Raw genomic sequence first — 72,089 nt, 5'->3', positions numbered from 1 at the left:
GCAACTTTAATCGTTGGAAATTCTAAAAAATCATGTTAATGACATTCAACATAAGACATGTGAGGAGATACATGGAGAAAATGAAGAAACAACAATGGAGGAGATGGTAAAGTCGAAAATTAATGGAGGTTTAAGGAGCACCTACTTGAATTTTTTTCCAGATGTCTAGGAAATTCAGTAAAAATTTCAACTCAAAATTAGCAGTGACCAATTTCCGGTAATTTTTACCACTTGATGATGCAATCCTACCCCCAAGGACATTGGATAGAAGACTCCAAAAAGATTGAGACAGAGATGTTGGAGAAGGCCCTAGGGTTCTCATAAGCCTTAAGGTAGATCTTTTGCCCATGAGCTAAGTATGAGCCTACTTATCTTTGTACATATTAGATTAGGGTTTTATTATTTTTGGACCTTGTATTTAGGGCTCAATAGTGTAGGGAGGGTATCCTAGTAATGTAGGATTTTTCAGCCCTTGTATTTTAAGTCACCTAGACTAGTTTTTGTATTAGGGATAGTTTTGTAATTTTACATGTATTAAGTGCATTATTTGATGTGTGTGTGTTGGGAGAGAAATTTAATTGGGTCGTCCTAAGGGGGAGGTGTGCATTTGCTTGCTACACCTCATTGCCACATCATATAGTCACACTTTGTGCATGTCCTTCATGCTTTACATGTCTCATGACACCTAAGCACAATTAGTGGAGAATCTTAGACTTGATCTTGGATTAGTAGGCTGAACCATGGCTAAAATTCATTAATCATAATTAGTGAGATTTTGACTCCAAATTTGACTCCACAAATTCAAATTCAAATTCAAGTTAAATTTGAATAGAAATTCAAATTTCCCTCCAATTTTGTGTGACACTTAGGCTATAAATAGAGGCCTTGTATGTGCATTTTTTCAACTTTGATCATTTGAGAATTACACTTCAAAGTTCAAACCTCATTTGAGGCAAAAAATTTTGTGCTCCTTCTCTCCTTCTCCGTCCACTCATCTTCTCCTACCTTCAAGCTCTTATCCATGACTTCCTATGGTGGTGAGTTTGTGCTTGACTCATCTTCTCCTTGAAGTGGCATCTCCAATCATCTTTCTTCCTTCTCCATTTCGCTGTCATTGATCTTCAAGAAGCAAATGACTCCATTGATGAAGAATATCCAAAGCCTACAAGCTCCACATGGAGGCACATCACTAAGGAAGGTGAGGTACAAGGGTAGGTGTTTCTAAGATTTCCACCTCAGAAGATGGTATGGGTGGTGTAGGTTGGGAAGTTTCAGGATTCTAAACAAGTCGAGGGGATGATGGTAAAGGTTTAGGCATTGGTTGGGTCTAAAAAGGCTTGATTCTAAAGGTAGGCTTTTTGTGTTTGGGTGTAGGGTTTGAGTCTAAGTATAAACCCTTTTCTCTTTTTGGGGTCAGATGGAGGTTGAGTTCTTGGCTGGCGGTTGATGGTCAAAAGATGGAGGGTGGTCTTTTCTTTTGGTGGGTAGCTTGTGTCTGGGTTGGCTAGGTTTGGTTTGCTCCCCCTACGTCTATTGAGAAAATGCTCCAGACTCAAGATCCAAAGGATTATCTTGAGTTCCTACAGTCTAATGAACATCAGAGAAAGGAATCTCAATTACTTTTTTCTCCACTTTTTTCTTTATGTGCTTTTGCACACACTCTGGGAATTTATCAGCAATCCTCATCTTTATGAAGGTAGCCCTTCAGCTGAGTGGCTCCAGATGATGGCTCCATCAAAGAAACCTCCACTCTAGTTAGCCTTAAGATCTAAGTGAAGAGCATTCCATAAGGAATAAGGTTCTTCTTCACCTTGGGATTGAACCTATCTTAGAAGGCATGATCTAGTAGAAGAAGATGATCGCAAACAAATTCACCTTTTCACCTATCATTACTTTGTAGATGTAGAAATGGTCTTTGTCACTGACATAGTCCCTTGAGCCTACCCTAGGCATGACTATGTTGAACAACACATTATGGATCATCCTACATAAATAGGTCAAGATGGTGTTAGAGCCTTCTTATCACCTCTATTTAGGCAAGGCTTTCCATAGAGCTGCTTGTCCCCAGTTTCTTGGGCTATCTCTTTCTCTCAATCTTTGCTCATGGTCAGACCATCCAGAGCACATCCAAACGTATCAGTAATGAAGAATGAAGAGATCGCCTAAGTTCCAACAACAGTCCCTCTAATGTTGACTCCATCTTATCTAGTAGTTCCACAAAAGGGTGCATAGGGGCCATAGTGTTAGGTGCTGCACTTTTCTAGGAAGGAAGTCCAACCCACCTTATTTTGCAGTCCCTTCACGTCAAAGCCTTGCTCCTTCAATCTTTAAAAGTTTATCCACTTTCCAAGGATAAACTAGTCTTCAAGGAAAGCTTGAGTGGCATCTTCAACGTTGTTCATGGTAGGGATGCCAAAAGACTTGTTTTTCCTTGGAAGTGCCATTGTTCAAATTTTTTTTAAAAAGAGATAAAGTTTTGAAGTGTTTGAGTTCTAAGACGATGCTTTTGCACAAGAACAAATACTTTCGACGGTTCAAAATTTTCAAGAACTTCTCCAAGTGCCCACATTTGCCTTCTATAACTTTTCAAAAAGAAGAGGGAGATTGATGTAATGACTCAAATCCCGTTAAATATATTTTGAAAATTGTTTTTCAATCATGGCAAAAATTGTGGTGTACATTTCTCAATAAAAACTGAAATATTTTTGTCTTTGTGAACACATTTCCTCTTCTGTCAGTACACTTTAACAAACATTAGTCCCAACAAATTAATGATAAGAAAGTAAGACAATGTTATCCTCTAGAACCAGATATTTCATTAATTTGATAAACTAGTCATACGTAGATGTTCCCTTATACAAACGAAGCATTGTTCAGATAAAGTGATGAGGACATGACCAAGAGCAAGGGCAAGGATCCACTCGAAGGACTTGGAGGACCTATGACAAGGGCTAGAGAAAGAAAAGCCAAGGAAGCTCTTCAACAAGTGTTATCCATACTATTTGAATACAAGCCCAAGTTTCAAGGAGAAAAGTCTAAGGTTGTGAGTTGTATCATGGTCCAAATGGAGGAGGACTAAATGACACCACTTTGTCTAAATTTTAGAGTCTTTAGTTTTTCTAAATAATGGCCCAATCCTTGTAAAGTTGGCTGACCAAAAATATGTTTTGGGTTAATCAACTAAAAGGGCTTTAGTTTGGTTTAGTTCAAGTTGTAATAAGGGCCCAATTGGCAACCTAGGAATCAGTCTATTAGGAGACCATATGGTGGCTGTCTTGATGGTTGTTAGGGGTGACTTTTGGTTGCCACAATTTCAGTTACACCCAGCCATTAAGTTCTTTTAATTCCATAGGTTAGTGGCATTAAGTTCTTTTAATTCCATAGGTTAGTGGCATTAAGTTCTTTTAATTCTAGGTTAGTGGATCATTACTAAAATCTGATGTAAAGCCTCTATATAAGCTGAACCATTTTATCAATAAACAAAAGTTGAGTTTTATTCAGAAAATTAGAGTTTATCTCTTTAAATTGAATTTCAAAATGAGATCTTTCACCTCGTTTTGGAATCACCTCATTTGGAGCCATGTAGCTTGAGTTATTGTCATTTCTGTATTTCTGTCCAGCCACCACTTAACCTACGTTTTATCATCTCATTCTTCCATTTTATGCCAAGAACCACCTTATTAAGGCCCACGAAATTAGCCACCGCCCAACCCTTAAATCTTGCCAATTTTCCATCCTTTCCTTAATTAATTTTTTCATTTTCCATCAAGGTTTAATTCTAGACGATCCTAAGTCAGCCTTTGAGCAATGAGGGTTCATATCATTTGGTATCAGAGCTCTGGTTCTAGGATCAACACTTCCTTTGTTGGAAATATTGGGTAACATCCTTCTTTATTCTCTTTGCCATTTATATTACCTTCTTATTTATATTTTTTTTTAGGCTGAACCATTGTAAAAGTTAAGCCTTTTGATCTCTTTGTTATAAAAAAAAGAGCAGAAATTCGTATAAGCAAAATTAAAAATTAAAAAAAAATTGGACTGAATGGTTCATGCTTGAAGAACTTTAAAAAAAATCTCTTTAAGGTAATATATTGGTTGCATGAAGGATTGTTACTTGAATTCCTAAATTCTGAATTTTATTTCCTTCATTTGTGTCTAAAAACATTGTTAGCCTTTTTCTTGGTTAACCTTTTCCTTGTCTCTCTAGCCTTACCTTACACATTTTGGTGAATTGTTCTTTGTTGTGGCCATAATCTCTTGAATTGCCTAAGAACTCAAGGGGAATTAGAGTGGTAAAAGGCAAGAGTGTTTCATTAGAGAAAAGCCATAATTGTGTGATACACTTGAGTGGGTGAGGTATTCAAACAGAAACTATAATTGTCTTATTATGTTTGATTTGTTTATTTGAGATGGCAGGAACAAATCCTAATGATGGAGTGGGGCTTTCGCAATTCCAAATGCAAGCTTTGATGCAACATTTGGAGAGGTTAATGAAACAACGAGATGATGCGCTCCATGAGAGGTTGGATCAAAGGGAGAATAGAAATCATAATGAAGAAGAAAGGAGGAGAAGAGGGAATGATGGTGTTCCTAGACAAAACCGAATTGATGGTATTAAACTCAACATTCCTCCCTTTAAAGGAAAGAATGATCTGGAGGCCTACTTGGAGTGGGAGATGAAAATAGAGAATGTTTTCTCATGCAACAACTATGAGGAGGACCAAAAGGTGAAGCTTGCCACCACGGAGTTTTTCGACTATGCTCTTGTGTGGTGGAACAAGCTACAAAAGGAGAGAGCAAGAAATGAAGAACCAATGGTTGATACATGGACAGAGATGAAAAGGATCATGAGGAAGCGGTATGTGTCGACTAGTTACTCAAGGGATTTGAAATTCAAGCTCCAAAAACTAACCTAAGGCAACAAGGGGGTTGGGGAGTATTACAAGGAAATGGATGTGCTCATGATTCAAGCAAAGATTGAAGAAGATGAGGAGGTAACTATGACTCGATTTCTTAATGGTTTGACTAATGATATCCGTGATATTGTTGAGCTGCAGGAGTTTGTTGAAATGGATGATTTGCTTCACAAAGCAATCCAAGTAGAGCAACAATTAAAAAGGAAAGGAGTAGCTAAGAGGAGTTTTACCAACTTTGATTCTTCTAGTTGGAAAGACAAAGGTAAGAAAGATGGGGCTGCTACTTCTAGTAGTTCCACACCTACCCCATCAAAAACTCACTCAAAGTCCCAAGAGGAACCCTCTAAAAGGAGTAGAGATGTGAAGTGTTTCAAGTGCCAAGGCCTAGGACACTATGCTTATGAGTGCCCTAACAAAAGGTCCATGGTTCTTAGAGATGGAGAATATATAAGTGAATCTGATGTTAAAGAGGAAGAGGAGAGTGAGTACGTAGAGGAAGAGGAGACTCCGGAGGGAGATTTGTTGATGATTAGATGGTTACTTGGTGGTTAATTGAAGCATCAGGAGGAGAGCCAAAGAGAAAACATCTTTCACACTAAATGTTTAATCAATGGCAAGGTGTGCATGGTGATCATTGGTGTGCATGGTGATCATTGATGGAGATAGTTGCACCAATGTGGCTAGTGCTAGATTAGTGTCAAAGCTAAATTTAGCTACTAAACCACATCCTAGGCCATACAAACTTCAATGGCTTAGTAAGTATGGGGAGGTACAAGTAAGGCAGCAAGTTGAAGTGGACGTTTCCATTGGGAAATACAATGATAAGGTACTCTGTGATGTTGTTCCTATGAAGGCCAGTCACTTACTTTTGAGGAGAGCATGGTAATTTGATAAAAGAGCCAATCATGACGGTTACACCAACAAGATCTCTTTCATGCACCAAGACAAAAAGGTTGTGCTCAAACCATTGAGTCCACAAGAAGTGTGTGAGGATAAAAAGAAAATGAGAGAAAAACTTCTTCAAGAGAAAAGAGAAAAAGAAAAAGTGAGCAAAACACTTGAGAGTGAGAAAAAGAGGGAAACACTTGAGAGGAAAAAGAGTGAACAAAAGAAGAGTGAAACACTTGAAGTGAGGGAGAGCTATTTAGCCATAAAAAGTGAGGTCAAGAGGTTGTTTCGTGCTAAACAGTCACTATACATCTTGTTTTGCAAAAATTAGATTTTGACCACTAACACTTTTGATGATTTTGAAGTGTCTTCTAGTGTTAAAACTCTTTTGCAGGATTTTCAAGACATGTTTCCATCAAATGTGCCAAGTGGACTACCACCTTTGAGGGGAATTGAGTATCAAATTGATCTCATTCCGGGAGCTTCTTTGCCCAATAGGCCAGCCTATAGAAGTAATCCACAAGAAACCAAAGAGATTCAAAGACAAGTGGATGAACTCATTAGCAAAGGTTGGGTAAGAGATAGTATGAGCCCTTGTGCTATCCCGGTGATTTTGGTCCCTAAAAAGGATGGCACATGGCGCATGTGTTTCGATTGTAGAGCCCTTAATAACATCACCATTAAATATAGGCATCCTATACCTAGGCTTGATGAATTGCATGGTGCATGTTACTTCTCTAAAATCGATTTAAAAAGTGGATACAATCAAATTAGGATTAGAGAAGGGGATGAATGGAAAACTGCTTTTAAAACAAAATATGGTTTGTATGAATGGTTGGCTATGCCTTTTGGCCTAACTAACGCTCCTAGCACTTTCATAAGATTAATGAACCATATCTTGAGAGAGTTCATAGGAAAGTTCATTGTGGTGTACTTTGATGATATTCTTATCTATAACACTTCACTTGATTTGCATATTGATCATTTAGAATCTGTCTTGTGTGTGCTTAGAGAAGAACAATTGTATGCCAATCTTGAAAAATGCATCTTTTGTACTAACCATGTTGTGTTTCTTGGATTTGTTGTAAGTTCAAAAGGAGTGCAAGTTGATGAGGAGAAGGTTAGGGCTATTCAAGAATGGCCTACACCTAAGTCTGTGATCGAGGTGAGGAGTTTTCATGGCTTAGCAAGTTTTTATAGACGATTTGTGAAGGATTTTAGAACATTGGCAGCACCTCTCAATGAAGTGCTCAAGAAAAATGTTGGTTTCAAATGGGGAGAGAAACAAGAAGAAGCTTTCAATGTTCTTAAGCAAAAGCTAACTAATGCCCCCATACTTGCGTTGCCAAACTTTCAAATTTTTTTTGAAATTGAGTGTGATGCTTCAAATGTTGGGATTGGGGCTGTGTTGCTGCAAGAAGGTCATCCAATTGCTTATTTTAGTGAAAATTTAAGTGGTCCTACCCTTTACTATTCAACTTATGATAAGGAGTTGTAGGCCTTAGTGCGGACTTTGAAAACATGGCAACACTACCTTTATCCCAAGGAATTTGTCATTCATAGTGACCATGAGTCCCTCAAATATATCAAGGGGCAAGACAAGCTTAACAAAAGGCATGCGAAGTGGGTGGAATTCCTAGAGCAATTCCCTTATGTTATCAAACATAAAAAGGGAAAAGGTAATATTGTAGCCAATGCTCTTTCTCGGCGTCATGCATTACTTTCTATGCTTGAAACAAAATTGATTGGTCTTGAATGTTTGAAAAGCATGTATGAAAATGATGAAACTTTTGGAGAAATTTTTAAAAATTGTGAAAAATTTTCAGAAAATGGTTTCTTTAGACATGAAGGCTTTCTTTTCAAAGAAAACAAATTGTGTGTGCCTAAATGTTCTACAAGAAATTTGCTTGTTTGTGAAGCACATGAAGGAGGTTTAATGGGGATTTTGGGGTCCAAAAGACTTTAGAAACATTACAAGAACATTTTTATTGGCCTCGTATGAAAAAGGATGTGCATAAATTTTGTCAACGTTGCATTGTATGTAAAAGGCAAAGTCTAAGGTAAAGCCTCATGGATTGTATACTCCATTGCCAATTTTGGAGTATCCTTGGATTGATTTATCCATGGTTTTTGTTCTGGGGCTGCCAAAAACAAGCAGTGGTAGAGATTCCATTTTTGTGGTTGTTGATAGGTTTTCTAAAATGTCTCATTTTATTCCATGTAAAAAAGTTGATGATGCTTCCCATGTGGCTGATTTGTTTTTCAAGGAGATTGTGAGACTCCATGGTTTGCCAAGGAGCATTGTTTGTGATAGGGACTCTAAGTTCCTAAGCCATTTTTGGAGGACTTTGTGGGGCAAGTTGGGCACTAAATTGTTATTTTCAACCACTTGTCACCCACAAACCGATGGGCAAATGGAAGTTGTTAATAGGACATTGGGAACTTTGCTTAGGACAGTTTTGAAGAAGAACTTAAAAACTTGGGAAGGTTGTTTACCCCCATGTTGAGTTTGCTTACAATAGAGTTGTTCATAACACCACTAATTGTTCTCCTTTTGAAGTTGTTTATGGTTTTAACCCACTAACTCCTCTTGATCTTTTGCCTATGCATAATGTTTCTGTTTTTAAGCATAAAGAAGCTCAAGCAAAGGCGGACTATGTGAAGAAGTTTCATGAGAGAGTGAAAAATCAAATTGAGAGGAGAAATAAAAGTTATGCTAAACAAGCCAACAAAGGGAGAAAGAAGGTTGTCTTCGAACCTGAAGATTGGGTTTGGGTGCACATGAGAAAAGAAAGGTTTCCGGAACAAAGGAAGTCAAAGCTTCAACCAAGGGGAGATGGACCATTTCAAGTGCTTGAAAGAATCAATGACAATGCTTACAAAGTTAAGTTGCCCGGTGAGTATAATGTTAGTTCCACCTTCAATGTCTCTGACTTATCTCTTTTTGATGCAGATGGAGAATCCCATTTGAGGACAAATCTTTCTCAAGAGGGAGAGAATGATGAGGACATGACCAAGAGCAAGGGCAAGGATCCAGTTGAAGGACTTGGAGGACCTATGACAAGGGCTAGAGCAAGGAAAGTCAAGGAAGCTCTTCAACAAGTGTTGTCCATACTATTTGAATACAAGCCCAAGTTTCAAGGAGAAAAGTCCAAGGTTATGAGTTGTATCATGGCCCAAATGGAGGAGGACTAAATGGCAAAATGGCACCACTTTGTCTCAATTTTAGAGTGTTTAGTTTTTCTAAATAATGGCCCAATCCTTGTAAAGTTGCTGACCAAAAATATGTTTTGGGTTAATCAACTAAAAGGGCTTTAGTTTGGTTTAGTTCAAGTTATAATAAGGGCCCAATTGGCAACTTAGGCATCAGCCTTTTGGGAGACCAAATGGTGGCTGGCTTGATGGTTGTTGGGGGTGACTTTTGGTTGGGACAATTTCAGTTACACTCAGCCATTAAGTTCTTTTAACTCCCTAGGTTAGTGGCATTAAGTTCTTTTAATTCTAGGTTAGTGGATCATTACTAAAATTTGATGTAAAGCTTTTATATAAGCTGAACCATTTTATCAATAAACACAAGTTGAGTTTTATTCAGAAAATTAGAGTTTATCTCTTTTATCTTAGTGAGAGTGATTCTCCTAAGTTCTTGAGTGATTCAAGAACACCCTGGCTATATCAAAGGACTTTCAATACCTTTGTGTGTTGCCCTCGCCGGAAAGAGTGATTCTTTCCTTCCTTTCATCTTCAACCTTGTTCTTTCAAACCACAATTCCAGAAAATCCACTTCAGCCCAGAATTATCTCATGGCCATAACTCCCATTTTACGCGCTCAAATTAAATGATTCTTGAGCCTAAATTGAATTTCAAAACGAGATCTTTCACCTCATTTTGGAATAACCTCATTTGGAGCCTTGTAGCTTGAGTTATTGTCATTTCTATATTTCTGTCCAAGCACCACTTAACCTACGTTTTATCATCTCATTCTTCCATTTTATGCCAAGAACCACCTTATTAAGGCCCACGAAATTAGCCACCGCCCAACCCTTAAATCTTGCCAATTTTCCATCATTTCCTTAATCAATTTCTGCATTTTCCATCAAGGTTTAATCCTAGACGATTCTAAGTCAGCCTTTGTGCAATGAAGGTTCATATCACGAAGGCTTAGTGAAGATATCAACTCATTGATGATTTGTGTCTATAAACTTTATATTAAAAGCACCTTTTTGCACATATCTTATCTCAATATGCTTAGCCTTTGAATGCAATGATATCTTATCTCAATATTCTTAGCCTTTGAATGCAATGATATCTTATCTCAATATGCTTAGCCTTTGAATGTTGTATGGGATTTTTAGATGGTTGGTTGTACTAGTGTTGTCACAATACACTGGTATATTATTTTCAATACTAGAGTAATTGTTTGCTTCTGGCAAGTGCACCAGATCGCGCAAGTAGTATAAAACGGTAAGAACCGAGTATCGAATTCTCGGGGAACTTGTGTTACTTGGTAAAGCTATTTTAGTGAATATGTGTCTAGGGTGAAAAAAGATGTGTTTATTATGAACATGTGTGTAAACTAACTATTAAAAGGGAAAATCACGTGAGTAATGATGTGCAAAGACAAATAGACAACATGTTGGTCTTCCTAATAGGTGCCTGATGTTGGAAGGATATTCTCTACTTAACAATGCTCATGCGTTTTATGGTGTCTCCTAAAATGCTAAACCTCGATTCCTCATGATAGTCTAGCCTAATCCTGATCAAGCATCATCCACAGATTCCTCTTGTTGGACTAAACTCGGCCAGGACCGCATTAAGACAAACATACAACAACTAGATTACCGTACCCCAATTCCTCGTGAAAATATGACAAACTAGCCCCATCCTATCAAGTTCTAAGAATCAAACCAGTTTCCACTGTTGAATGATCCTAAAAACACATGCATCTACATGATCAAGGCAAAAGCATGGTAGAATGAAGATATGATAACACAATGAACACACAAAACATCATTAAATAAATAAAAAAGATATTTACATCAAGTACCTACAAGGAAGATCCAATAGAGGATTTAGCTTTCCATAACTAGGAAGCTTCCTTTACAACACAGAGAAGAGAAAGATAAAAAATTGCAGAAATACAAGTAGTGGGGATGTCTCCTCCACCTATAGGACCTCACAATCACTCGCAAACTCATCTCAAGCTCTCAGGACGACTTCCTCTTCCAGCTCTGGTCTCTACAGATCTTCACACAACAAAATCTCTCAAACTCTCTGGAACTTTGGCCTTTCCTCTCTCTAGAACTCTCTAGACATGCAGAAGCATGAAGAAAGGGCCAAACTCCCTCTTAAAATCTGATTTCAGGCTTAAACAAGTGGTTTTGTTCGTGCTCATGCGCTTAGTGCACTTCAGAACCGCTTAGCGCGCATTAGTGAATTTCGACTTAGCACGGCTTTTCTCGCTCAGCGGATGGACTGAAGCGGTGCGCTTAGCGGGATGGCCTTTCGCTCAGCAAACAAGCACAACTCATCCTTCTTCCAGATTCTTTCTCATGTTTAGCCGAGGAATGTTGCGCTCAGCAGATAGCTCGCTAAGCCAGTAGATTGGCTTAGCGAGAGGGTGAAAATCAACACTTCAAAACTTGCCTAATTATCCTGAAATTGAGAGAAAATGATTATTAAATACACAAAATGGGAGTACTACGTATTTATTACCTATCTTTAACAAAAAGTAATTATAACACTAAAAAATAACCATAAATTGGAGAAGTTTGATACAATTTACACAAGTTTTATACATAAAAGTTAGTCGTATTCACCGACTAACAGTAATTTTCCAACTGATACTTTACCCATAACAGTCGTGAACAACGACTTGCAACAAAAACATATTTGGCTTCAGTAGTAGATAGAGCAATGGAATTTTTTTTTGCTTGCCCAAGATATCAAACAAGGTCCAATATAGTGACAACCTCCACATGTGCTCTTCCTTTCCACTTTGTCTCTTACATAGTTTGCATCATAGTAACCTACTAACCTAAAACCTTCACATGTAACCTACTAACCTAAAATCTTAATTTTTCTTATAGAACAAACATTGGTTAGTGGTACCTACTAGATAATGTAAGATTCTTTTTACAGCCTTAAGATGTGATTCTCAAGGATCAAATTGAAATCTAGCATACAAACATAGAAATTGGAACATTTCCACTAGTTATATTGATAGAGATTTTAAAAGTGTTGTCCATTTTCTTTTTAGAATGTGAGTCTAAGCAAGACACCCTACTAGTTATTTGGGGTGTTCCTTCTCCTCCCCTTCATACTATTATTGTTCTAGATAGTTTAGGGTGTGTCTTTTTGTTTGTTTTTAGGTGTTTCCAATTTCCAATCAACCAAAATAATTACTATTTTAAAATATTTAAATATATTATAGCAATTCAATATTTATATTTGACTAATTTCTTAAAAAAAAAATATATTATCCAAGTTTAATATTTTATATTTGAATTGAATCAATTTTGAGTTCCATGTAGATGGTTTTTTAAATTATGTTTCATGTATTTGCACCTTATGAATAAAATGGAGCCAAAATTAATTTGGAAATAAATATGGAGTCAAAATTATTGTTTTTATCTGTGATTAAATAATTACTATTGTAAAATATTTAAATATATTATAACATTTTAATATTTATATTTGACTTGGATTCACACACACACACACACACACACACACACACACACACACACACACACACACACACACACATTTAAAATCATAAGCTTCTATTTTTTATTCTATTGTTATACAAAAAAAAAAGCTATAAAATTGGTACATCTGTAATTTATGGATATTTTGATATTTTTTGAAAATGTGAATGTATTGATAAAATTACTCATGAAAGTCAATGTTGTTTAATTGGACTTTACATAAGCTTAAATCTGTTTTGAAATTTCAAAACCAATATTTTTTTATCAACAATATCAAAATTAGAGTGTATAAACAATTATATATTCACATAATACTTTGAAAAACATAAAAATATAAAAATGTTGTAAATTGATATTCATGAAATTGTTTAACTTTATAATATAAACATAGGAAAGATAAAAAAAATCATTAGTCTTCCACCAATAAAAAGTAAAAATTGTAAATTACTGAAAATTCCAACACATTTCATTTTCTTAATCAGATTTCTTTAACATATGCATACCATCGTCCACCAATATATCTTTCTTTTCCCCTTCTATTGTTGGTCATGATTTCACACAAATGTCTTCTCCCTCCTTCAAAATTATCTTATTTATGAATATTTTCTCTCTCCCTAAAACATGTTAGTTTTGTATTCTAATAAATTATTGGTCATGTTTCACACAAACATATATCTTCTCTAGTGATATTGATGAATCACTTGAACTATTCATTCTTTGTATTTTTTTTTGTTAACTACTCAATCTTTGTATTTAAAACTCCATTTATAATGCAATCATAATTATTTTATGGGGATTTAGAAGGTTGAAAGACTTTTCATATCCAATTCCATCACACTTAAGACTTGTAAAAAAATGATAGAACACTTATTGTTAATTCAAAAAGACATTTATGTCTTAAGACGAATCAAGGTTCTTAATAATTTTGATTAAATGTAAATAGATACAAATGTTAAAAGTTGCATCTAATGCATTATTAGATTATGCTATGTTAGTATGCGTCTGATTGTTTATATGATAACAAGCTTAAGCCATCAACATTTAAGAGTGGCATTTAAGATCTTCATTCAATACTTTGTGTCTGAAATCTGTTTTGTAAAAACATTCTCCTAGGATTTATTGAAATCATATGAAGTATAAATGAAGTCCAAGATCTGAAAGTGTTGATCTCCATTAAAAGACGCGTTATGTTGTGCAGACCTACTCTGATGGGTGAGAAATGACTTTCTAATGAAGTGTACAACACAAAAGTCAATAAGAGTGGACTCTTTACATGAAGAAGGGACACACATTTATGCAAGCATTAAATGCCCCAATGACCATTATCATCATATGAAGATCAAGTGAAGAATCCAATTATTATGAGACAACAGATACTTGAAGATGAAATCTATAAATACTAGAAGCTTTAAAGAAGAAGATACATGAAAGTTAGACTACAACGACTCTTCAAGCATGAGCTGAAGGCTTTGAAATGGAAGAAGGATCATACCAGCCAAGATTGGTATTCTTTAAAGTGATACTATAGACTAAGAGCTCGTTTCTCTGGTCTTGAACTTGATGAAAAACCACTGCCAAATAGAGAGCATCATGAAGTGGGGCGTCACTATGAGACTCTAAACCATACCTTTTTCATTGTTGAAACTCCTTTCAACAGAGTCTGCCCTTGGAAGAGAGATTTTGCTATTGAGTCTGACTGTAACTTCTCTTTCATGGTTCAATTGCCCCATTCTAGATTCGCCTTTACTCACCTAGTGCAACCAATTATTGAAGAGGTGAATTATAATGCAGAAGTTGATGCTAATTTAAATACTCTAGCAGTTAAGGTTTATGATCCTCCACCATCTGGGGAGTATGTTCGCTGTGTAGAAGAGGCCTTTCTCATAACAAGGGAAGCTCTTGGTACAACTCTTCAACATCGTGATTATGTTGAAAAGGAAGCAAATAAGTGGTTTCTCATTGGGGATTAGTTCTACAAGAAGATAATTGGGTGGGAACCTCCAAGAACTCTGTCTTCTCTAGGTAGCCTTGATTTCCATGCTCCAATTAACTTATCATCTGGTGATGAATTTGGTGATGAGTTCTTGAGGAAGTTTGATGAAGAAGTTGCCAAACAAAAGGGGGAGAAGATGTAAAAAAGGAAGATCATATGAGAGGGAACCAAATTTCTAAGAAAACATCATCTGAGGGAGATATTCCTCTCTAATTTTCTCTTTTTCCATTGAGAACCTCCATGAATTAACATCATGACCGTCACGAAGATACGAGCAACACCTACACCTCCAATGTTGTGAACTTTTGCAGTTAGTCCTGGACCCTAGCCTCTAGTAAGTTCATTTTGGGTAGTGAGCAACAACCTTTTACAATGGTCTTCAACATGTCCTAAGAGCCCATATAGATAATAATTGGACCCTAAGTGCTTATATTTGAATGTGACCTCCTTTAAATCCCCTCCTAGTTTTCTTATCTTCTTGGACTTGATCAGAGAATTTCAAACATCTAACATGATCCTTATATGCATATAAGGTCGCAAAAAAAAGTATTGTTCCTTTCGTTATACTCTAGAAATTAGCCGATATAGTTTCCCATATGCTCCCTAATAGTTTGTGCCACAAATTCAATTGGAACACTACTAACTTGAATCCAAAATGGTACATAAAATAATAGGATATTGGCAGGATCTTCTCCTTCATTGATGGCCCCCAAGATTAGAATATTATTGTTGAAACTCCATGGTCCACTTTTCAAAACTCTTTGATAATCGACCATATGAAAAAAATGAAATAGAAAACGGTCAGCTTCAAGATTAGAAATGGTAACCCCTTGCAGATGTTTCCACACTAATGTCATGTGCTCCATAATCTTGATGTGAATATTTTATCAGTCAAAAATTGACCCATCCGACATAGAGAGAAATCAACTTTTTCTTCATTCACAGGTTGAAAGTTTAACTCTAGGTCTGTATCGTTAATGTCGAGGCTTTCCATGTTAGGGTGAGAAGGCAATTATGTTTGTAAAAATATAAAAATAAAGATAAAGATAAAAATATATGTTTGTATTATGTCTTATCTCTCTTATGCTGTTTGGTAGAAAATATATAACTAAAGTAGATGAAATAGAAAAAAAGATAAATATAGTTGAAACACAATTGAATCTTGGATAAGAGAAATGGGCAAGAAATTGAATAAAAATAATATTGCAAAGGTATAAAATTACTCTAAAAACCTAGGACACAATAATAATTCACATAAATGCATGTATGGGGGCATTGGAAGTGTAGTCGGACAAGAGAACACAATAGTAATTCACACCCAATAACAAAAACTGAACATTTGCGAGAGTCACTTTCATATTATTTCCATTTGACTTGACCAAACCTCAAACAATGATTTCATACTTGTGTCCACTCTCATTATTGGTGCTACCAAGCACATGATTGCATTTGTCACTTTTCATCAATGAAGAATCCAAGGGGACAAGGGGAGTCCTTGGCATCTTTTATGTATATATAAGAAAAAAAGAGAATTTTAAAAATACTAATAAAGAAAATATATAAAAAAATAGATTTTTGAGTTAATATATATTTCTCTTTTTCTAGTAACAAGTCATATATCTAATTTTACACATAAACTCAATAATATATTTTTTTATTAAATTTATTATTTATTAAAATTTAAATAATTAAATAATTAATACACTTTTCAATTCATGTATGTTAATGTTAATTTTGAAACTTTCATTTAAAAAAGTCTAGTGAAAGGAAAAATTTAGGATGTGTTTGATTTGTATTTTTATTTTCTGTTTTTATTTCCTATTTTCATTTTGTGAAAACTGTTTTCATTATCAAAAGATTATAATTCTGAAAATATGTTTGGTTTGACTTATTGTGTTATGTTTTCAGGAAATAAAAACACTAAAAATTTATGATATATTGACTTCTTGTCTTCTTGTATTTTTAGATTTACTTAAAATTACATTCCTTGTCACCACGTTTTCATGATTCTTACATTTTTAGTCCATTTAATTTCATGATTCTTACTTTTTTAGTTCCTATAATTTGAAAGTAATCTTTTAGTCCCTATAATTTTTTTTTTAATTCTTGTAATTTTGAAAGTGATCTTTTTAATTTTCATAATTTTTACTTTTTTAGTCCCAAAAAATTAAAAGAGAATTAAAATCTAAATTATAGGAACTAAAAAAACACTTTTAACCTAAGAATTAAAATGTAAATTATAGGATTAAAAAAATCACTTTTTCAAATTATAGGAACTAAAAAGTAAAAACCAAAAAATTATAATAAAATTTAACTTAAAAAAAACTTATAAACAAAAAAAAGGAGCCCGTGGTTTATAGGGTTTAAAGTTGCCACTTGCACTTGCCCTTCCGCCGATCTTCAATCTTTTCACTGAAACCTCGTTCTTTTCGTTTCCCGCCCTGGTGCCCCTAAGCGAAGTAGCGAACGCTCCTCTTCTTTCTCTTTCTTTGTTGTTGTTGTTGTTGTTGTTCTTCTTCTTCTAGCGTTAGGGTTTCGCCGGCGAGTGCCGCAAAAATGGTGTCTCCGAAGCAGCTCCTGGGCACCATCGAATCTGCGCTTCTCGGAACTTCGCCTCCGATGGCGGCGCACCGCGTCGAACTCTTGCACGCTCTCCGCACTTCTCGAACCTCCTTGCAGTCCCTTCTCTCGTATCCCGTACGCCAATCTCATTCATTTTGTTATTCTTTTTTCTTGCTTTCAATTCAAATAAAAAATAAAATCAAAATCAGTTATTTTTTTTGTTTTGTGTTTGTTGTTTAGCCCCCAAAGCCCTCTGATCGAAGTCAAGTTCAGTCAAAGTCAGTCAGACTTCCTGATTCTCCTCCTATTTCACTTGATGACCAGGATGTTCACATTGTAAGTTAACACTCTTCACTTTTTTCTACACTTTTTAGCGTTTGACATGGTTTGTGTTCAAAGTTTGGTTGGCGAGATGTGTGTTCATTGTGGTATGGAGTATTATCGCGGTTTCTTTTTTCCCTTCCTTTTTCTAACATTTGCTTTTATGACACAGGCGCTCAAATTGAGTGACGATCTCCATCTCAATGAAGTAGATTGTGTTCGTTTGCTTGTATCAGCTAATAAAGAGGTAGATTTCTGCTGTTCCTTTACATACGTAACCACACAAACTTACTAGCGCTAACAATGAAACCCCCATGGTTTGGATGCATAAACATTTGACAAAAAAAGGATTATGCATTGACAGTGTAAAATGTTTTACATAATCATCCAATCACAACCCATCATGTATGATAAGTTTGTTGGCTTTTAAAATTATTATCTTAAAGTAATTCAAATGGTGATTTGTGATTATATGACAGGGTAAAATTCTAAATTTTTTAGTTTTATTTTGTTACCTGATTGATTGATAGTTTGTACTTTTTTAATTTTAAACTGTAGTAAGTAAAGAAAATAGTTTTCAAACAATTTGATATGATATTGTCAATACATGCACATCTTTTATATTTAATTATTTGTTGGGCTTTATCTATAGTGGGGCTTAATGGGAAGGGAACCACTGGAAATTTTACGGCTTGCAGCAGGACTCTGGTATACAGAGAGAAGAGATTTGATAACGTCCCTCCATTTGCTCTTAAGGGTATTTCTTTCTGTCTAAGGCATCACTTAAGTTCATTTGGCCATTAGTTTAGTTCTTTAGTTTTTGATAAATAATGTTGTGTTGTTTTCTTGACAGGCTGTGGTGCTAGATCAGGGACTGCAAGATGATATATTGGTAGACATTCAAAAGTATTTGGAAGATCTTATCAGTTCTGGACTTAGACAGCGGTTGATTTCTCTTATCAAGGTTTGCATTGTAATGAATTATTACATTGCTCTGTACCTTTCTGATTAAATTCTGATTTAGGGCAAAGTCTCTTTAAATTGGTATTGTTTATTGCCAGTCGCAAGGAGAGGCAAGTTATTATCAAATAGTTTACTAGATGTTCCTTCATATAGTGGCTGTAACATAATGTGCCCTGTTTCATGGCTTACAATGATTAAGCTGTTTAAAAATTAACATGATTGGTCTTAAATCTTAATAATTAATATTTATATGATTGCAACTAATTGAGTTCCCAATAGTCCTGCTTGTATTATATGTGAGTTCATATTTCGTAATTTTTGACATTGTCTGTTGGACAAGTATATGCCAGGCACACTATTGGTGGTTACTATGCCCTGATATATTATGTGAATAACTTGTATATGTATGTCTCAAGAAACAGGATGGATAAACTATATGATCTTAAAAGCATGGCATTGCCAAGTTATCACTCCGTTGAAATCTGTGGTTGTTCATTTTCTTAATCTTGTCAAGAATATTTAAAATTTAATTTGTTATGTGTATATGCAACCTTTGGATTAACCTTGAGCATGAATATAGCTTTTTGTTAAGAAATTGCTTTCTGATTGTAGGAACTCAATAGAGAAGAGCCTTCTGGTTTGGGTGGTCCTCAGTGTGAGAGTTATGTTCTTGATTCAAGAGGCTCTCTTGTGGAGAGGCAGGCAGTGGTCTCTAGAGAAAGACTTATTCTGGGGCATTGTCTTGTGCTTTCGATTCTGGTTGTTCGGACATGTATGTTTAGTGGTCTTTCACTGTATGCTGAATTTCTACTTGGTTGACTTTTGTGACAGATTATGCTTCTTGAATACTTGATTAATATCATGAAATAATGGAAGTTCATTGGCAAACTCTATTTTCAGGCCCGAAGGATATAAAAGATATTTTTTCTGTTTTGAAGGATAGTGCTTCTGAAGTTAGTGAGAGCAATGCCACTGTAAAACATCAGGTGCATTTTTATATTCTTGCTGAGCTAAATTTTGTATATTTTATTATGTTTTTTGGTGGAGTATTAGAGTTATGGTTTTTAAATTGTAATTTCTTAAGCATTAAACTGGTGCAACAAATTTCACATGGTAAGAAGTTATGCAAGTTATAAATTTTATTCATCTTCCTCTTTTTGGTTCTGTGCTGTATGATTAGGTGCACTGTCTGGCATGCTGGACCTCATATTGTTCTTTGGTGTTAACTTTATTTGTCATTTCAAAGAAGCATTTCCCTTAGAAAAAAAGTACAAATAGAAGCATGCTTTTGCAGTTCTTCTATTTCTTCTATTCAATGAAGCCAATGATGTGAAAATGAAGAACTTTTGACTGCTTTTAATTGAAAGAAATTTGATGCAAAGATGAGAAAGGAAAGAAGGAAGAGAGGATAGCTGCAAATGGAAGAATCTGAGCCAATGTCGTCAAAATTGTGTTAAAGGTTGCAGGATTCTATGATTTTCCAACCAAATCGTGTGCAAAATCGGTTGTGGTATTGTTTTGCTGCAAGGTTGTTCTGAATCATGATCTTCGTTGTCCAAGATCCGCTCAGTCTCGATCTTCCTATTGCTTGGGTTTTGAAATGAAACCTGTTTGCTAACCCGACCCATTTCACATTTCACATGTCCTAAAATCTTTTACTTTCTTCTCCCTCTCTTGTTGATCTCTTATTCGTGCAGTCTCTCATACTCTCAATCTCTCTTGCTTGCTTCGTCTCTGGCTCTCTGCCATGATATGATGGGGTCTGCTTCTTCTCATCTGCGTCTCACACTCTTGAAGCTTTTACTTTCTTCTTCTGCCATAGGTGGTGCTCTGGGGTTCTTCTTGTCTTTTTCCTGCTTGCCTTGTGCCTTACCTCTGTTGTTGATTATGAGCATATTCTTCTCTGGTTTTGCCTCTCTTATTCTCTGTAATAAGAAACTCCTTTTTAATTTTGTTTATTGTGGTTCTGACTTTGATTTGTCAAGTTTTAGCTTATATATGGGCTAGTTATCAAATACTAGCCTCATTATAGAATATACATTAACTTTCCTAGAGATTATGCTACTTACACACTAATTTGACTTATATATTAAAATACTTGGACTATGTATTTTAATATCATATATTCATGTTTATGCAATTAATATATAGTTATCAGCAATCCCTAAAAATTTAGTTATTGTATATCCTGTCCAGTATTTTAACACATAATAACAAGGTATCTATAGATCACCCTTAACAAAATCCGTATTTGTCAAATTATCCTGTGTAAGTAACATATACATTATATAGGTTAACATGAGTATAAGGAAAGTTGCCCATCTAAATCTATGATATTAATTTTTAGTTTAAGTTTAGTTCAGTGGTATCATTCACAAGATATTTTCCTTATCTATGTCATTTATATCTCATGTATATCTTTATATTTAATTTTGCATCTTTTAGTGGGATCTTATAATCCGTGTTATGATTGTTTGATTTACGATCTTTCATCCTCTTTCCAATCCCGTTTAAAATCTTGATTTGACAACATTGATCTGGGAAACAGGAAAGTATATTAATCTGAGCAAGCAGATTCCTTAGCAGGGCATATAATATATTTTTTATTTTTGTAAAAAGAAAAGAGCAAACTAACAATATACCCTTGACTACCTGTCCAATTCATCATTCAAATATTTTATATTTTGTTCAAAATTAACTGTTAGATTGGCGTGGTGAAAAGTGAATAATCTTTGTATTCTGTTTTTAGGTTGATTTTATTTTTATTTTTTATGAGAATGATAAGTTTAATATCTGAAAAAGTTAAACTTGAAAGCTGCACTTGCTTTTTTTTTTTGACTTCGGTGTCTATGCTCTTAAAATGTGTTGTTTGCTTATAATTTTCACCTTGTTATTGCAGATTACCTTTTGTCTTCTCTTTGCTCTTGTGATTGCATTTGTTTCTGATGGTTTGAGTACAGTGCCTGATAAAGCATCTGTCCTTTCTTCTAATACTTCCTTCAGACACGAATTTCATGAACTTGTAAGATGAAAGATAATTGCTTTTTTTTTTTTGTACTATTGTTTATAAATATTTAGTATCAATTTGGGATGATGTTGATGTCCTTTCATGCTGAAGGTAATGACTACTGGGAATGATCCACATGTTGAGGGCTTTGTTGGTGGCATAAGGCTTGCTTGGGTGGTACATTTGATGTTAATACAAGATGGTGTTCCAGCTAGAGAGACTATTTCAAGTGGTTCATCAAATGAACTGGGTTATCTTAGTCAATGCTTGGAAGCCATTTTCTCAAATAATGTTTTTCAGTTTTTACTTGATAAAGTTCTTCGTACTGCTTCCTTCCAGGTTCATTTCTATGCCACATTTTTGTTTTTGCTTTTGCTTTTTGATACAATAATATATTCATTGAGAAAGAGAGTAATATTACAAGAACATTGGAGGGCATGGGATCTTTTGTGAGGTAAAAGAGGAAAATAAAGCAACAAAAGGAAATGTGAAAACATGAATGGAGCAAAACTGTCCAATCCCTCTGCATATGTCTGTTAATGAAACACTTGTGAAAGTAAATTTGCTTTAACTTCTGAAATGCTCTAGCAATTTGATTAGGTAAGTGGAAAGACATTTTCTCAAGTAAACTATATTAAATGAGTTATAGTAGAACTATTGTAGTTATGTATTTACTGTAGCTTTGCATGACTATGAATCATGACTAGATTTTCTTGATATACTGTTGAGTGTTGAGACAGCTGCTTGTTGTCCTACAGACTGAAGACGAAGATATGATCTACATGTACAATGCTTATCTGCACAAGCTGATTACGTGCTTCTTGTCTAACCCTCTTGCAAGAGACAAGGTCAATTTATTTTTCCTGCTCCTACATATATAACAAGATGATTTTGTTGATTGAGTGCACAAATCTGGCTAGGATTTGGTTTTGGTTCTCAAACTACTGGATCATTGTTTTTTTTTGCTCAGCAAAAATATCATATATATATTAATAAGTACCAGAGGTACTAAAGCAATACATGTTTTAGAAATACACTCAAAAGCTGGTTCACAAACAGGCACTGTAATTACAGAACCTGGAATAAACCATAATAAGAGAAAAGTACAAGAGTGAATCCTAGATTCCTATCTTCATGTCCGAAGAAAACCTTCTTTGAGATTTGAAGACCACTGATTGTAATGGGAAGTAAAATACTACTGTATCATTGTTAATTATTCTATTTAAGCCTCTTATCTCTTCTCTAGCAGTTTAGTCATTGAATTATTGCCTGAGATGTCATGATGGAAGGATTTTGTGTTATTTCCAACTTCAATATTTCTATTTGCCCTGTTTTCTGTACCTTCCATATATATGTTGGTTAAATTTCGGTTGCATTCAAAATAAATGGAATTTGACATTTGAAAGGTGGGTTTTTCTCATTTTACTTTGTGTTATTCCTCATTTTTGTACCTGGTTTCAATATTTCTATATAATGACAATGAAATGCTCAATAGCTCACTTTTCAATTTTTTCAGGTTTAGAATGTGATGATGGTTGGGAAGTTTGGATGAGGACTATATTTTGTACTCTTAGCCTGAATATAATATGATTACTGGATGTCACTCGCAGCCTTTAGATCTTTCATATTGTTTCTTTCCAACCATTAGTTTAATACTAGCTGTTTGATTGTGATTCTAATTTTAAAAATGATTTTACTTTTTTCCACCTTAAGGTTGATCTTTTGTTGCAAACCATTATTTAATATTCATTTTTGTTCTTGAATATTTAGTTCTTTCAGTTGCATTAAATTTGTTTTGAATGAGTGAAATTGTAAATACATATGGCAAAAATAATATTTCTTAGAATTTGGGCTTATGGCCTAACTCAACCCAACAAAACCGACTTGTAAGATAAGGACCGTCCAAGCTTTATAAGTTCTATTTAAGCCATATCTCTAGTCAATGTGGGACTAAACAACCGCCCTTGAGGCTGCAATTAAGGCGGGCTAAGGGTGACCACAATTAAGGCGACTTTTCAACAATATTGTTTAGACAATTGTTGCAATTTTTTTTTCTAAGTTGGTATATCTTTTGTCTTAAAAATATTTAGTTTTGTACTTATCTTTATGTTTATAAATTTTGCAGATAAAAGAATCCAAGGAGCGGATTATGAGTGTGCTTAGTCCATACCGAGTTGTGGGATCACATGATTTTGCACAGGACAGTAATTCAAGTTCTCTACATGGCACTGAGATGGGCCCTTTACCATTTAATTCAATCTTGGACTTTGTGAGCGAAATTTATCAGGTCAGTTTGACCAAATTTTTTTTTTGATCAGCAAAGATAAAATATATTAATAAAAGTACCAGAGGTACTAAGGTTACAAGGAAACATAAGCCAACAGTCAACTGGTTCCCAAATCAGACTATAGTCAGTCTCTATAGGAACCAGAAACTGGATACAATACAGAATGTAATTTCTACTAGTGAATCTATCTGTACTACCCCCTCTACTAAATGAAGGCTGATGGTAGGTTTGACGACCAATGATTGAAGGGGATCGTGAAATTCTCCTCAAAATTCCTCAACCAGGTTCATAGGAGTAAAATGGCATCCTCCAGTATTTTGTTGCCATCAAAATTTTCATTTGAAAAAATAATCTTATTCCTCTGCTGCCACACAGACCACGTAAGGGCCAGCCACCAACACTTCCATCTATTTTCTCGGATTCCATTAGCCATACCTGCGACATGTTGGGAGAAATGCTGCCTTGGGTACTGCGGAATGGCCCCTAGGATGTTCACCCACGCCATGGATTCCCACCACAAAGGCAGGATTTTATCACAATGGAGAAACAAATGTGCTGCGTCCTCCTCGAGCCTCCTGCAGAATGGGCAAGATGTATCATTGATTGCCACTTGTCTCCTTGTCAAGTTTGACTTAGTTGGCAGCCTATCTTTAAATAGTCTCCATGCAAAAACTGCAACTTTGGATGGGATCTTTAGCTTCCATAATTCTTCAAATTCCTTCACTTGATTGCCTTCTGAAGCCTCCCCCCACATCTCATCATATGCAGTTTTTGTCGAATACAGACCACTTGGGTCAACTTTCCAAATCCCCTCATCCCTTCTATTCCTGTGTATATGGCTGCTTTCCACATCGTTTAGGAAGCTAGCAGCCATATCAAGCTCGCTGTCGAACAAATGCCTCCTCCATTTGAAGTTCCACTCCCAACCCATGTCCGTCTGCACTCCCATGTCCTTAATTCTGTGATTCTGTTGGCAAGAGTTGAGGTATAGCCTAGGGTATCTTGCTAACAAAGCTGTCTCTCCATCAAGCCAGGTATCCTCCTAGAACTTGATTTTGTCACCACTCCCCACCTTCCATATTATTCCATCCCGAAGCACATTTTGGAGTGACGGATGATGAAGGGCTAATTTCAGGTCTCTCCACCATATTGAAACATTATTGTCACTTGATGCTTCAGCAAGTCCCCTCCATCCCCTATACTTTGAAACCAAAACCTTTGCCCATAACTCTCTAGGACGATGGAACAAATCCCACTTCCATTTGCCAAGTAGTGTCGAATTGAATTTGGTAATGTCCTTGATTCCCAAGCCACCCCTTTCTTTTGGAAGGCATACAGTCTCCCAATTGACCCAAACAATCTTGTTGTGGTCAATTTCACCTCCCCAAAGGAACCTACGTTGTATGCACACTAGCTTATCCACCACCCTTTTGGGTACCCTGAAAAAAGAAAAGAAATAAATTGGAATAGAGGTTAGGACTGACTTTATAAGAGTGACTCTCCCCCCAAACGATACGTGTCTCTGTTTCCACTTTGCTAGTTTCCTCTCACATTTGTTGATGATTGGGTCCCACAGCTGACACTTCCTTGGATTTGCCCCAATGGGCATCCCCAAGTAAACAAAAGGGATGGACAGTAGGCTACAATGCAAGTAATTGGCTGCTGTTTGCTGCCACACCTCCGACACTCTAATTGCTCCGAATCTGCACTTTGCAAAATTTATAATGGTTGACCAAATGGTTGATGCCAGTTATTAAATTAAGGTTTTGCTGCTGTTAGCTGTTAGGTGACCCTTTTTCCTGTGGGCCAAGTATAATGTTAGAATTATGGTTTCTTAATTCATGTTATATACTATTAGGACACCGTAGTCCTGCTCAAACTGGCCAATGTGTCAAATCCACAGTACAACTTGTACTGATTAATATATAATACACTATTATTTTCGCTGATTAAAAAAAAAGGTGACGCTTTTTCCAAATTACATTATATATTTGCTGTTTAGAAAAAAAATCTGTACAAGCTATGTGGTTGAATGTTGATGGGGTTTTGTATGCATAATTTTTTAAGGCTAATCATATTAAAGTCATGTGCTTGGCTGCTTTTAAGGCTTTTGCTTGCGTCATGACCTTTAGTTTTGTCATAAGTTATCAGAAAGAACCAGAGCTCTTGTCGGGCAATGATGTGTTGTGGACGTTTGTAAATTTTGCTGGAGAGGACCATACGAATTTCCAAACGCTTGTGGCGTTCTTGAATATGCTGAGCACCTTGGTAAGGAAAGGAAATTTTTTTATTATCTTAATGCTGATATCTTAATCTTGCTCTGCAACCTTTCTTATACCATTTCATCTTGGGACACTGCATACTAGGCTTGTAGTCAAGAAGGTGCTTCAAAGGTTTACGAGTTGCTGCAAGGTAAAGCATTCCGTTCAATTGGATGGAGCACTTTATTTGAATGCTTAACAATTTATGATGAGAAATTCAAACAGTCTCTTCAAACTGCGGGAGCAATGCTGCCTGAAATTCAGGAGGGGGATGCCAAAGCCCTTGTGGCATACTTGAATATTCTAAAGAAGGTTTATTCTTGCTTATTTTCTTATGTCACCTTATATTGAATACTTTCTATTAATGTATTTTCACCTATGCTTAAACTTGTTCTTGCTAAAATGAAAATTGTTCATTAAGCTGTCAGCTGTGTGAAGAAGGAGAAATTTACAATAAGATCTCCTTGGTTTAAGTTTATGTGGTGTCTAATATTTCATTGTTGTATGAGATTTTGCCTTTTTGGTTTTTTTCCAATTGAAAGGAACAATGCTTTTTACTGTGCATTTCTTGTATATACAGGTTGTAGAAAATGGGAACCCAACAGAAAGGAAAACCTGGTTTCCTGATATTGAACCATTGTTCAAACTTCTTAGTTACGAAAATGTACCCCCTTATCTTAAGGTATGGCTGTATCACGATGTTCCTACTAGAAAGTAGAAGTATCATTAGATTGGTTTTTGATTTTGTTGAGAGCTTGGATTTCCAATAGAATTGTTTACACTATTTTTTCTAAACAAGATACTTGTTAATATAGGGTGCTCTAAGGAATGCAATAGCCACATTTATTAAGGTCTCTCCAGTGCTGAAGGATAGCATCTGGACCTATCTTGAGCAATATGATCTGCCAGTGGTTGTTGGGCTTGATATCCCAAACAGTCCACAATCTATGGGTACTCAGGTTGGTATATCTTTTCACCACCTTAGAAATTATTTCCTTCAGGTTGGTATATCTTATCACCACCTTAGGTTGGTAAAGAACCAACTCTTCTAGAAGCTTAGGCTGTTAGGTGCAGGCTGGATGACTTATACTTTATATCTCTTTCACACCCTCTCATGTTAAAAGATTTTGAGCTCAAACTTCAGCCAAAGCACTTCCAGAGCATAACTTGTGTTGAAAAGTACCCCTGGTACTATTATTTGATTAATATATATATATATATATATATATATATATATATATATTAATTTCGCAGTTCAAAAAAACAAACTTGTGTTGAAAAGTAATTATTTATGAAGAATGGGATTGAACTTGCCTATCCTGACCACTTGGTCAAAACAGGCTTTGGTTCCAAATCAAGAATCAACTTTCCTAATTTAAGTTGTTAGAATTAGAAAGAGATAATCGAAAAGAGAGAGAGAGAGAGATAGTTTGTGAGACTTATGAATTCTGATATTATTATTCCCAACTGTTTTCAGTTACACTGTAGTTTATATAGAACTGTGAGACTTGCCGAGCAAGCTACACAGACTTGTAGAAGAAGATTCTAAGGCTTGCACAGCAAGCTTGTAGTTAGTTAGGTGCCAGCTGGATAACTAACTTACATACTCCAACTACTCTGAACTGAGTACAATACTCACTGCCTCCGCATACGACCCTTGTTCACCTTTGTTTCTGGCATCATTCTCAGGTACGTATCTCTAGACCCCTCTGGATGATGTTTACCCTCATTTCTTCCCCTGGCAGCTGTTTGTGAATTTTCACGTTTTGGTCTCCCAAATTTAGTAGTGTTTACAAACATTTTTAACCCCCCAAAAACCATGCTGTCTAGCTTCTTTTCCACCTGATGAACATCTTGCACCCCTTTGAATTTAACAAACCCGTATCTCTTTCAAATTTTGTTTCGTTTCGGAGATATGAAAATCTCCCTCACATCACCCACCTGCTTGAAATGCCTCCAAAGGTCTTTTTCTGTTGTCTCTTCAGGGAATCTAGAGAAATAAAACGAAGTTACGTCCTTATGTTCTCGCCAATTAACTCTCTGGTAGCTGTGATAATCTTCATTCCTTTTCCGATCAATGATCAGACGAGGACCCTTCTCTCTCCTCTCCCATCTATTCCTAACTCTCTCCCACCTGCAGTCTCTCTCTCTACTGTTTCGCTCTCCTCTCATTCTCTTTTTTTGAACATTAGAATTAGTTATAACAGGTGTTTGGAAACTAGAATTAGAGACTAAACAATGTGCTGGAAAAAACAGCTTGGACTGAGGCTGCAAGTGGAGGCTTGGAAACTGGTATAAGCCATCATGATCCACTATGCCTCGAAGAAGAACCTCTTTAGTTGCCTGAGATTTCACAAGATAAAAGTCAGAATGAAACTTAAAGAAAACTGAATTATCCTTGGCAAAACGATTGACACTGATAAGATTTTTGGTGATACAAGGAACATGAAGAAAATTGTGTAGAGACAAAGAGACACTGGACTTAATAGGTGATTGAAAGTAAGATGAACCAGAGGAAGAAATGTGCAAACCTTGTCCATTACCAATGTAAATTTGGTCTGGACCTTCAAAAGAGCAAAGTTGGCGAATATTGTTCTGATAGCTGTTACATGATACGGTGCTCTTGAATCTGGTAAGCAAGAGCTGTTAGTTGTAGGACATGGACCTAGTATTCTTGAGTTGGTAATCATATCACTGGGCAGTTTTGTGCTTGGTGTTGAGGCTGATATTGCTGAAATTGCAGAGGAAATTGCCCTTGCTTTGCCACCATTCCCCATGAGTTGACAAAAGTGAAAATATTAGGCTGATAAGCTCCATAATTTTGTGGTACTGAATTCCAATTGCTAGGGTTCGAAGAAGGCTGAAACCCTTGAAAGTTGGGAGGTACTTGAGGTTGATAGTTCTGATCATATCGATGATAGTAGTTGGAGGCAGGATGTCCAAGTTTGTAACAAACTTGACATTGCACATTGGGATAATGACCACCGCGATCGCGGCCACGACCATTGCGACTGCCACGACCACGTCAATAGCTGCGATACCCAGAATATGAGTTGTAGTTTGAATTAGCATTTTCAGACGCAACATTTGCTTGAACAGAAGATGACTGCTGCTGTTGCACCTTCAAGGAGGCAATTTCCATTAGATTGAGTGAAGCAGTTTTAGAGGCAAGCTTCTTCTGTGATTTTTCCAATTGCATCTCATGCGCAAGAAGAGCTTCCACTTCCTCAATTTGCATCGGTTGAGATTTGCTCTCAATAACGGAAATCACAAAATTGTAGTCAAAAGGCAAACCTTCAAGGATGACATCAACATGTTGCTCTGGTGTAATTGGATCTCCGACAGAAGCTAGCGCATCAGCTCGGGCTTTGATGCGCAAGAGGAATTCTGAAACATGTTTGCTATCAAGAGTAGTGGTCCGCAATTCTGCACGAAGTTGACGAGCTCTTGCTTGAGTTAGCTTATGAAAGTGATCATGAATCTTTTCCTAGACTTGAAAGGACTGAACAGATCCTAGAATGCACGATAGAATCGAGCTGGAGAGAGTTGATTGTAGCCATGTTAGGAGCATCTGATCTTGCATTTCCCACGCAGCGTACACATGATTCATAGTGCCAGAGTTCTGATCGGTTTCATTTGCATATCGAAGAGGAATATTTGGACACACCAAGTAATGATGTAGTTGATGCGCTTTGATCACTGGTTCTACTTGTTGCTTCCAGAACAAGAAGTTCGAATCAGTGAGCTTCTCAGAAATTGAGTACGAGAACGCTAAAGATGAAGGGAAAGGAGTAGCGGAAGGAGGAGGAGGAGATTCTGCCATTGAAGGATCTTTTTGGCTATGGATACCAAATTAGAAAGAGATAATCGAAAATAGAAAGAGAGGGAGAGGAGAGAGAGAGTTTGTGAGACTTATGAATTCTGATAATATTATAACCAACTGTTTTTAGTAACACTGTAGTTTATATAGAACTGTGAGACTTGCAGAGCAAGCTACACAGACTTGTAGATGAAGATTCTAAGGCTTGCACAACAAGCTTCTAGTTAGTTAGGTGCCAGCTGGCAAGGACAGCTGGATAACTAACTTGCATACTCTAACTACTCTGAATCGATTACAATACTCACATAGTTAGGGGCAGGCACATGAATGATTGAGTTCATTCAAAATGTTAGTTTGTATACCTAAGAAAGGGTTTATTTCCTGCTGACTCTATAAAAGAACAAAAAACTGAAAAAAAAATTCTACCCTAAAAATTTATTTATTATTGTTTTTTAAATCTTGTGTTATTATTGGGTTCATCTGGTTGGGTTGGGTTAAAGGATGGCACACTCGATACTCAACCTGATCTGATTATGTTTTAAATTTTAAAACCAATTTTACCTAAAACCCTGAACCAATCAATTCATTTTGCGTCAGGTTGGGTTGAGTTGATCGGGTCTACCAAACCTGTGGATACCCTTATATTATAGTTTGATGCCAACACTATAAGAAATTAAGAATTATACTTATGTAATGTGATGCATGTAGTTGTCTTAATTGCTCATGAGTCATAGCCTCATATCTGTTCCAATATAATAGTGTTATCTTTTTCATGCATTTGCACAGCATAGTGCTTATTTTATATTTCATTTTGTATACCTATGAAACTTTTTTATATAATGAGTATGTTTCATCAATAATGTTACCAACTGAGCTGCAAAAGCAGTGCCATATGTATTGTGATGCTAACAGTAGTGACTGATTAAATTCTCAAACGTCTTTAGGCTATATCGAGAGTATTGAAAAGCAAGAAACTGTTTTTCTTCTATTTGTTTAACATCATGTCCTTAGTGGGTCTTGAGGTTTATTTGCATATTGAAAAGCTAGAATTTTTTTATACTATTTGTTCACTTTTTTGTGATAAGTTAAAAAATTAATCTATATAAGAAACATTGGTTATAAATAGGGTTCATCCTCCTTTTTTTATTTGTTTCTTGTAAACTCTATTATTTCATATGCTATTGCTTCCATCATTTATTTTTAACGTTTTGCGTTCTGTTTTCACGATCATTTACTGTCTCCTTGTCTCATGTCCAAGTGAACTTGTAATTCTGACAGGTTTATGATATGCAATTTGAACTGAACGAGATTGAAGCAAGGAGAGAACAATATCCTTCAACTATATCTTTCCTTAATTTGATAAATGCTCTAATTGCAGAAGAAAGAGATTTGTCTGATAGAGGGCGAAGGTATTGGACACTGTATATTTCAAACCGTTGTTGGAGTTTTTTAAATTCATTTTTATCTTGCTTGTGCTCTAAATTCTAAAACTTATTATTTTTCAGATTTATTGGAATATTTAGGTTCATCTATGATCATGTTTTTGGGCCATTTCCTCAGAGAGCCTATGCGGATCCCTGTGAAAAATGGCAGTTAGTTGGTGCATGCCTTAAACATTTTCACATGTGAGTGGTTCAGTTTACGTGTTTTGAGAAATAATTGGTCTGCCTTTGTTGTCTTTATATATAGTTCATATTTATTATTGGATTTATTGTTTTTTCTACTCACATTTATTTGAGTTGTCTTGAGAGGCTAACATGACTTTCTATCTTTTAAATTTAAATTGATTGATGCTGATCTCTAGAATTCAAAACTGTTGATTATACATAATGTTATTTGCCGAACTTAAAATTGCAGGGTATTAAGCATGTACGACATCAAGGATGAGGACTACGAGGGTGTAGTTGATCAGTCACGACTTTCAGCAACTAAAGAATCATCACCACTTCAGACACAGCTCCCAGTTTTAGAGTTGCTGAAAGTATGTGCTTGTAGTTTTCTTGTTCTGGTGACTAAGCATGTGTTTGTTATATATGAATGTTATTCTAATAAATGAATTGGAATAGTGGAGTTGTGTATTGTATTACATGGTCTGTACAACATACATATTGGCAACAGCATCAATCTCTTAGGTTTGGGGATTAGGATAAGCTATCTAAGGATACTAGGAGGGAAGAATCAACAAATACAAAATCAAACTGAATAATATCTAAACACTAATGAATAATGATTGTCATCCTCAATTTTGAATTTATTAGCCGTATGTTATGGTATAATGGATCTCATAACATTTGTGAGATTATGAGCAATGCAAATTTATTTGGCGGTTGAGTTTTAGTTTTCAATTTCGAATTTCCCACCAAATGTAGCATTGATGAATCAATTAATTTCATGTATTTATTCTAATTTTCAATGTTTAAATTACCAGTTTCTTTGATAATAAATAATTTGGTTGGTTTCAGGATTTCATGAGTGGAAAGACTGCCTTCCGGAACATAATGAGTATTCTTCTGCCAGGGGTGAATTCTGTTATTGCTGAACGCAGTAGTCAATTATATGGGCAACTTTTAGAGAATGCAGTGCAGCTTTCTCTGGAAATTATAATCCTTGTCCTTGACAAAGATTTACTTCTTTCTGATTATTGGCGTCCTCTATACCAGGTAACTCTTTCAATTTTCTGAACAATAGTCATCACGTTGTTTTCATATAATATTGGTATATTCATAGTGTGTTGCTGATAAAAAAATGTGAGAGAGTGAGAGAGAGAGAGAAGAAATGAAGAGATTTTCTGAATTGGCTTGACGCTGGCTTCAGTGAAGAGTTACCCAGTATTGTTTCAATTTATATGTAGGAGGATTACACAATAATAATAAATAATAAACAGTGTTATTAAAAAGTGGCCATGGCGGCACCATGGCGGAATGGTGTCGCGGAATTTTGGAAAAACTCCACCAAATAGCGTTGGCGTTGCGGGTTGCTTATGGCGGCGCTATGGCGGCCGCCATAGTCATGGCGGTCATGGCAGAATCACGTGAATGGTGGAATAGCGGACTTTTTATTTTAAAAAACGTTCGCGACAGGGGTTGGGTTGACTTGAGCCAACCATACCCGAGTTTCTCCTCTTCAGTGGTGCGACCAGCAGCAGTCTCCAGCGCGACGAACGGCAGCGCGGGCGTCGGTGACGCACACGACAACCGCAGACGACGTTCTCGAGCGCGACGACAGCAGACGACGAACACGAGAGACCGACGACCAACGCACGATGCACGCGACCGCCGCATGACGCACGTTGACGGCGACGGTGACGGCAGTGCTCTGGTGCACGACGGCTACGACAAACCAGCAGCTGAATAATATATGATGCAATCTGGTTTATCATGGAATGTGGGGTTGGGTGATAAAATCAAATTTTGGGAAGATTGCTGGACTGGTGAAGGAGTGGCACTAATGCAGAAATTTCCTAGGCTGTATCAAATATCTCGACAGCAGCACAACCTCATACAGCAAGTGGGCAGTTTCTCTGATACATCTTGGGAATGGAAGCTGTCCTGGAGAAGGCAATTATTTGATAATGAAGCTGACTCTGCATATGAATTCATGAGGCTGATCTCACAGCTGGTAATTCGGCAACAAGTACCTGATACCTGGGTATGGAAACATGAGCCTAATGGACTTTACTCGACAAGGAGCGCATATAAACTATTGCAGGGTCATTTAGAGGGTGAAGATCAGGATGGAGCTCTTCAAGACCTATGGAAGCTAAAGATTCCTGCTAAGGCATCAATCTTTGCTTGGAGGCTAATTAAAGATCGACTACCGACTAAATCGAATCTGCATAGAAGACAAGTGGTGTTGGAAGATAGCCTCTGTCCATTTTGCAAAATTAGGGAGGAGGACGCATCCCACATATTTCTTGAATGTATTAAAATACGACCTCTATGATGAGAATCTCAGACTTGGGTACGATCCTTGGGGGTATCTCCAATTAACACAAGACAACATTTTTTACAGCACGTACATGGGACGCCAGGTTCGAAGAGGTGTAACAGATGGAAGACTTGGTGGATAGCTCTAACTTGGTCTATATGGAAGCATATGAATCAGATTATCTTCCAGAATGCACAGTTTAATGGAATCAAGTTGCTGGAGGATGCTGTGTTTTTGCACTGGACGTGGATTAGAGCTATGGAGAAAGATTTTTCTATGCACTATAACCAGTGGTCTAGCAACCTAATAGATGGTTTTTGTAATTAGGAAACAAAAACCTGTGGGGCAAGCTGTTGTACTTGTTGTTGGGAATTCTGGATTGAGCAGACTGATACACAGCCTGACTCCTTATATCCAGTAGCCTATTTATAACTATAATGTATCTTTAGTACCTCTGGTACTTTTATCTAATAAAAACTACTTTCGCTGTCCAAAAAAAAGAGAGGCTGTGGGTAATCTGTTTGAGGTAAACAGCAGTAAGAAAGGCGAAGTCCCAAAACTTTAAAGGTAAGGAAGCTTGTTGTAAAAGAGTAAGACCGAGTTCAACCATATGTCTATATTTTCTTTCAACCACCCCATTTTTGATGATGGGTGTGGGGACAAATGATTCTGTGCCACAATCAGCCAAAAAGTAATGGACAAAATCATCTCCCCCCCCCCTATATATAAGTAAGTACCAGGGGTACTAAGATTACAAATTTTTGGAGTTCAGCAGACATTTGGTTTCCTAATACGAACTTGAACAGTTGAATTAGCTAACATAACCTGCTCACATTGTAAGCTATGGGCTACCCAGGTCCTATGTATGCTTCCCTCCCCTGATTACAAAATCCTTCTCTTAGATTACTTGACCATTGATTAAAATGCATTACAAAACCTTTTTCCATATTCCTAAACCATGACCGACACAAGAAGATTGCCTCATCCATCAGTTTGCTACCATTAAAGCTATCATTTGAGAAAACTATCTAATTCCTGTGCTGCCAAATAGTCTAGGTTAATGCTATCCACCAACACTTCCATCTGTGAGCCCTTAGTCCAGCATAGCCCCCATGAGCATGTTGGAGGAAATGATGTCTCGGGTTTTGCGGGAAAACACCTGAGATGTTTACCCAAGACAAAGATTCCCACCATATAAGGAGGGTTTTACTGCAGTTGAAGAATAGATGAGCTGCATCCTCCTCATTGTTCCTGCAGAATGGACAAAGTAGGTCATTGATTTCTACGTTCCTCCTTCGCAGGTTTAATTTTGTTGGCAGTCTATCTCTAATTAATCTCCAAGTGAAGAAGGATTTTTGGTTGGGATCTTTAAATTCCATAACTCCTCAAAAACTCCATCCTGATTCTCATCCCCCCCGCAAACTTTTGATTTTGGTGTTAATTTTTGTAACTCTGCCATGGCTTTAAGAACAAAGATCTAAGTAAACTTAGAAATGGCACCAACAAAAGGAATATGTATAGGTAACCATTGGTGGAGGCAACATGAGAAGGACCCGAAAGATCCCTATATACTAATTTCAAAGGATCGAATTGGATCTACAAACTGTCGTTTCCATGAGCAACCAGACAATCCTTCAATGATCCGTGAGAATGGTGATCCAATGTGTGATTTTGATTGACTTAGCCTCAAAAAATGCAGGATCGTATGAGTTTAAGGGTAAACTTGCGATCTTGACAACATTGGTCCATTCCGTTTAATCTTCACATTATTTAAATAATCTTGAGCCAATGTATTTCACAAATACCATATGCCATAGCTTGAAACACAGCTTCAACTCAAGACTGAGCCACTTCATTTTATTGTTTACTCCTCCAAGTTACAAGATTTTCTGAGAAAAGTACAATATCCTGTAGTGGATCTCTGGTAAATAATGGACCCTACATAATCTGCATCAGTAAATAAAGTACAATACCCTGTAGTTTACTCCTCCAAGTTACAAGATTTTCTCTGAGAAAAGTACAATACTCTGTAGTGGATCTCTGGTAAATAATGGACCCTACATAATCTGCATTAGTATAAGCCTTATGATCTGCATTCTCATTCCTTTTGAATAAAATTCCTCTTCCGAGTTTCCTTGAGGTACTCCAAAATTCTGTGTGCTCTTTTTTTTTTTTGATCAGCAAAGATAATATATATATATATATATATATATATATATATATATATATATATATATATATATATATAGATGAAAGAGTACCAGAGGTACTGAAGTACAAATAGGCCATGCAAATGGTTCCAAAACAGACTGAATAGAGTCTATGAAGGAACCAAGCAGGCTACAACATGATAGGAATTTCTAACTAATGTCATTGTCTTTTCATTATTAATACAAAAACCCTTCTCTAATTTTACTAGACCACTGATTGAAAGGGACTGAGAAGTCCTTCTCCAGGTTGGATAACCATGACCACAATAGGAAAGCTGTGTCGTCAATCACTTTGTTGGCGTCAAAGGTGCCATTAGAGAATATAATCTTATTCCTCTTTTGCCAAATACTCCAAGTTACTGCCAGCCACCAGCATCTCCATTTGGTAGTTCGAATCCCCCCAGCCATTATCAACCCATGTTGGAGGAAATGTTGCTTTGGATCAGCCGGGAAAACTGCAGAGATGTTCAGCCATAAAACTGATTCCCACCAGATAGGAATGATTTTCCTGCAATGAAAGAACAAGTGTCCTGCACCTCTTCCATATTTCTGCAAAATGGACAGCTCCTATCCATGACCTCTATTTGTCTCCTATGCAAATTTATTTTAGTAGGCAGCCTATTCCTGAGTAATCTCCACGCAAATACTGCATATTTAGATGGCACCTTTAATTTCCACAGCTCCTCAAAGGCCTCATCCTGTATCCCGTCAACTTGTATCCCCCTCAGTAGATTGTAAGCATTCTGCGCCGTGTATTGCCCTCTATGATCTGCCATCCACACCCATTCATCCCTTCTATTCAGCTGTCTGGTCCTACTATCAATGTCTCTTAGGAAATTAGTGGCCATTGGTATCTCAGTGTCAAACAGTGTCTGCCTCCATGAAAAGTTCCACTCCCATTATTCATCCCTAAAACCTTCCATCTGCTGGATTAATTGATTTTGTTGGCACGAAATTAGGTACAGTCTGGGGTATTTTGTTACCAATGATGCCTCTCCATCTATCCACTCATCCTCCCAAAATTTAATCCTATCTCCACTTCCCACCCTCCACTGTATCCCTTTTTTTAGCTCTTGACCATGTTGTGAAGTCTGAAAAGCTAACTTTAGGTCCCTCCACCACATTGATTCTTTGGTACAAACTGGTGCTTCATCCAAACCCCTCCACCCACCGTATTTTGACTCCAATAATTTTGCCCATAGATGTCCCTCTTGCTGGAATAGATTCCACCTCCACTTGCCTAGTAGGGCAAGATTGAAGGTGCTAATGTCCTTCTCCCCCAGTCCCCCCTTTTCTTTTGGTAGGCAAACTTTGTCCCATTTAATCCACGCAATCTTGTTATTATCTGGACCACCTCCCCATAAAAATCTTCGTTGCAATCCAACTAGCTTGTCCTCCACCTTCTTCGGTATCCTGAAAATAGACAAAAAGTAAATGGGAATAGAATTTAGGACTGACTGGATAAGGGTTACTCTCCCTCCAAAAGACAAATGTCTTTGTTTCCACTTGGATAACGTTCTCTCTCACTTTTTTATAATAGGATCCCACATCTGGCCCCTTCTCGGATTTGCACCAATAGGTAAACCTAGGTAGACAAATGGAATGGACAACAAACTACAGTTCAGGCAATTGGCTGCTTCAGACTTCCAACTCTCCGGCATTCCAATTGCTCCACAACAACTCTTTGCAAAATTAATCTTAAGGCCTGATGCAAGTTCAAAAATTCTCAGAATGGCCTTAATTGCCCTAACATTCTCCTTCGATGCCTCTCCAAAAAAGATTGTGTCATCCGCGTATTGTAGGATGCTTATCTCAACTCTGTTCACTCCTACTGCAAATCCCCGGTACAAATCTCTCTGAGTAGCCTCTCTCACCAGTCCATTTAATGCCTCCGCCACAACATTGAAGAGAAAAGGTGCTAATGGGTCCCCTTGGCGGAGGCCTCTCTGTGGTGAGAACTCCGCCGAGGGGTTGCCGTTAACTAGTACCGAAATAGATGCGGATTGTAAACATACCACTATCCACTGGATCCATTTATCACAGAAGCCCATTCTCCTTAGCATATATACAAGAAAATCCCATGAGACCGAATCATATGCCTTCTCATAGTCAACTTTGAAAACTAGACATGGCTTCTTGCTCCTTTTGGCCTCTTCCACCACCTCATTTGCTATCAACACACTTTGTAGCAGATGTCTCCCTTCTATAAAAGCAGACTGTGTTTCATCGATCAAGATTGGCATAATCTTCTTCAATCTGTTTGCCAATAATTTAGCTACTATCTTGTACATACATCCAATGAGTGATATTGGTTTGTATTCATCCAAAGATTGCGGATTGGTCACCTTAGGGATTAGGACTATGAAGGAAGCATTACATCCCTTTGGGAAAGATCCATTAACATAGAATTCATCCAAAAATCGAAGAACATCCGGTTTCACAAAATTCCAGAATCTCTTGATGAACTTGAAATTAATGCCATCTGGTCCCGGGCTTTTGTCACTGCCACACCCCCAAACTACTTCCTTTATTTCCTCCTCCAGAAATCTCCCTGTTAACATGTCATTGTGCTGCTGGCCAATAGAGTGGAAATGTATACCATCTAGGTGAGGTCTGTTGTGATCCTTTTCTTGGAATCTCTGTAAGAAAAATAGTCGGGCTGCCTCTTTTACTCTCACCGGATCTTCATTCCATTCGCCATCAATCCATAGCCCATGCAAAGAATTGACTCTTTGGCTTGCATTAACCATCAAATGGAAGTAACGGGAATTACAATCACCTTCTTTTATCCATCTGGCCCTCGCCTTCTGTCGTAGTAAAGACTCATGAGACCATGCCGCTACCCACAAGTCTTCTTGGAGCTGTTTCCGGACTATCTCCTCCTGATGAGAAAGCTGTCTATGTGATGTACTCTCTTCCAGTCGATTCAGCTCTCCCTCAATCTTCTTATATCTTTTGAGTGTATCACTAAATTGGTCTCTGTTCCATATCTTCAGTCTTGCTTTCAATCTCTTGATCTTTTGTTTGAGCATGTACCCACCCCAGCCCCCTTGCTGGTATGACTACCAGCTCTCCTGCACAATTGAACTGAAGGATTTATCCGAAAGCCAACAATTCAGGATCCTGAATGGCTTTGGGCCCCAATCTACGAACATTGACCTAAGCAAAACTGGGCCGTGGTCAGAGAAGTTCCTATCTAGTGGTTGTTGCAAGCATCCAGGCCATTTTGTGAGCCAGTCTGGAGACACAAGGAACCGGTCCAGTTTGCTCTTTGCAGCTCCATTTGGTCTAAACCACGTAAATTTTCTTCCCACCCTAGGTGCTTCCTCCACCTCTAGCTCCTCTATCCATTCATTAAACTCTCTCATGCTGTTATCTTCTATTACTCTTTGACAAACTCCTACCCTTTCCGTGGGATTTCTAATGTTATTGAAATCCCCCAAAATACACCAAAAACTCCCTTGATTTGCTGCTTTCATCTGTTTGATGGTATCCCAAAGGGTTCTCTTGTTTTGTATATTACACAGTGAGTAAACTGTCACAATATTCACCTGCATTGCCTCCTTGACCCACTGCCCTGTGAGGCAGATAAACCCATTTCCAATTACCTTCCTCTCTAATTTGAATTTTTTATCGCACCACATACATAGAATTCCCCTGGCTGAGTTAATTGCAAGCTGCATCTCCCAAGACACTGCTGGATCACCCCACAAAGCTTGGCACAATGTCATCTCTATTGTCTCCTTCTTGGTTTCTTGTAAGCACACCATATCTACATTCTCTTTTTTAATCATCCTCCTTATTGCTGTCCATTTGACCCCCCTCCCTAACCCTCTGACATTGTAGGTGATAATATTCATGGGATATGGTTCACGTTCCCCACTTTCTCGGCCTCCTTCCTATCTCTATCCTCCATTTCCAAGAATTTCTCCACCATCCTCTCCTGGTCATCCACTGAGCATACCCCCAATTTTCTTGCTAATTCCCACGTGGCTGCTGCTTCTAAGTCCCTGTTTGCTCCAATTTCTTTAATCTCCCCAGTCTCCATCGTCTCTGTGATTTCATTTGGCCCATTTAATTGCTGTTTCTGCAGGCATTCTTCTTTACTGCCCATACTCTGATGTTGCGTGTGCATATCGGTATTTAATTGCTGTTGAGTGGGTCTGCTTTGCTGAATTGGCCCGTAAATTTGTGTTCCCGATGGTCCACTACTCTGTTTCACGTGCTTATGGCACCCCCTGTTTTGGGAGTACACCTTCCAAGGGGTGGGTGTGTTCAAAAATTGTTTTTTTGGTTCTGTGGGTGCCTTTATTGGGCTTGTGGGGGGAGTGTGTATAGTTTGGCCCATATTATTTGGGCTAATAATAACCTCCTTTTCCTCCCGTGACTTAGTCTTCAACCTTCTGCCCTCTTGTACCAGCTGCCCTATACCACCCGTTGACTCACTTTCTTCTTCATTTCCACTTTCATTGTTTGCACTATTTTTGCCTTTCTCGACATCAGCTGCTGTTGGTGTACTCCTTTCCTCATATGGCATGGACAATCCGCTCCTCCTTGAAGATCCCGCTTCTCGTTCTGCTTCCTTGTCAATTTCAATCTCCTTCGCGATATCTTTTTGGCCCCTGCTGTGTAACCACTAGTTTTTTACTTTACTTGCTGGGTCTTGCATGTCATCTTGACCACTGGGTAAAGTCGAACCGTTGCCGTCAGCCCGTCGCCATTTATGCCCGAGCTCTCCCAGCGCCTAACGGTGGCGTATGGCTGCAACTCCTTGTCCCCGACGGCGCTTTCGAACGCTCTAGCCTCTGTCTTCTTTGATGCTGGCGACGCCATAAGACTGTCGTCTGAATCTATTTCGTCTGACGGCGATGGCTCACCTCTTCCCCTTCCCTGCCGCAAGTCAATGTTTGGTCCGCTTTCTTCTAAAATTCTCACTTCGAACATCTCAGAGTCGATATGCACCTTGACGGTGTGCTGGATACGTGGCTTCCATGGTGTCTTGATAAGCACTCGCGCCCTATCCATCCGCCGTCGTTCCTCAGTGTCTTCGTTCATCTCCACTAACTCCCCCATTACACCCACTATCTTCTTGATGGATTGCGCTTCCCAAGCTAGAGCTGGAATTCCCCAACACTGTACCCATACCATCCTATGTCCTGGGTGCAGGCTCGGCTGCAGCGAATAGAACATTGGAAGCGTGTTATGGGATACTTCAGTCAGTAAGCATTCAGCTCGTTCTTCATTCAGTCCGAATATGAGGACCATATCATCCCCCAGGTACTTGGCTGAAATATCCATTCCATAGTCCCATCTCAGCTCGTCTTCTGCGTTATTGAAGCTTGCCGGTTTCGTCAATCTTCCAATGCATGCCTCACTCAACCACTTCCGCATTTCATCTGTGGGCTCTAAGTATATTGACGACATCCCACCTTCGCCATTAGCCATCCTTGCCTTCCCCGTTACTGCCTCCGCGTAAGATGATTGTTTTATTCGTTCTCCTCTTTGGATATGGCGGTGGTCCTCGTTCTTATTGCCATGCCCTTGCTCCTGCTTTTTCTCTTCTAACTTCACCTGTCCTCCCCGCAGTCTCTCGTATCGTGGGAGGTTGACATATAACTTCAATCCTTCAATGATGACATTGTACAATTGTCTCTCAAGGAGGTATTCATCTTCTACACCTTTGAATCTGACGAAGCCGTATCTCCTACCATTCCTGTTTCTTTGTTTGGCTATGAATACCTCCCTGACATCTCCCCACTTCTTGAAATGTTTCCACAAATCCTTCTCCGTTACGTCGTCAGTGAAGCGTGTGAAACAGAAGGAGGTTATCTCAGTCCGATCCCTCCAGTTGGCTCAAACATGTTGTCGTCCGTTTCCATTCCAAGTCTGGTACCGATGGGGATCCCGTCTCTCTCTCTCAGTGTCTCTCACTTTTCTCTCTTTCCTGTTCCTAACTCTCTCCCACCCCCACTCACTCTCTCTCACTTTATTTCTCTCTCATCATGGCTCTTTCTGTGTGCTCTTATTCACCATTGCACGCAACTTCTGGTTCTGGTCTATTTGAAAAATCATAGGCTTACAAGCTGCCTTACCTGTTCTGGGAGCAAAGCTTTGTTATATTTTTGTTAAGATATGAAAATACCTTTAATTGAGTGGGCCACCGCAATTCCCAAAAATTATTTCAGCCTCCAAAGAGCTTTTATTTCAAACTCCCTTTCTAAATGCTGACTCAAGACTCGTTCCTTCCAATCACTTCTAGTCATAATGATTTCATCTACATATACTAAAACATAATTACTCTCCTTGAAGTTGAGTGTTTATGAACAATGTTGATCTTCATTACTTTGCTTTGTACCATAAGCCTGCTAGAACTTCATGAACCTTCCAAATCATTTTGGGGGTGATTGTTTGTTTCACAACCCATGTAATGGCTTTTTCAACCTACAAACATAATTATGAGCGACATGTTTTCCATATCCTTGTGGGACCTCCAAATAGATTTCCTCAAGTTCTCAATATAAGAAAGCATTCTTCACCTCAAATTTTTGTAATCATTCCTAGCCATAATTTCTGTGATAGAAAGAGGAAAGAACTAATGGATATGAACAAATGAGACACACCCAATGACTTGTGGTGCAAGACTATTAGTTGGAGGAAAGTTGTTGTTGAATAATAGGAATCTGAGTTTCACAAACAAAAAACAATAGGAATTAGAGACATATTAGGCTGAAACCGCATGTCTAAATGACATTATGGTGCTGGTTTATATAGACTGATAATAATTACACATAATCAGAGGAGATTAGGTTTCCTCTAAATCAGATATGCTTCGTCTTAATCAAACCCTATCAAATCAATATACAGTATGTGTTATTGATTTCTGATTCTCTACAGTTGTGATAGAAAGAGGAAAGAACATCCAAAGGACTCATAATTCCTAAACTCTAGAGAGTAGATGGTTAATGAGATATGTTGCTGTAAGAACAGCTTCTTAACCACAATATGCTTTCATTTTCAACGTTATACATTACACATGCACATATATTTGAGTTGCATGTGTGTACAGATAGATATTAGATAGATAAGAAGTTTCTTGTTTCATCGTCTTCTTTTTGATTTTCCAAAAAAGTTTATTGTTTACTGATAATATTGTATGGAGCCATTGTCAAGGTATTATCCACGCACTGAGCCCAAAAGTGCTGGGCGTGAAGGGGTGGATTGGGAAAAGCCCAAGTCCCACATCGGCTAGAGATAGTGCCAAGTTAGAGTATATAAGTGGGGGCAACCCTCATCCTATGAGCTAGCTTTTTTGGGGTTGAGTTAGGCCAAAACCCACATTCTAAGACAAGGAAATCAGGTGCCCCATATATGTACATGATTTAGCATTTCTCTATTGAATTGTTTTTTTTTTTGGAAGGCAAAGATAATTTATAATATAGAATAAAAGTACCAGAGGTACTACATAATACAAATGGGAGTCCTGAGAGATCAGGAGATACAGCACCCTACACAATTGAATACCCTACTAACAAAAACTTTAGCTAAAAGCTATAGACATATTTGAAGACCAACAGTAATAAGGAATCTGGAAATTCCTTTCCCAACCCCTCAACCAAGTCCATAATAGGAACAGAGTGCTATCTGTCAGCCTAGTGATATCAAAGGTTTGATTCTGGAAAATGATATCATTCCTGAGCCTCCAAATTGAATTTGTAACTGCTATCCACCACAGTGTCCTTCTTGTGTTAGAAACCTTTGATGCTGCTGAGGAATAATGCTGCAGAAAATTATCCATTGGCCTGCAGTGAAACACCTTGTCTTCCTTTACCCAAGATAGGAATTCCCACCACAAAGGCATAATTTTGCCACAAGTGAAAAACAAGTGGGATGCGGTTTCAGATTGACTATGGCAGAAGGGACATAGATCATTTTCAACCTGAATTTGCCTCTTGATCAAATTGTCCTTCGTGGGAAGTCTATCCCATAATAACCTCCAAACAAAAGATAGGGCTTTAGGAGGGACTTTGATCTCCCAAAGTTTCTTGAATCCCAGGTGCTGACCTTCATCATCCAGCTCAGATTTAATAACTTGGTATGCAGATTTAGTCGAGATAATCCCAGTAGATTCAGCTCTCCAAACCCAGCTCATATTTAAACACCAACTTCTCTATTGAATTGTTAATATTCATTTTCTGGCCTTAGTAGCTTTCTAAGGGTTTTCGTTGGGATATTGGTCCATGATAGTGATGCTATTTTGTAGATACTGATATAGTAACTGTAGTAGCAATGGTGCGTTATAGTATACTGTTAAATTAATTCTTTATTGTGTTCTGATGGAAACCAAACATCTTTGCTATTGGTACAGGTTGTGTGTGTAGCATCGTAGTTTAATTAGTTAATATTTTATAGCATTGGATAATTATTTATTGATGTACTGACCTTTATCGATGATCTACTTGCAGCCATTAGATATTATACTCTCCCATGATCATAATCAAATAGTGGCCCTCTTGGAGTATGTCAGATATGATTTTCAGCCAAAAGTTCAGCAATCCTCCATCAAAATCATGAGTATTTTAAGGCATTTTAATTCCTTTCCATTTTTTATCCTCAATTTGTAAATTGATATGTTCTTCTAACTGATGAATATCATGCTCAATCTGTATTTGATATATATATTTTTTTTCATTGAGTGACAGCTCTCGCATGGTTGGGCTTGTTCAACTATTGCTAAAATCTAATGCATCAAACAGCTTGATAGAAGATTATGCAGCCTGCCTTGAGTTACGGTCAGAAGAGCTTCAGAATCTTGAAAATAACAATGATGATCCAGGCATTCTTATTATGCAAGTTTGTCTTCATTCTTGTCACCTTTTCATTTTGTTTCTTCTTGTGTATAATCTTCCTAAGATTGTATTTACATCTCCTTCTATATGCTTTCAGCTTCTAATTGACAATATCAGCCGGCCAGCCCCTAATATCACTCATTTACTGCTTAAATTTGATCTAGACACACCTATTGAGCGGACAGTTTTACAGCCTAAATTTTATTACAGGTTTTTGTCTATTATTTGATGGTGCTTAATATCTTGATTCTTGAAAATACAACTGTGCCCTTATAATGTTATCTGCATTCTACAGTTGCATGAAGGTTATTCTTGATATCCTGGAAAAGCTTTTGAAGCCTGGTGTAAATGCATTACTTCATGAATTTGGTTTTCAGGTCAGACATTTTTGATCTACTGCTAACCTATGTATGCAATATAGTAAAGAGAGTTAGATTTTTTGTATTTTGCCCAGTCATTTATGCTTTTTCTAAAAGGAATCTTGACTTTTTGCTTGATGCAGCTGCTTTATGAATTGTGTGTAGATCCACTAACAAGTGGACCAACAATGGATCTGTTGTCAAATAAAAAGTACCTATTCTTTGTTAAGGTAAACAGTTTTTGATTTATTTGAGCACCTTTTCTACTTTTAGTTGTTTATAATTATATAATTCAATGAATTGATATATCTCTCAAACTCTTTTCCTTGCTAAAATGCAGCACCTTGATACAATTGGTATTGCCCCACTTCCTAAACGAAATAGCAACCAGTCACTTCGTAACAGTTCCCTTCATCAGGTTGCTTTTCCCTACTTTCTCCTTCTAAACCATCTCAACCTTTACTTATAAAAGGTCTAAAGTTCAAAACAAAAGGGGCTGTAGTGTAATCAGAATGATAAGTGAGTGGTTCTTTCAAAATTATGTTTGATAGTTAATACCAATTCTATTAAAACTAGTGGGGCACCTAGTCAGCATGTTGAAATATAATCCTTAAGTTTGATATTTTGTTATTGATAACAATAACAAGTAAACAGCGTTCCAAATTCAAACTATAATTATTTTCATTGTTTTTTATTTTCAGATCTTTTAAAGTGTAGAAGTGCATAAAAATTATCTCCAATGGTTCTTCATTAAACGTCTTATGCATGTAGTGTTTCATGTTTACGTTATTTATGTCTGTATTTAACATTTTTGTCTCAATGCTGTCAATTTCTGGGAAGGAATAGGATTGGTGTATTACTTTCAAACTATGCAGTATACAGTATGCAATGAGGTTGGGTTTAATATAGGTTTTTGTTCCCTTGCTTTCTCAGAGAGCATGGCTTTTGAAACTTTTAGCGGTTGAACTACATGCTGGTGATGTTAGGAGCTCCAATCATAGAGAAGCATGTCAGACAATCCTTTCTTATCTTTTTGCCCATGGTCTTAATGACATTGGTGGGGGCCAGGCCATGCCTCCATTTTTGCTTCATGATACTTCTGAAAATGCTGCTATAAGAACTGTCAGCAAGAGTAAGGTACTGATAGTCATTAATTGTTTCATGGTTCCTTTGATATTGTTTACTTACATATCACATGCATATCTTGGGTTTTTTAATGTTCGTTACAATTCACTGCCATCAATGAGGGAACTGGTTGGTAAAATTGCTAGTATATCTGCAAACCTTTTTGTTGGATTGCTTTGGTTATGGCTGTTAGCTCATGTGCTAACTTTTGTGTGTTGGGGAGGGGGCAGGAGGATGGAATCATGTTGACACATTCCTGAAAATAATTTTTTTTGTCAATTATCGCATAAGTTGTGAGAAAAATAATGAGGGTTAAATGATGAATGAGTGGGGTTTAAAAAAGGAAAATTGAAACATTTTGGCTGATCACTTAGTTGAATGCACATGTGAGGGATGCAGATGGATAGGTTTTTGTTTTTAATGGTTTGGATAGAAGTATGGTACTTGATAGAACATTATGGCGGAAGTTGATCCATGTAGCCGACCCCACCTAGTGGGATAAGGCGTTGTTGTTGTTTGAGATATAGAAAATAGGGAGGGCTATGTTAGATCCTTGATAACCATTGTAAAATTTATTAGGAGGGTATTGTAGATGAGTATGGTAGAGTTTGGAATGCTACTCATATCCCTCCCATAGCTCACAATCAATATATGGGCCAGTTTCTTGGGGCACAGAAGGAAGAAATCAGGTTAGAGTTGCTGGAACTCTTACCTTTCAATCAGTACAAGAGGATCTCTGTTGCGCAGATGATAGAAGAGAAATTGACAAGAGCAATTGTGCTAAGAAGTTTTTCAAATCGTCAGGAAGAACGATGATCTTGGAGTCCATCACCTTCTATTAACCTTGTGATTAGGGAATTGATTACTTCTGGAACTTTCGCAGTTCAATCAAATCAGTCACAGCAAGGAGGAGGGAACAAAGCCCCTAAACCTGGGGATATTTCCGAGAAGGAACAAAGCCCCTAAACCTGGGAATATTTCCGAGAAGAATAACAAAGGCTCCTCTAAGGATGTGCAAAGTCTGTCCTATTAGGAGCAATGTTGTTAATGGCGGATGGCGGTTCATGGCGGAAAGTCAAAAATCCGCTATAAAAATATGGCGGATGGCGTAGCGGAAAATGGCGGATGTCATGGCGGACAAAAAAAAAACATATATATAAACTCATTGAAATTGAAACAAACAAAGGATTGCATTCTAATAAACTAAGAAAGTTTCATGAGTTCATACAATAATTAAGTACCAACACCAAATAAACTCATTAAAGAGTTCAAAATAAGAAAATGATAAAAATATAATGCAAAGTGCAAAGTGAAGGTTGAGGCTCTAATCATCTTCTCTAATCCCAACATAATCATCTTCGTTGTTATCATATGCTAATGGAGCATCTCCCTCTCCTTCTTCCCCATCAGACGCCTCAAAATTGACCATGACTTCTTCTTCTTCAGATTCAACATCAATATTTCCTCAAAATCTAGATCCTCATCATTTTCTTGGACTGCTTTTTGCTTCCTTGATGAAGATCCAACAACCATTGCCTGTTTTTTAGAAGTTTGGGCAGCAGCAACACTTGTTTTTTGCTTTTTCCGCCTAGTATACATCCTACACTCTCCAACCCCCGAAGCCTGATACACAGTTGCCCAATTTAGAGCATCATCATCTTCAAATACCAAATCATTTCCAGCATCATTATCATCATCTTGATCCATCTCTCCCACAAGCCATTCATTGCACACATCAATATCATTAAGAGAAATTGGATCAATTTCATCTCTTGCATTATATCTTTGCTTCAATTGTTGGTTGTATTTGACAAACACCAAATCATGCAACCTCTTGTGCTCAAGCCTATTTCTTTTTTTGGAATGAATCTACAACATAACAAATAAATGTTGATTTCAATCTCAAATATACTCCAAATAAAACTTGATCATCAAAATTAAATAAAATTAAAAAGTATAGTTAGAGTTTTGTCACAATTACTTGCTCAAACACACTCCAATTTCTTTCACATCCTGAAGCACTGCAAGTCAAACTCAAAATTTTAATTGCTAGCTTCTGCAAATTTGGAGTTTGTGACCCAAACATTCGCCACCAATATGCTGCAATACCAATTACCAACCAAGAGCATAACTTCAAAGTTAGAATTCTGAATTATAACACTAATACATTAAAAAATAGTATGGTATTTGTATTTGTCATATGGTAAAAGTTTCTTACTAGGAGAATGAGTTTTCCTTTGAGCCATTGCAAAGTCAGAACCAAAGTGTTCAACACCAATCTTGTAAAGATGCAACTCGGTTAGAATTTTCTGTTGCACATTAAATTGTGGAATCAACTTCTTAATGCACTCAAACAAACCATTGGTGACCTCAAAATCAAACTCCAAGTCAGTGTTGTCATAAAAGAACTCTGGATTTAAGAAGTGGGCAGCTGCATGCAATGGCCTATGAAGCTGACAATTCCATCTTTTATCAATGATTGCAAATACATCTTTGTACTTGCTTTCATTGCTGTTAAAAGACTTGATAATTGTTTCTTTTGCCTTGTCCATTGCTTCATAAATATAGCCCATGGCTGATTTCTTTTCACCATCCACAAGACGAAACACTTTCAAGTGGAGCCATGACTTTAAGAGTGTAAACCACACTATTCCAAAAAGAAGGCATGAGAACTACCTTTGTAGCTTCTTTTCCCTTAGGCTCTTTAGATAGCTTGTTCAAGGTCCATTCATCAGAAGCATGGTTATCAAACTCTCGAATTAACTCACTAACTCTTACGAGTTTACGAGTCCACTTGTCCTCTGTGAGTTAACTCTTGAGTAAACTCTTTTTTTAGTAGACTCTAGGAAAACTCTATAAACTCTAAGTAAACTCGATAGACTCTCGAGTTTATCACCGAGTCAACGAGTTAGCAAGTTAAAAAAATTAGACCAAAATGTAAGTCATTTTTTATTGTTTTCTCTTTGTAGCATTCAACATATCTTCATTTAGTGTATTATTCTCAAATACAAAATTCCTACCTTTAATAATATCAAACATTTATTCTCTGATAACATCAAACCCTCGATGAGAGTGATCTACCACTATTATAAACTCTGCAAGTTATTATCTAGTAGTGATGTATTATTACTAAACTTAGTTAATTAAATATTCTGAACTTTATGATTTATTATTTTGCTTTATTATATTGCTGAAATGTTTAATTAGTATGTTATTTATAGATATTTTGTTATTATTTTTAATGAAGTAGACTCTTACGAGTGTACGAGTTGAGTTACGAGTCGAGTTTATGGAACTCTCACGAGTCTGCATAAACTCTCGAGTTTGATAACCTTGATCAGAAGTAAACATCTTTCTAATATTTGCTTTCTCTTTGTGGAGCCTTTCCAAGGTTAGATAAGAAGTGGCAAATCTAGTAAGAGCATGTCTCACCAATTCCCTCTTGTTTGTAAAATTTCTCAACAAACTTAAGGTACTAGAATGGGCATAGATAAACCCAACTAGATTAACTGCCCTTCTAATTGTCTTCCTTATCAAGGGAAGCTTCCCAATATCTTCAAGCATTAAATCAATGCATTAAATCAATACAATGAGCTGCACAAGGAGTCCAATAAATATGTTTCCTTTTCTCCTCCAACAACTTACCCGCTAAAACATAGTTGCTCCCATTATCGGTTACAACTTGAACAACATTCTCTTCTCCAACTCCTCCACAATTGCATCAAGCAACTCAAAAAGTTTTTCACCTGTCTTTACAAAATCAAAGCCATCAACAAACTTCAAAAACATGGTACCAGCTTGAGAGTTAATCAAAAAATTAATGATGCATCTTTGTTTCCGATCAGTCCATGCATCAGACATAATAGTACAATCATACTTGACCCATTGCTCCCTATGACCTTTCATCAAATTTTCAGTATATTCAACTTCCTTCTTGAGGAGTGGAACTCTGATGTCATGATAGCTAGGAATGGACAAATGTGGCCCATATTGACCAATGGCTGCAACCATATTCTCAAAGCTTTTCAATTTAATGAGGTTGAATGACAAACCTGCTTGATACCAAAAACAAGCAATATGTTGATGCACCTTCAATACTTCATTCTTATCCATTGACTCTCTAATGTTCATTTGCCTCAACATCTTCATTTTTCTCCAATGGATTGCATTTTCTGGATTCTTACAAAATTTGTCCATTGGTCCTTTTTTAGTTCCACACTTTGTCTTTGCACTTGCAACAACATTACAAGAGTCCGCAAACTCATCTTCTTCACTTCCATCACATCCAATTGGTTCACCAAATTCAAAATCTCTTATATTTGCCATATTACCACTTCCAGAAGTACTGTAAGTGGTCCCACTTTTTTTCGTAGCCATATATTCCTTCAACTCTTCGACTACATTTGGTGGAGTTTTCTTGCAAGCTGCAACGTTACCCGACTTCCCAATCAGGTGTTGTTAGGCTCTGGTTATTCTTCCCTTTGTGATTTTTCCACAGAAATTACAAACAATGGTGTTTGTATCTCCTTCCACCAGTGAATGACAATATTTCCAGCCTGGGTCTACCTTATTTTTCCTCGTTGCACTTGCAGTAGCAGCATCGGATTATGGTTTAGCCATTTAAAAGAGGACTGAACAAAAAAAATAAAAATTGTGGTGTCAAATAGAAAAAAAAAAATTAAAAATGGGACTGTCGAAAGTAAAAGGGGGGTGTCAAATAGAAATATGCAAAAAAAAGCTGTAGACAGTAAAAAGGGGTGTCAAGCAGCAAAAACAAAACCATAAAAAAAAGCTTTGCCCACCAGTATAAGTCACGGTTTTGCGTGTGGGTTGGGGTCGTCTTCTCCGTGCTCGTCGTCGCCGTTCGAGCCGTGGGTCGTCGCTGCTGTGCTCGTCCGCGTTGTTCACATCGTGGGTCGTCGCTGCTGGCTGCTGTGTGCAGTGGGTTACGCGTGGCTGCTGTTGTGGCTGGTTGCAGGGGTGGTGGTAGGTTCCGAGGTCGCGCTGTGTGTTGGAGCTTCGAGGGGTTGCAGCTGCTTTCTGAAAGGTAGGGGGGGGGGGGTCGTGGTTTTCATTAAGTTACCGGGTAGGGTTGGGTCGGGTCAGCCCAACTCCTATCACGGACAAAAAAAAACAAATTTCGCCATTTTCCGCCTCGCCGCCACATCCGCCATGGCGCCGCCATCTTTAACCCGCCACGCCACCGCTATTCGGTGGTGTTTTTTCAGAAATCCGCTACGCAACTCCGCCATGGCCGCCATTTAAGCACACTGATTTGGAGGAATAAGGGGTATTGTTTTGGATTCAGGTAGTGTTACAGCCACACCCAACAATGTCGCTATATACTGTTGCAGTTGGTGGGACCAGTATTGTTACCAAGAAAAGGGTTTACTTGTAACAAGTTTAAAGCTTTGTAAGCTTTAACTTGAGGGGAGTGTTGGAAATGGTAGTACTTAATAAACTTGGGCAATAGTGATTCATTTTTTTTTTTTGGGAAGGCTGAAAATATATATATCATTAATAGGTAAATCAGTACCAGAGGTACCAAATAGTAGAATTACAAGGCACCAGAGTGCTACCCTCCAAAACAATACACATACTCAACAGAAAACATTCAGACCCAAACCCATCTAGGCAACAAAAGTAGATATATTAGAAGACCAGTGATGGAAGTTAATACTGAAATCTTTATCATAAGCCTTTAACCATGACCAAGCTAAGAAAATAGCATGGTCCATGACTTTATAGGGATCAAAAGGTTTTCCTTGGAAAATCAATTGATTCCTATGCTGCCATATAGAATTAGTTAAGGCTATCCACCACCCACATCTTGAGCTGTAATTCACATTTGATCCAAACCCATCGCAGAATTGGTATAAATGGTGAATTCATGTATCACACAATCACAGTCACATTATAAAATGCACTTAGTATTCATAGGAATTAGTATTTAGTAAGCTGCACTCATTTACTCTTAGCCTTGTAAATAGTCCCCACTTAGTCTCTACAAAGTATATCTATGGATATTTTGCTTTCTGTATTGTACTGAATAAGAGATCATTATCATTCAAAATCTCTGTCAATTATACTTTTTGCCATTTCTAACTCCATCTATTCCTCTCCTGTTAAATTCAACATTTTTCTATGAAATTCAGGTATTAGAATTGCTTGAAATCATTCAGTTTAGATGTCCAGATTCCACTACTCAGCTCTCAAATATTGTGGCTGGTATGAAATATGACTTGCCGGTGAGATACTAATCCTTAAAACATTAGATCTATATTTATTTCCTTGTTTGTCTGTCTTTCATTCTCATTTTACAGAAATGACCTATTTTAAATATCGAATATAAGTCCTTGACTAATTTCTTCTTGTTCCTATGTGTTTTTGGGTGGACATTATTTTAGGCAGAAGACATACTTGGAAATCCGGGAAATTCCGGAAAGGGTGGTGTGTACTATTATTCCGAGAGAGGTGATCGGCTAATTGACCTTGCTTCTTTCCATGACAAACTTTGGCAGGTTGGTCCACTTATTATTAAATATTAGAACAAGTTACACTTGCACTCCATAAGCTTTTTTCAAATTAGACATAACTCCACTCTTTTTTTCTATTCCTACACTAACTCCCCTTTATGTTTGAAAACATTACAATGACAACCCCTTATAGTTATATGCTGCACTAACACTCTCTTAATGTTTGAAAACATTACACTGACACTCTTATATATTATACTAACACCCCCTACAAGGGAGGTTACTGTAATGGTTAAAAAATCAGGCAGTGTTTGTCTAGTTCACAAAATCTTGGGTGGTTAGGGTAATTTACTCTAAATATTAATAATTTGGTATTGAAGATATTCTTTTGTATCTTTATTACTGGGATTGTAGCTTTACATTTAATGTATTATGTATAAAATTTAATCTATTTTCTCGTTGCAGAAATATAATTCAGCATATGCCCAGGCAAGTAACCTTGGCAGTGAAGTTGAACTTAATAATGTTCGTGAGACAATTCAACAGTTGCTGAGATGGGGTTGGAAATACAATAAAAATCTTGAGGAACAAGCTGCACAACTTCATATGTTGACTGCTTGGTCTCAGATTGTTGAGGTGCGGATCTATTTTTCCCCATATACTTACTTTTTAATGTATATATATTCTCTAACTTTGTACTATTTTGTAAAGGTGTCTGCTTCTAGAAGATTAACAATGCTTGAAGATCGATCTGAAATTCTTTTTCAGTGAGTTTCCAAACTTCTTCATTAATGAAAAAGCATAAAAGCAGTAACTTCTTGTCATCGTGGATATTATCATTACTGATGCTATTTATGTAACTGTTAAATTGCATTGGCAGGGTCCTTGATGTGTCTCTTAGTGCATCTGCTTCTCCTGACTGTTCATTGAGGATGGCATTCATACTATCACAGGTAAATATTCCAATATATCATTTTATCGTCTGGAAATATTGATGAGGTCTTCAACTATCTATGTTCTGTATTTACTTGTTAGCTTTCCAGACAGACTGATTTATGTTTACATACATGAAAATTCCCTCAGGTAGCATTGACATGCATGGCTAAGCTGCGAGATGAAAGATTTTTGTTCCCTGGCAGTCTGAGTTCTGATAACATCACATGCCTTGATCTCATTGTGGTGAAGCAATTATCAAATGGTGCTTGTCTGACCATATTGTTTAAGCTTATCATGGCAATTCTTAGAAATGAATCTTCAGAAGCTCTTAGGAGACGGTATGTTACACATTCAGAACTCAGACGGTATGTTACACTCTGGTTGTATGATTACAGTTTTGATTGACAAACTTACTTTTGCATGTCTTTGTACAGTCAATATGCTCTACTTCTTAGCTATTTCCAGTATTGCCAAAATGTGGTTGATCCTGATGTTCCAACCACCGTTCTTCAATTCTTGCTGCTCAGTGAACAAGATAATGAATATATTGATCTCCCAAAGGTATAATTTCTTGACTTTTGTGCAGAAATCATATTTTAATCTGGTGACAGATTAAATCTTCATTGCATTTACTTCTCCATTTTGCCCAGATTGACAAAGAACAAGCAGAACTGGCTCGTGCAAACTTTTCAACTTTGAGGAAAGAAGCTCAGAGCATTTTGAATCTGGTTATTTGCTACTCTTACTAAGTTTTTTTTATATGCATCACTATTCAATTCTTTTTTATGTGCTTATGAATAATCTTTTGTTGTTTTTAATATGGGATTGTCCTGCTTCCGCCTGTAGAAGATTATAGGTTGTTCTCTGAACAGAAATAATATTGCTGTCTAATAGTTCACAATTGTTGATTTAGTTGGGGTATGGAAGGTGTTGAGGAGGGGGAGGGGTATAAAGCATGAAATTTGTTAAACTTGTTTGCTGTATTGTCTTTGTACTAATTAGAATATTAGTGGATTTGATCTGCTGTATCATTTCTTTTCTTCTTGATTAAGCTAACAGTTATTTCTTTAAAAACAACGAGTCAAACATGCATGTTAAGGTAATACAGTAAGGTCATGTGTTTTTTTTTTTTTCTGTAGTTGAAGTGTCTGTTTAAATTGAGTTAATATTCCATCCTCACATTGGACTACAGAAATATCGATGCTTGTTGTTTCCGTAACAGAATTTTAATATTATGGGCTAGTTGCTTCCATATGCTATCAATGTCAGGTTATGGTCTGTTTGTCATTAATTTTTCAGATTCATTTTTATTCGTTTCTTTATTTTGATGAATAATATTATGTTTTTGTCGATTATTTACAGTGTCAATTAATTTGAAATTGTAGGTCGTAAAAGATGCAACCCATGGTAGTGAACCTGGAAAGACAATATCACTTTATGTTCTTGATGCATTGATTAATATAGATCATGAGCGCTTTTTCTTGAGCCAACTTCAAAGCAGGGGTTTTTTAAGGTCTTGCTTTACAGCCATAAGCAATGTTTGCAATCAGGTGCTTGTTTTTTTCACAACTTTTTCTTCTATTTTTAAAACATTGTATTTTTTGGTTATACAGTCATGGACTGTTCATTCCATTGCACAAGGGATCTAACATATGGTTTTTTAAAGTGTTTATTATGGTTTTGATGGTATCATTTTCACTCATTTGAGGATATCTTTAGCTTACTGGATTCATCTAATCATTGAATCTTGGAGAGATCATCTCTTTGTGTGTTTGTTGTGTAGTTATTAATGTTGTGCTGTGCAACTCATTTTTTGAATGTGGTGCTTGCAATGTATCCATTATTTTTTCTGTTCATTTAAATTATATTTAGGTTTTAGACTTAAAGTTGATTTTATAAATTTTCATTATTTTTTTTTATCAGCCAAAATACTAATATATTAATTAAGAGTACCAGAGGTACTAGAAAATACAATAGACAACTCAGGATTGGTCCCTATGCAGTATTTGAACCAATGCTGAGAAAATAAAGATAATACAATTGTTTGCTTGAGTATGCTATCCTGTACTATTAGAGAATCCTGCTCTGATATTGGATGACCATTGGTTGAAATGGATACCGAAATCCTTCTCCAAATGTGTGAGCCATGTCCATAACAAGAAAATTGCATCATCTAATATTCTGTTAGCATTGAACTTCCCATTGGAGAATATGATGTCATTTCTTTGCTTCCAAATGGTCCAAGTCAATGCAAGCCACCACCATTTCCATCTACTAGACCTCTTTCCTTCTGTCACTCCATGTATGTGGTAAAGAAAATGTTGCCTTGGCTGATATGGGAAAGCCCCCGTGAGACTCACCCATGACATTGATTCCCACCAAACTGGAGATATTTTATTACAATGAAAGAATAAGTGTGCTGCGCTTTCCTCCTCAGATCTGCAGAAAGGGCACCTTGAGTCGTCTACCTCAATTTGCCTCCTCCCCAAATTTGACCTCGTCGGGAGCCTATCTCTTATGAGTCTCCATGCGAATACCGAAATTTTTGGAGGAATCTTAAGCTTCCACAGTTCCTCAAAAGCCCCATCCAGGTTCCCATCAGCCTCCTCCTCCCGTAGAACGCAATAGGCAGATTTGGCCGTGTATTGGCCACTCGGATCTGCCTTCCACACCCACTGGTCACCTTGTTGAGCCTGAATCCTGAGACACTCGACCTCCCTTAGGAAAGAGGCCGCCATATCTACTTCATTATCGAACATAGGTCTCCTCCATCTGAAATCCCACTCCCATCCATTATCTCTGAAGGCCCCCATTTGCTGTATGTATTGATTTTGCTGTGAAGATATACTATACAACCTGGGGTACCTTGCTAGCAGCGATTCTTCCCCACCCATCCATGCATCCTCCCAAAATTTAAACCTGTCCCCACAGCCCACCTTCCACATTGTTGAGTTGTTGATTATCACACCATGTTGTGGATGTTGAACCACAAGCTTTAGGTCCCTCCACCATATAGATTCTGCCTGTGCTCTAATTCCTTCACTTAGGCCCCTCCACCTACCATATTTTGAGTCCAGCACCCTAGCCCACAACTCTCCCGTCGCTGAAATAGGTTCCAATTCCACTTACCCAGTAAAGATTAGTTAAAGGAATTAATGTCTTTGACTCCCAAATGATATATCTGATGTAACTCAGTTCAATGTTTGCTGGCATGCCCCGCAAATGATAATTTCTTTAAATAAACAAAGAATTTTTCTTTAAGGAGGGAGAGATACAAATACAAGAGGATAAGGAATCCACAAGAACTAAATGGTAAAAGAAATTAAAAAGTAGATAACTAAGCCTGAAACATGCAACACAGCACGCCAATCTTTCTGAAGATTTGCCAAAGACACTGTTAGGATTCAATTGCAAGCTATGGGACCTGAGCCTGACATTGAAAGTATGGGATTTTGGTGTGTGATTTATAAGGCCTTGGGCTCTCCAATTACAACGGATACAATAATACTGATTTTATTTATTTTGTCTGGTTCAAGGATGGTAGTCTTTCACTGGACTCATTGCAGAGGGCATGCACTTTTGAGGCTGAACTTGCTTTACTACTAAGAATCAGTCACAAGTATGGAAAATCCGGAGCACAGATTTTATTTTCCATGGGCATATTGGAGCATCTTGCATCTGGCAGAGCAATCAATTTACAGGTGAGGGAATTTTTCCTTGTTAATGCCACATCTACTTTCTTTTCAGCTAACTTTTACTGAAGGTAAAGAATCTGCAGGGAAGTTTAAGGTGGGTTGAGACAAGACTTAGAAGAGATATGGCTGTGGATGTTGATAGACAACGGATGATTATTACTCCAGTCTTGAGATTAGTGTTTTCACTAACTTCCTTGGTTGATACATCTGACTTTTTGGAGGTTGGCTTTTGTGTTTCTCTTTAAAATTTTAAAATGATATTTTTTCATGAATTTTCCTTGCTCTCTTGCTAGCAAATCATTATAACAGATTCCCTATGGTTTATGATTATTTCAATTGTAATTTAGTTTGTTTAAAAGGAAATCCAATTTTTGTTGCATTGATGAAGATGGTGACATATCTTTCTTCCTCTTGTCATAGGTTAAGAATAAAATTGTCCGTGAAGTAATCGATTTTATCAAAGGGCATCAATCACTGTTTGATCAAGTTCTCCGTTTAGACATTGCCGAGGCAGATGAACTAAGAACAGAGCAGGTCAATTTAGTTGTTGGTATTCTTAGCAAGGTATTGTTTTACTTCTCTCGATTTAAAATATTTTTACCAGATGTGGGATCTAGCTTCTCTGCCTTAATAGATTCAGAGAAAAGGGAGAGAGAGAGAGAGAGAACGAAAGTGAGATTGTATTGATAAAATCAACCCAATGAGTAACTGGTTACAAATCTGTCTATATAGACTGTTACACAAATGTAGCTGCCAACTAACCTTGAGTTAGTTCCTAACAGAAAACTAACTATAAGAAAACTGTGGTTAGCTTAATCAGACTAACAGATACAAAAATAAAAGACACTACTGCTGGGCGAGTAAGTATACTCTCCTGTACCCCCCTGCAAGCTCAGCAGTGGTTGGAAAAATGCTTCTCAACCACACTGAGCTTGGCTCTGTAAGTAGCAAAGGTATCAGGGGTGAGAGCCTTGTTAAGAATATCTTCCCTCTGATCAGCGACAGGAACATGGACCACCTGAAGATGCTTTCCAATGACCTTATTTAGAACAAAGAACAAATCAAGCTCTATTTGTTTTGTTCTGGAATGCAAAACAAGATTATGGGCCAAGGATATCACAGAATATTACGAGGAGCATGAGGAACCTTGTGTTCAACCAAACGAGATTGAATACAAGTTACCTCATCTGTAGCTTGAGCTAAACTTCTATACTCTGCCACTACTCGATCTGGCCATCACTGACTACAAGATACCAAATTGGGACCTAGAAAGATGGCAGCACTAGAGATTGACCTTCTGTCATCCAGATCAGATGCCCAGTCAGCATCACAATAGACTTGGACAGAGTAATGTGACACAGAAATTAGGTTGCATATGCTAGCCAAAATTTATAGAGCCTTTGAGATACCTAAGTATCCTTTTAACTACCATCCAGTGCTGTTCAGTGGGTTTACTAATGACTGGCCAACTTTGTTAACTGAAACTAATTTCTGGTCTTGTGATAGTTGCATATTGAAGAGCACCTACAACCGATAGAGAAGGATCAGCGAAAGACTCATGGCCCGTTTTTGTTAATTTGCAGCCACCAACCATGGGAGATGAAATAGGATTGGCTTCGTCCTTATTAGTCTTAGCCAATAGGTCTCTAATATACTTTGACTGATTAAGAATGATGGAACCATTAGATTGAGAGCTGACCTCAATGCCCAAAAAGTAGTCAAGATCACCCAAATCTTTGAGAGAACTTAGAATTGAGTTTGGAAACCAGAGACCTGATGAAGGTTGGATTATTCCCTGTCACTATATTGTCATTTACATAGACTAGCATGCAGATTACAGTAGTGGATTCAAAGTAAACAAATAAAGAAGGGTCACACTTTCTGGATTTGAACTTGTAGTTGAGAAGTGTGGTTCTGAGTTTATCAAACCAGGTTCTTGGGGCCTGCTTAAGGCCATAAATAGCTTTGGCAAGTGTCAGAGAATAATTTTCTAATTATTATTGATAGAAGAGCATTTGCTCTTAAAGAGAATACAAGGTAATCTAAAAAAGAAAACTCCTAAACTAATGCTCATCATTGTACCCACTGTCAATTCCTATAATTAAGGTTCAATGATTCCTGGTCATAACTACAAAATATGCAGCTAATCAAATTTCCTAATTATGGGATTTAAATCCTATCTATAAAAGGAAATAAAATATACAGTGGGATTCTGACACTCCCCCTCAAGTTGGTGAGTGGATGTTATCCATTCCCAACATGCTAACAATAGATTGAAATGTAGAGCCACTTAATCCTTTTGTTAGAACATCTGCTACCTGATTTCCTGTGGATACAAATAGTGTACAAATTGTCCCATTATCCAACTTTTCCTTTACTAAGTGTCTGTCTACTTCAACATGCTTGGTCCTATCATGTTGCACTGGCTTATGTGCAATGTTTATTGCTGACTTGTTATCACAATATAGCTTCATAGGTCCATTCCACTCAATATTTAGGTCATCTAGAATTATTTTTAGCCATAGGAGTTCACAAATTCCTAAGGCCATAGCCCGAAATTCTGCTTCTGCACTTGACCTTGCAATAACGTTTTATTTTTTGCTCCTCCAAGTTACCAAGTTTCCTCCAAGAAAAGTGCAGTATCTGGAGGAGATCCAGCATAGTCAGCATCTGTATAGGCCTCCTAAGTCATTTCCTCCCCTTTTTTAAATAAAATTCCCTTTCCAGGAGTACCTTTCAAGTACTGCAGAATGTGGTAAACAGCTCTAAGATGATTTTCTTTGGGATTATGCATGAACTGACTTACCACTCCCACTGCATAAGCTATGTTTGGCGTGGTATGAGACAAATAGATTAATTTTTCAACTAGTTTTTGATAGGATTCTCTGTCCACGGTTGCATCTTCAACATATTCACTCAGTCTGTGATTCTGCTCAATAGGAGTTTCTACTGGTTTGCATCCCAATTTACCAGTTTCAGATTATAAATCCAGCACATATTTCTGTTGGGAGATGAAAATACCATGATGAGAATGTGCCACTTCAAGGCCAAGAAAGTATTTTAATTTGCTTAGCTCTTTAATCTCAAACTCTTATCAAACACCCTTTTAGGATGTCTATTTCTGCTTTGTCATTCCCTGTTACAACTATATCATCCACAAGGACAATTAGTGCAGTAACTCCCCCTGAAGCTGAATGCTTAATGAAAAAAGTGTGATCTCCTTGACTTTGTTTATACCTTATTGCCTTCATCACCATAGCAAACCTGCCAAACCAGGCCATAGGGGACTGTTTCAATCCATAGAGAGCCTTCCTTAGCTTACAAACCTTTCCTTTCTCAAAGTTAAACCCAGGTGGGACCTCCATGTAAATTTCCTCTTCAAGGATGCCATGTAGGAAAGCATTCTTGACATCAAATTGCTGCAAACTCCATCCATAGTTAGCTGCTAGAGACAACAATATTCTAATAGTGTTCATTTTTGCAACAAGAGAAAAAAGTCTCAAGGTAGTCAATCCCGTATCTTTGGGGAGCTACTAATCTTGCCTTATACCTTTGTAGTGTCCCATCTGCCTTATATTTAACAGTGAATACCCACTACAGCCAACAAGTTTCTTTTCTTTAGGAAGTTCTACCAACTCCCAAGTTTCATTTTTCTCTAGTGCATCCATTTCAACTTTCATAGCTTCTCTCCTTTCTTTGCTATCCAGTGCTTCATTAGCAGTTTTTGGGATAGTGATAGTGTTTAAATGAGTAAGAAAACTTCTATGATTGTTGGACAGTTTATCATAGGACATGAAGTGAGATAATGGATACCTTGGCCTCTGTGTACATGTTCTAACTCCTTTCCTTATTGCAATCGAAAAATCCTCAGCATCAATGGGCATATTCTGCTCCTCCAAAACAATCCCATCAGTTTCAGTTTCAGGGAGTATATTCTGCTCTTTCAAGACAGTCTCGTTAGTTTCAGTTTCTGGTATTAGTTCAGAATCTGGAACTTGTACAGGTAGGATAATAGGTTTTTCCCTTTGTGTGTAAATTTGTAGTGGACAGACAACACTTGGAGTCCATGTTCCGGTGGTCTTTGGACTCAAAGCAGGGGCAGAGGGAGTGTGTGTAGAACTAGAAGAAATGTGTATAGGACTTGACTCAAGTATATTGGATTTGCCTGGGGAGATGAATGAAAGATTCTTGAACAAATAATCCTTATCTTCCATGCGTGAGTTCTCCCCCTGAAGATAAGGTTGGGAAAAGAAAAATTCAGTTTCAACAAAAGTGACATCAATAGACACAAAGTTTGTGGCTGGATGATAACACTTGTATCCCTTTTGGGTAGGGGAGTAACCGACAAATATGAAGTTGATAGATCAAGGATCAAGTTTTCCTCGATGAGGAGAATGAATGTGGACAAAGGACACACCCAAAGATTCTAGGAACAAGGTTATTTGAAGTTTTAAAGTGTGGGTAAAACTTGGAGAACAGTTGAATGAGGCTGCTGTTTTGAAGAGTCTGAGAGAGCGTAAATAATTAACCAAGTAGGCAGCAGTAAGGACAACCTCCCCCCAATACTGTTTTGGAACGTTTGTATGGAATAAAGATGCTCGGTTAACAGCTAGAAGATGCCCAATTTTTTGTTCAGCCACCCCATTTTGTTGTGGGGTGTGGACACATGATGATTCATGACTAATTCCATGTTCACTGAAGAAGGAACACAATGTTTGGTTAAAATAATCTTTGGCATTATCAGAACGGAATCATTTGATGGCTATCTCAAACTGATTTCTTGTCATCTGAAAAAAATTGGAATATCTGAATGACTTTGCTTTTCTGTTTCAAGAGATACACCTAGGATACCTGAGTACAATCATCAATAAAAAAGACAAACCAACGGGACCCAGATATTTGGAATGTTGGATGCACCCCAAACATCACTATGTACCAAGGAAAAAGGAACTAACATTCTTTTATTACTGATAGGAAAGCTAACATGTTTGTGTGTTTTGCAAATTCACAATCGTCACAATGAAACACTCCTATGTCTAGTCCTTGAAACAAGCTAGGAAACATAATTTTTAGAGTACTAAATGAAGGGTGACCTAAACGATAGTGACACAACCAGAGGTCTTTATTGTGGGAAGAAAGTGACTCTGACAGCAAAAACATTGGAAGTTGACTCTTAGTGCTACATGTCCCACGAGCTTTCTCAAGAAGGTAGAACCCATTTTCCTCCCTAGCAAGTCCAATCATCTTCCTCATTCCCTAATCCTGAAATTTGCAAAGTGTGGGAGAGAATGTCACTAAACATTGTAAATCCGTTGTAAGTTTATGAATATAAAGTAGTTTGACAGATAATTTGGGCACATGTAAAACATCTCTCAAACTTAAATCCTAACTTAGGAGAATGTCTCCCTTTCCAACAACTGTAATAAGTGTGCCATCTGCAGTTGCAATTTTTTTATTGTTGGGACAAGGCCTATATGAGATAAATTCAGTAGAGGAATGGGTCATGTGATCCGTAGCTCCAGAATCAACAACCTATGTCCCTTGTGCAGTAGATTGTAGAACACTGAGAGCATAGGCTTAGGAAGTACCTGAGAATGCCAAGGAAGAACTACCTGTGTTAGTGGGTTTGACTAAAGTTTCTAGGACTTATCTCAATTTTTTAATTTCTTCTGTATTGTAATCTCTAAGGGATCTGGATGGACTGCCCGCTGCAGCACCTGACTAAGCCAGGTGGGCTCGTGCTGGTTCTCCTCATTGAGTACCTTTGGTGGTCCAATTTCGGTTCTGATTTGGAGGCTTACCATGAAGTTTCCAGCATCTATCTTGGGTGTGTCTTCGCTTCTTACAAAAGGTACACCATAGAGAATCCTTGTTCTTCCCTTTGTCGATCTCCATCTTGGGGGCTACACCTCCAGGTTGACTGGTTTGCCATTGATCAATCTTTCCCTTTTCTGCAATTAAGGTAGAACTTTCAGTGGATTGAGGCTCCACCATCACCTCCCTACGTGCTTCTTCTACCCGGAAGGCAGCCATGGTTTCATTGAGTGAGGATAACTCCTTTCCCAGCACCTGAATTCTTACAGGATCAAACTCACTATTTAGTCCTGTCAAGAACTTATAGATTCTGTCCTTTTCCTTGTAAGGTTTTAGTAAATCAGCATTTTCTGTGCATTTTGCTTCAAATTGTTCATAATGGTCTAACTTCAACCAAAGATTCTGCATAGTCTGGGCATACTCACTAGCGGATCGGTCTCCTTGTTTGGTAGTCGGGATCTTCATTTTAATTTCATAAATTTGAGCAGCATCACCAACCTTGGAATAGTTTTGTTTACAACTATCCCACACATCCTTTGCGGTCTTCATGAACATGCAAGCATCGCTCACCTCTGGCACCATGGAATTCCACAACCACGTCATCACTACTGCATCTGCTTCATCCCATGTACCAAAGGTACTGTCTGTGGATTTTGGTGCATCTTTCCCTGTAAGATGATTCAACTTGCCCTTCTTTTTAGAAAGGATTGGACAAAGTGAGACCATTGAGGTAGTTTTTGCCATTGAGACGATGGCTGGGTTGAATATTTTGCAGCTCAACAGTGCTGTTATTTTTGGCTTGGGCGGGGTTATTGGCTGCTGCAGGCATTTTCAGTTTTGTTGGGTGAGATTCAAATGCGTGGAGGGTATTTTAAGGCAGAAAAAAATGGCAATATAGGCCATCAAAGGGAGGGGAAAAAGCGGCAATACAGGCCACGCAGCGGAAGAAAAAAACCTGTTGCCTAAACTCAAGTTAGAGTATATAAGTGAGGGACAATCCTCACCCCTTGAGCTAGCTTTTGGGATTGAGTTAGACCTAAACTCACATTCTAAGAATCTAAGAATGCCATTGAGGAAGGCATTGTTGACATCAAAGCCAGGTGGTTGAGTCATGAAGATCCCAAACATCACATTCCAAGTCTGCTTGTTGGAAGCTTCGAAGCCAGGTGGCTGAGTCATGAAGACTTCCTCCTGAAGAATGCCATTGAGGAAGGCATTGTTGACATCAAGCTGCTGGAGTTTCCATTTATGAGTAATAGCAAGAGTCAAACGAATTTTGACAGTAACAAGTTTGATTACAGGTGTGAAAGTCTCATTGTAATCATACCCAAGTCTTTGATGAAAGCCTTTGGCAACAAGCCTGGCTTTATATTTGCTAACTGTACCATCTGGGTTTTTTTTAACCCTTAAAACCCATTTGCAACCAATGGGAGACTCTTGAGAGAGGTAAATCAACAAGTGTCCAAGTCTGATTGTTAAGAAGAGCATCATATTCTGCTCTCATTGCTGCATGCCAGATGGGACATGCAAGAGCTGACTTTGTTGATTTGGTCAGCATGAGTAAGGAGTGTAGGTTGAATTCTGGGTTTGACAATCCCAGCTTTAGCTCTTGTGCACATAGAGTGAATATTTTCAGGCCTGACCAGAACTGTAGAGGGTTGCACAGATGTAGAAACATCAGGTTCTGGAGCTGTTATTGCAGGGGAGGCTACCACTGGTGAAGGGGAACCAGTATCAACATCAGCTGCTGTAATGGGACTGGTGGAAGAGGATGGAGCCTCACCATTAGAGCCTGCTGTGAGTGGAGAGACGGAGCCATAGTCACTGCAGGAGTGAGTGTTAGGCAAAACAGCCAAAATGTTAGGCTGGAGTGTGGAAGATGAAGCAGCAGCAGGTTCAGCAAAGAGTTGAGGATTTGGAAACTTGGCTTCATTGAAGACTACATCCAACAGAGAGACACTTGTAGCCTTTGTGAGATAAAGAGTAGCCTAGAAAAACACATTCCTGAGATCTAGGCTGAAACTTGTGCTGGTTGTATGGTCTGAGTAAAGGGAAACAGACACTGCCAAAGACTTAAGGATAAGTAAACAAGCAGAAATTTGTAATCTGGAAGTTTATCAAATAGCTTTTGATAAAGGACAGCCTTTTGAATTGCAGAAGAAGGGATCCTGTTGATTAAGTACACACTTGAGGTAATAGCATGATCCCAATACTCCATGGCAAAGATAGCTTGAGACAGCATAGTTAAAGCCATTTCTACTATGCGTTTGTGCTTCCTTTCCACAACCCCATTTTGGTGATGGGAATGTGGACAAATAAGTCTGTGAATGACACCCAAGTTCAGCAAGAAATTTGGTGAAAGGTCTGTATTCACCTCCCCAGTCAGACTGAACTGAGTTTGAACCATAGTGTGAAACTGTCTGAAAACTGTTGGTGTGTCTGACTTGCTTTTTAGCAGATATAACCAGGTAAATCCGGAATGAGCATCAACATAAGTTACATAGTAATTGAAGCCCGAATGAGAAGTAGAGGGTGCTTGATGTGATCCTGACCAGGAGCGGATCACTTGATACAGGCAACGAAGATTTGGATGACGTCACTTCCGGTGAAGGAAGATAAGTCAGGGTAGACGCCACAATGATTACTTTGATAAGTCTGAGATTGGTTCAACAAGGAACCCAGAGAGACACTCTCACCAAATTTTATGAAAATGCCAAAAAGTCCCCTTTATTGAAAACAAAAACAAATACTTATAGTGTATCTGAACAAAAAGATAAAAATAGACATGGGCCTTCAAAATAGTTTGGGCCAAAAAAATTATAAATAAAAATAAATAGAACATATTTATTATGGGCCTTCAAATTAATCTGGGCCTTCAGCAACAATTAATAGTCTTGATAGTGTCTTTGCCTTTGGGCCTTCATCCTTCTCCACTCGGAGGCTTTGTCCTTCTCCACTTGGGCCTTTAGCCTGTATTTGGCTAGTTTCAGGATTCTCATCAGTGCTGGACCCCAATGATCAGTATATACCAACTCAAAAGGTTTTTAGTAAACAGACATAGAAGAGGAGGAAGGGAGTCTGGAGATTTACCAACACAACAATGGGAACAAAAATCTGAACTTGTTTTATTAATAGGGGAAATATTACACAACTTGAGTACAAGTTTTAGAACATTGGCACTTGGACGACCAAGTCTGGAGTGCCAAATGGCATAAGAATCAGTACAAGTGGAAAGCAACATTTATATGGGGTACATGATTCAAACAAGAAGAGGGACTTACAAAGGAAGTATTGTGCATCCTATTTACAGAGATACTAGACTACAATATAGGTGCTAAGTGAGGCTTTGAGGGCTGAAGCAAGTCAAGGAAGTGGAGTCCATCATGACCCACCAATCCATGAATAAGCACCTCTTTAGGAAGTGGAGTCAAGGAAGTGGAATGAAATTCAAAGAAAACTGAGTTATCTTTGCAGAATTGGTTAACACTTAGAAGATTTTTAGTGATTGAAGGAACGAATAACTAGCTTTTAAGAGTTAAGGTACTTTAGAGTTGAAAGGAGAATGAAAGGAAGAGACACCTGGAGCATTTATATTGAGACCTTGACCATTGCCAATAGTAATCTGATCAGGGCCCTCAAAAGGAGTGAGTTGCTAAATGTTGTGGGATACATTGGTTACATGGTGAGAAGCACCAGAATCAGGGTATCAATTGGAAGTTTGGGCTGGTTGCACAATGGCAACATGAACCTGGGGTATAGGTCTTGAGGAGGTGGAGGGGTAAGGCTGAACTAGAGGTGGGGGATAATAGTAAGGTGTCATGTATTGGGGCGGGTAAGGGTGAAAAAGGTAGTATACTGAGGTTGAGCAGTGGTAGAAAGCCATTGTGAAGGTTGAGTGGGTGTTTGGGTTTTAGATTAAGAGTTGAGGAGAAGATGAGTTGGTATAATCCATAGGTTAGAGATTGATGACAATAGGTTGCCTCATGACCATACTTGTGACAAACCTGACATTGTACATCAACAAACTTTCCACCACCATGTGCCCCACGGCCACAACCTCCCTCGTGGCCACCGTGGTAGAAGTTATTCCAGCCACCACCACCACGGCCAAAATTGTTGTAATTACCGGAGTTAATGTAACCTCCATTGTTAGAAGTAGGGGTGTGCAAAAAAACCAGTTCGGATTGAACCGAATCTAAATCAAATTAGTTTTTTCTTGAACTAGTTCAAGAAAAAAGGAGAGTGTTGTTTTATAAAACCAATTTAGTTAACTGAATTGTTTCTACAAAACCGGTTTGGTTAAGCGAACTGGTTTTCACTTGGATTTTTTTTTATTTTAAAAAAAAAATAATTCAAAAACCAGTTCGAAACTGATCCAGTTCTTAGAACCAATTTAAAACTGGTTAAAATATAGTGAATAAACATTTTTTTTGCTCTCGTAAAAAACTAGGTGTTGCCCCCATTAGAAAATTATTTTAAAAAGATGAATGTAAAAAAATTAAAAACAAGATAAAAGAGAAAATAAATTGGTACTAATTTTATTCACTTTATCATTTTAGTTTTTATTATTTTCAATTTTTCTAATACTCTTTTGGTAGAGTTTATACTATCTTTCGTCTGAGAAAATATTAGATTATATTTTGCCCCCACAAAATATTTTCTGGATCCATCACTGACAATAGGCATCAGTTTAGACTTATTGTAAATGAAGGCTATCGTTGATTCATACTTCGTTGGATGTCCCTCAAGAATAATATTCACGTGCTCACTCTGCGAAACAGAATCACCAATGGAAGTGAGCGAATCAACAAGCGTCTGAATGTGGAGAAGATAATCAATGATCCTGTAATTTTCCAGAGAGACATTGCGCAGATCCATACAAAGCTGCCTTTTCTTCGTGCGAGCAATAGAGTAAAAATGCGCATGGAGTTTCTCCCAGAGCTGCCATAAAGTGTTGCATCCAACAAGACGAGGAAGAACGATAGTTTAGAATCTGGTTTTCCCAGTTTAGATACTCCTGCAACACAATCCCCGCACCGTGATCAGCGACAGTATCAAATCGCGACGGAGTGATCGGAGCAACCAGAAAATCCAATAAACCATGACCTTTGATGACCAGCTGAACTTCATTATACCAAATAATGTAATTGGAGTTTGCTGAGATAGAATGTGAAAACAAAGCAGGAGAAGGTGTCACTGCCGGAGACAACGGCGGTGGAGGAGGAAGAGATGAAGTGGAAGCCATAAAAAATTAGCCTAGGATCAACCTTGCTCCGATACCATAATAGATTCAGAGTGAGAGAGAGAGAGAGAGATTGTATTGATAAAATCAACCTAATGAGTAACTGTTTACGAATCTGTATATATAGACAGTTACCCAAATAATCAGACTAACAGTTATGAAAAGAAAAGGCGCTACTGCTGGGTGAGTAAGTATACTCTCCTATATGCCTTAATAGGTGTTAGGTGAAGTCAAATGATATTATATTTAGATAAATTACTATGTAGTCAAATGCTTTGCCAACTTTACCTTTCATGTGACTGGTTTACATAATCTTCTATTCAATGCACAATGGTGACATACTTCCAAGTTCCAGCCCCCAAAGGTTTCTGAAAATGTCCATTACTGATGTTAATGCTACTTAGTGAATTAGAGTTGTTTCTTATTGTTGCTTTACATTTTTTTTTTCCTATTTGTGATAGGTTTGGCCATATGAAGAGAGCAATGAGTACGGTTTTGTTCAAGGGCTTTTTGGTCTGATGCATGCTCTTTTCTCACGTGATTCAAAGATTCCTAGTTTTGCTCAATCAAGAGTATCACCTGAGGTGAGTTTGCAGTTTTCTTAATTCACGTTTTGGATTTGGGAAAGAATGTTCTGGCATTGTGTACATAATAATGATCCCTATCTTTTGGTGATATTGCCTGATGAGTGATCAGAATCAGAGGAATTCAGAACTACAGATGTTTAATTTGTGCTACAGCCTGAGCTCTTACTTGTATTTTCTAGTCACAAAGAAATCCCTGAGATTACAGGTATACTATACATTCAGCAGGCAGTTTGATATTGACCTTGAGCTATTTTCCCTATTTGTCTTTTGTATCTGCATTTTTTCCCCTTGTTAGTGAAACAGAAATTTGTTTATATGCTGTCTCAGCCTTCAGATGCCTGTTCCAGTTACGCTGCTTCTGTTGAACTTCAACAACCCACATTGAGCTTGCTTAATTCTCTTCTTTTTTCTGTCACAACTGCTTTTGAAAGGGCAGCTGAGGAGAAATCCTTGTTACTGAATAAGGTGAGAATGCAAAGAAACTTGTCTCTTTATCTTCATCCTGATATGTTTTACATTATTGCTTGTTTTATAAACATAAGCAACATCTTATATGTGGTTTTGCAGATTCGAGACATAAATGAACTGTCAAGGCAGGAAGTTGATGAAATCATCAATATGTGTGTCCGGCAAGACTCTGTTTCATCTTCAGATAACATACATAAAAGGTTAGTCATTTGTCTGTATTAGGACCTCCAATGTGAAAAGGGGTCCAAATGAGCCGTGAATCCAGCAGTGGCCCAAGCCCAATGTGTGGCAGGTTTATGTTAAAAGTAGTAAGGGGCAGAATGGGAATACCCACGTGGCAAGGAGTGAGAAAAGGGTGTGATCCGTGTAATGGGAAAATCTGTTATCAGGGGTGTGATTAGAGAGAGAAAAAGGGGGGAGAATCATTTAGTTAGTTGTGGGCAGAGACCTTTCTGTTCTCTGAGTTGAGCTGGGCAGCAGGAATTATCATTCCTCTGTATTTTCCTTTTGCAGCCAAATAGTACTAATTATCTTTTTATCTCAACTTATTTCTGCTCTATTTTTTATTTAATTTGAGTTCTATGATTATTTGGTTTATATATCTGCTCACATTTATTACTATGTTCTCCAAATTTTAGTATCTTTCTCCATTTTCCATAACATTCCTTGTAAAACATGTTTTACAGGAGGTACATTGCAATGGTAGAAATGTGTCGAGTTGTTGCTAGTAGGGATCAGCTAATCATTTTATTACTGCCACTCTCTGAACATGTGCTAAATATCATCCTTATCCATCTTCAAGAGAGGTAAGACATTAATTTTCCGGAAAGGTAATATGAATGCTATTGTTAATGGAGCTAAAATCAAGATACAGTCTTGTGTTCCTAAAGATTAAAGTTTTATGGCCATACAAAGGAAAAAGAGGAAACCAAGCCCTATCTTGATGTAAACAATGAGTTGTGTTGTCATAGCATATAACTCTTACATTTTCTTTAGGCTAAATCTTGTTGTATCTTTTGGCAGCTCTGTTGCACTCGATTCTACCTTGAGTACAAAAACAATTGCATATGGTGCCAAATATGATGCACAACAGGACGTTGCTATGTTATATGGAAAGTTAGTTCCAACCCTTGAGCGACTTGAGTTGCTGAGTGAGGTATGGGTTCCAATACTGTAATTCTTGTTAATGTTCCAATGGTTTTGTCAGTTCTGGATCTTTCCATAATATGGTCGTATATGCAAAATTGTCATGTATTTAGTTTAAATCAAGTTTCCCCTAATTGAGCTATGTTAGTATGCTTGTAATTAAGATGCTCACCTTGATCATTGCTTTTTTTTTTCTTTTCAGGAGAAAGTAGGGCACAATCTCAAAGTATTCCGCAGATTAGCAACTTCTGCCAAAGATCTTGCAATTCAAAAATTGATTGTGTAGATTATTAAGTGGCTTCCCAAATTCAATTACTCCACTTAAATTAACTGATTGTGCGCTGTAAATTATGTAAAGTTCTAATTATAGTCTTGGAATTGAGTTCAACCTGTAAGAAATTAACTTCACCCTTTATGTAGTGCAGATGCAAGTCAACTGTGCCCTTTTAATGTTATATCTGTAGTTGCATGAAAGTTATTCTTGATATCCTGGAAAAGCTTTTGAAGCCTGATGTAAATGCATTACTATGGATTTGGTTTTCTGGTCAGATGTTTTTGATCTTGTGCGTATCATATTTAATATGGTGGAGTTAATTTGTTTTTTTATTGTTTTGCATTGTTCCCTGTCATTTACGCTTTTTCTAAAAGGAATCCTGACTTTTTACATTATGCAGCTCCTTATGAATTGTGTGTAGAGCCTCTAACGTGTACCAACAACGGATCTGTTGTCAAATAAAACGTACCAATTGGAAGAAATGCAATTGAGCTAAATGTTTTTCTACGTTCTTCCAATTGAGTGCTCTGACAACTTAAGCTCATTTTTTTCTTGTTTTCATTTTCTTTTTTGGTACACATGTTATCGGATCTACACAATTCATAAAGTTGCTGCATCAAGCAAAAAGTCAGGATACCTTTTAGAAAAAGCGTAAATGACTGGGCAAAATGCAAAAAATTTAACTTTTCACTATGCTAAATATGTTACGCATTATATCAACATCTGACCTGAAAACCAAATTCATGAAGTAATTCTTTTCCATAAAAAAAATAGCTCTCTTCACTAAGAAAAAAAATTACTACAGCGCTTGCAATAATATTTATGCCGAATTCAACTTCGTTTAAGAAATTATTAACATAATCACAACGAAATAATTAGAAAGAAATTCAGCTAGTAAGCAATATGGTGTAGACGTATAAAAAGATTGTTGAAAACGACCTCTCCAGGTGATTTTAAATGATACCACTAACATACATGAAATTTATTGAATCATCTCATCTCTACATCTTTCTGACTTTAAGTACGATCTTCTATCAAAGGAACCTGCGGGAGTGCCCTTGGTTTAGTCCAGTGTGCTTTCTTTGCTTGGTGTCAATCTTTTATGAGAATTAGGCTCTTCGTAAAATAGCAAGTAAAAGAGATCAAAGTTTAATATAATAAATCGATCTAATTAGCTTAGCCAAGGACTGAAAGCGAATATAATGAACAAATCTTTATTTTCTTATTGAGATATATTGTGATATGATATGAATTTTTCG

At 37.5% G+C, this 72,089-nt stretch overlaps 1 protein-coding gene across 1 annotated transcript; it reads left to right on the top strand.

Moving 5' to 3' along the window:
- Positions 1–16,873: 16,873 nt before the first annotated feature.
- LOC114416744 (nuclear pore complex protein NUP205) lies at positions 16,874–71,045 on the top strand. Its single transcript, XM_028381730.1, has 45 exons — positions 16,874–17,201; positions 17,307–17,402; positions 17,560–17,634; positions 18,040–18,144; positions 18,241–18,351; positions 18,963–19,122; positions 19,251–19,336; positions 21,250–21,372; positions 21,469–21,696; positions 22,116–22,205; positions 23,483–23,644; positions 25,796–25,912; positions 26,011–26,217; positions 26,486–26,587; positions 26,721–26,864; positions 31,004–31,134; positions 31,231–31,350; positions 31,583–31,706; positions 32,188–32,385; positions 44,325–44,443; positions 44,562–44,712; positions 44,806–44,918; positions 45,004–45,085; positions 45,211–45,297; positions 45,408–45,485; positions 46,001–46,204; positions 52,348–52,440; positions 52,600–52,713; positions 53,134–53,304; positions 53,380–53,435; positions 53,549–53,621; positions 53,752–53,942; positions 54,039–54,165; positions 54,255–54,332; positions 54,990–55,154; positions 57,141–57,305; positions 57,383–57,520; positions 57,720–57,863; positions 68,817–68,939; positions 69,052–69,147; positions 69,270–69,407; positions 69,510–69,610; positions 70,097–70,216; positions 70,434–70,566; positions 70,759–71,045. Exons 1-45 carry the CDS (start codon positions 17,061–17,063, stop codon positions 70,840–70,842), a joined length of 5,664 nt encoding a protein of 1,887 aa, XP_028237531.1. The 5' UTR covers positions 16,874–17,060; the 3' UTR covers positions 70,843–71,045.
- Positions 71,046–72,089: the final 1,044 nt, after the last annotated feature.

Source organism: Glycine soja, chromosome 6 (genome assembly GCF_004193775.1).
Source record: "Glycine soja cultivar W05 chromosome 6, ASM419377v2, whole genome shotgun sequence".
In the NCBI taxonomy this organism is placed as follows: Eukaryota; Viridiplantae; Streptophyta; class Magnoliopsida; order Fabales; family Fabaceae; genus Glycine; species Glycine soja.
This window is presented reverse-complemented; position numbering and strand designations above follow the sequence as displayed.

Coding starts and splice junctions, on each gene's coding strand:
- LOC114416744 (XM_028381730.1), top strand. CDS start 17,061: ATGGTGTCTCCGAAGCAGCTCCTGGGCACCATCGAATCTGCGCTTCTC. Junction 17,202..17,306: donor AGTCCCTTCTCTCGTATCCC/GTACGCCAATCT, acceptor TTTGTTGTTTAG/CCCCCAAAGCCCTCTGATCG. Junction 57,521..57,719: donor ATACATCTGACTTTTTGGAG/GTTGGCTTTTGT, acceptor CTCTTGTCATAG/GTTAAGAATAAAATTGTCCG.